This window comes from Pelobates fuscus, chromosome 1, assembly GCF_036172605.1.
Source record: "Pelobates fuscus isolate aPelFus1 chromosome 1, aPelFus1.pri, whole genome shotgun sequence".
NCBI lineage: Eukaryota > Metazoa > Chordata > Amphibia > Anura > Pelobatidae > Pelobates > Pelobates fuscus.
The window spans coordinates 81,446,046-81,518,134 of NC_086317.1; the positions used below are offsets into that span (position 1 = coordinate 81,446,046).

General features: G+C 43.1%; 1 protein-coding gene across 3 annotated transcripts; it reads left to right on the forward strand.

The window, feature by feature from the left end:
- The first annotated feature begins 2,518 nt into the window (after window positions 1–2,518).
- On the forward strand, window positions 2,519–55,931 carry LOC134604089 (apoptosis-inducing factor 3-like). Of its 3 annotated transcripts, XM_063449932.1 has the most exons (19): window positions 5,145–5,223; window positions 15,090–15,173; window positions 23,996–24,105; window positions 24,218–24,327; window positions 27,682–27,726; window positions 28,024–28,105; window positions 28,613–28,725; window positions 30,222–30,308; window positions 31,895–31,986; window positions 33,015–33,145; window positions 34,134–34,249; window positions 35,084–35,155; window positions 39,586–39,649; window positions 45,587–45,663; window positions 49,216–49,333; window positions 50,842–50,940; window positions 51,650–51,725; window positions 51,833–51,937; window positions 54,984–55,931. In XM_063449932.1, exons 2-19 carry the CDS (start codon window positions 15,112–15,114, stop codon window positions 55,018–55,020), a joined length of 1,596 nt encoding a protein of 531 aa, XP_063306002.1. In that variant the 5' UTR covers window positions 5,145–5,223; window positions 15,090–15,111; the 3' UTR covers window positions 55,021–55,931. The 3 variants fall into 3 exon arrangements, with proteins under 3 accessions (XP_063306001.1, XP_063306002.1, XP_063306003.1); XM_063449931.1 differs by lacking the exons at window positions 5,145–5,223; window positions 15,090–15,173 and adding an exon at window positions 2,519–3,176; XM_063449933.1 differs by lacking the exon at window positions 15,090–15,173 and having other exon boundaries at window positions 5,145–5,219.
- Window positions 55,932–72,089: the final 16,158 nt, after the last annotated feature.

Below are 72,089 nucleotides of genomic sequence, written 5' to 3' on the forward strand. Positions count from 1 at the left end.
ATTTGGGGAAAATTTGTCAGACAGGAGTTGGATAAGGTAACCAATTAGTAATACTTATATACATAGTGGAGTGGAGTAGAAATTTTCTGCAGAGATCTAAAATGAATTAAAAATTCTGTATAGAACTTATGAAAATGGAATAAAAAGAAAAAAATATTTTTATCAGGCTCTATAGGATGTGCCCCAAGGGGCCTATTGAGGCTTGGATATCCAGAAAAGTCAGGGATATAGGAATCACAGGAAAACAGGAAACACCTTTTTTTTTCTTGCTTTCATTTGTATTTTTATTAATTAAAAAAAACTTTTTTCAAATATCTATATTTACAGAGAAGGAATTCAACTTTCTGTTTGAAGCAAATTTTTATCCCAATTTTTTATTTTTTATTTTTTTTTATTAAGGACTCTTTTCTGGATCTCCAAGCCTTGGGAACCTTGGGGCACATTCTATAGAGAATTATATGGGCTCATATGAGAATACATTTGTGAGTTTTGTTCTTTTTATTTCATTTTTTCTAATAAGTACCATACAGAGTACACTGTGTCTGTTTGTTTTTAATTATTTTTAGATCTCTGCAGAAAATTTCTAATCCACTCCCCATTATATATACATATATAAGTATTTCTTAAGCATAAATATTTCTTATTGTGTGCTGAGTTTGTTGTATTATATTTGTACATGCTTGTTTAAGGTGACACGCATACTTTTTACACACCTTTGACACATATTGAATACTGATAGGAAGAGCTAACACACCTCATTCCCATTTTTAAGATGGATAAGGGGCTGAATTTTGTAGAGCCAATCAAACAATGGGTTGTTTCTGGGGGGGTACAGTGCATTATTTTAAAGTGGTTGAATCACAGTATTTGCTCGTAGTGATCTCTCTTCATAACCCTTTGGAAAAAATGGGTACCCAGGAAGAGGTGCTTGTGCCAGTAGTACCTTATACTTGGCTTTTTCAGAATACCCATTATTGGGGTTACAGCCTAAAATGTTTTTTTATTATTATTATTATTATTATTATTATTATTTCTGCGACATCAGTGGATTGCCACATGTTTTTTCTAATGTAAGGTGACCCTGGATTCACAGAAAGATACTGGTTGGCAGAGAGGTAGGTTTGCTTAACCACCAGCTCAAATATATTGTCCGACACGAAGAGGCTAAAATAGTTCATCTACAGTTATTGTGATGCCAGTCGTAGCCGCAAATAGTGGTATTATTGGGGCAGTCAAGTTTATACAGGCAGCAGGGATAGGGTACAAATCCAGATTATTGTACGCTACAATGTGTTCTGGATAACAGGGGTCCTTTAACAGGTTGTTCCAAAATTATTGTTTTTTTGTGAACAGGACTTAGTTATGTTGTTACATAAATTGCTGACACTATGAAAATAAATGTTAATTTCTTGTGTTGTGTTATAATAAAAGAAAAGCACTCTGTGTGTTGCATACTGAGCACAAAGGTATGATTAAAAGTGAGTGGAGAAATACACAATCCTAAACTCAAGTTAAAAAGAAAAAGGAGGCGACTATAATGATGCCCCTCCTAAAGGCCCCAATGACTGATGGAAATTATGTGAAAAAATGCCCTGTTTCCCTATAAAGAACTCATATGAGACTCCAGCGGCCAGCAGGGACAGAGACGGAGCGGTTTACAGATTATATATGTATGATATTTTCGTGGGCCAGAGTTATCCCAATATGCAGCGCAAGTTAAACAAAACTGTACCACAGTCTGTCACGCTCCTATAGATATATAGGACACACATAAAGGTGAAACATTTTATTGTAAACAATCAGGAGATTGTAAAAAAGATTGCCCCAAGTGTAAAGAGAACGTTTCCAAACCCAGGAGGGACGAGGGAAGTTAATCTAGTGAATAGGGGCCATCGGGGGGGGGGGGGGGGGGGGGGGGGTTGTGCTGGTATGTTGACAGTGTTTTCTATATTCAAAAAGCCGCTGATTAAAGCAGATGTGGGACTTACTGAAATTCCCTTCCTTGTAGGTACTGGTCTCTGGTGGCACATTTTCCGTGTTACCCCATATGTTTAAAATTGGATAATTAAGTGATAAAAAATGTTGCTATGACTGGAGTCAGGGAGACACCAACTCAAACTCCCTTTAAAACCTCTAGAGATTGCAATCCAGGGACGTAGAGTTGAAAACTGAAAACTGTAGAGTTAAAAAAATTTAAATTCATTTACATTGTCTGAGAATAAATATATGTGGCCTAAAACTGTACGTGAGATATCCTTTCAGGTTATCATATCAAGGTTAATTTGCTCACTGATCAGATGCTGTTTGAGTGACCAGCAGGCAACTAAGGAGTTAAACCTCCTGGTGAGGATTCTCTAATGTTCCTCCTGATACCTGGGCAACTGGCAAACCCAGATTAGCCAGAAAATGTCACACCTGTGACTATTGTATTGAAATCATCAGCCCAGGCTGTGAGACTTGATAACACCCTTGAAGCCTGGAGGCATACAAAGTATTAGAGTTACAGCCTATGATACAGACTTTTATCTCCAGAGGAGATCAGGATACGCTGTAGTGTCTTCATATGAAACCCTTGAAGCACAGACCCTATCTCCCAACTTGTTAGTGCATGGAGTAGAGTTTAATTGCGCTAACACCAGGATTTCATCTTGGAGAAAGACAAAGGATAAATATTTACACTGACTCAAAATATGTATTCAGAGTCCTGCATGTCTTTGGGGCATTAAAGAAAGAAAGAGGGTTTCGCTACAACCAGAGCCAATAATTCAGAATGGAACTTAAGTGAAAGAATTGATAGATGCAGTGATTCTACCTGAGGAAGTGTCTGTGATACACTGCAAAGCACGGGACATCAAAGTGGGGCTCAGAATTAGCAGCTGCAATGTCTAAAACCTGGAAAAGTGAAAAACATCTTCACGGTGGACTGTTCTGTGCTGCCCATAACTCGCAGTGATGTCAAGTTAAAAGAGAGCAAGACATAGATTCATCACACCCAACTAAAAGCAGCCTTCGTTGGAGATTGTGGAGTTGCTGATACCATAGCTGAACAACCTGGGGGAAAAGACAAGGACTCAAGTTACCTTTCCAAAGGAACAGCAAGTAGGTGTTTTGATGAGCATCATAATCCCTGACCACCTACCAGCGATGGAAAGCCGAGATTTCCCAGTAGAGAGAAGGTCCAATCTCCAAAGACACTATTTGGACTGGCATATGTACAAAGGATTATTATTCAGCTGGACTTACCTTGCTGTTTTCATCAGGGCATTCGTTGCCTACTATGCCAGCATTCTGATGGTCAGAAGTAGAAGAAATGATCCTGTCCCGTTACCTACCTCAGGCCTTGATAAAAATGTCCGGGCCAATTTGGCATTACAAGTGTTTGATGTAACTCTTTGTTTCTAGGGGGTTGTTTCAGTCGATCACATGTTATTCACTTGTCTAGTAAGAATTTCAGCTCCTCTGTTGTTTTTTCCCGGCCACATGAATCCTTACATGGCATGTAAGGACTAAGAAACTTTTTCAGGCCTACTGTTATACAAATGGATTTTAAGTGAATAGATGAAATTGGTCATTTGTTCAAGAGGAGGGATTGTGGTAAATATCCATATAGTTATGCAATGCTAAAATATATATCATTATAATCCATTATAATATGATAACGTGTATGACCAGCAATATAATTATATTTTTAACAAGACTTTTACTTGCTGTACCTATGCTGGTTTCCATCCAAGGCCAACAGATGTTACTGTTTCCCAGCCCTCACCCTCCTTTCAAGATAAGTACTAACAAAGGGTATGTGTATTATATTATGAGAAATGGTAGAAATGGTTAGAGTAACTAACATGTGTTTGGTTGTAACAGATAACTTGTATATTTGCTAAACTTTAAACATTCACAACCAGTTTTTGACTGCTTCTCTCTCTATTGCACTAGTGACGTGATCACATATTTACACTACTCCGGCCTCTGGTTGGAAAAGGGGGTGTTGGCTATTTGGCTAACACTAATAACAGTTTTATACAATTAAAATGTCATTTAGAGCAAGAATAATGTATCTAATTTGCACAGGATGATCTCTAAACATATATTTATTGTAATGTAAAGACATTACTGTGATCATTATTGCTATGGTGCTCTTCTCTTTTATACACACTAACAACGTGGAGCTCATAGAGTAGAGGGATGGAGAGATTTGGGACCAAAATGGGGACTGTCCCTCCTAAATAGTGACACTTGGGATGTAGGCACTCATAAACACAAAGACTCATACACACACTTAATTTTTTCATCTATTTGATTTTTCCAAAAATTGTTTTACAGTTAGGTCCACTCAGGTTCCCTTTTCAGGCCTTGAAAGGGAGAGCTGGAGTGGAACCTCATCCCTTGTGTCCAGAGGGGAGCTGCTGGGATCTTTATTCACTGTTTGCCCAGCTCTCTGTAGCTCTCTACTGATGCTGGGGTGACCTCAGTCACATCCTAGCTTCAGCATCAGCACAGAGCACGCAGCCTCAAGAAAGTTGAAGGACAGGCGCCTGCGGCGCATGTGCCAGTCAGTAGGTTCCTGCTGTGGTGGGCACCTCTCTGGGCAACCTCTGCCATTTTGCCAAGCGTGCTAAACAATACGCTTTACTGTTATTGTCTAAAATGTTATTTATTAGCCATGCTAAGCAATTACAGAGGTGCACTTTGTACTTTTCTTTTTAAATATGGGAATACACGTATTACTGACTTGTATCCTTTGTAGACTTTAGATAAATTTTGAGTTTAATAATAATAATAAAAAAAAAACTCTAGTTTTCAGAAAATTATGAGCAATATTTTTAGCCACTAAACACTAAGTTGTAATATATTGTATATTGTGCACACCACAAGCCTCTGGTTAATAAATACAACTGGCAGTGTCAATAAAGCTTCTGTCACTGAATGAGTAAAAGCTGTGTGCAGGTTATTATCACTGTAGAAAGGGCTGGTAGCTGTCCAACCACTAATTACAGAACTCTGTGTATGTTTGCAGGCTGCCTGTGTTACTGCGCACTGAGGGTGGGGTCACTGGGCGGTGAGCTGGGACTGTGCTGAGCTCTGATTGGTGGATGGTGAAAGCTGTGCCAGCATGAGTAGGCAGACTGACTGTGTGTTAAAAGGAATACAGAACCTGGGACTAATTCCTCACTCATCCTCCATCTGAGCTGATTCTCATATAGGACCTACTGTGCCTGGTGAGTACCATGCAGTCAGTGCACTCAATGCACTCAATGCACACTATCCTGGGGAGCATGTTAAACTCCTAATGCTATTTTATAATCTAGGTTTATATAAATATATAGATATAAATATATAGACATTAAATATAAGTGGATGTTAATTAATCACCAATATTCTGATTAAAGCCCTACAATAAATCGTTTCCTTTTATTCCTTGCTGGACTACATTTCCCCTTTATTCTCTAAAATCTAGGAGCTGTCTGAGAGTGGTGGGACTTGTAGTCCCAATAGCCATGGCCAATATAGAACGTTCTTTTTCTGTAAAATGTAGAAGTAACTGTTTTCCATGTGGATGTGTAATTTGGTCGAACGAGGGAGTGATGCTTTTCACTGTATTATGAGGGGTTCTGAATAAAAAAATAAAATAAAAAAAAATGGCAAATTTTTAAAAATGAAGCAATCTGTAGGAATATTAAGTTAGTGTTTGCCTTTTTTTTTTTTATTCATAAGCAAAACTATTCCTTGGGGGCTGGTAGCTATAATGTTTTCAGTACCTTGTATACTTACTATAGCTTTTCATAGACGTGTGCAAAGCTTTGATTAGTTTCTGATGTTTTTGGATAAAGAAAACCATAACTATCACTGTATACATGTTGTTATCGCTAGAGAATTTAGTAAAAAAAAAAAAAAAAAGATGCATAAACGTTGAGGTAGATTTTTTTTTTTCCCCAGGGTGCACACCTTATTGTAATGTACTGCCAACACTAAGATGTTTTGTGTTTTTGTTTTTTGGCAGTCCTTTGATCTATAATTGAGTTTGACTCGGTATCACAGAAGAAGTGACTATAGTGACTGTTTTACTGATGGCCACTTATAGGTGTGTTAACTCTGCAAGGTAAACATTGCCATTCCTAGAGAGCGGCAATGTTTTACATTGCAAGCTTGAAAAGAGAGGAACCCTGCACACAAACCACTTAAACCACTTCATTGGGATGAAGTGGTCTGAATGACATTAGTGTCCCTTTAAGAGGTTAAAGCAGCTCTGTCATCAAAAATAAACTATGATATTGTTCTGTGTTGTTTTTTTTTTTTTTTGTCTGTAGTGCTGTAGTTTTCCTAAAATATATATATATAGTGTAAAAATAGTAAGGACTACATTTCCTGTAGAGGTCAAGTTGACAAAACCAAACAATTAAAGGGTTAATATAACCCTCTTTCAAACCACGTATTTTCAAGTTCATAATCCCTGTTGGGCACTAAAACAATTGTCCACAACCTTGTTTTTTGTCATAAATTGGCAACATAATAACAGTAATGGAGCCCCCAGTCTGGCCAGTGCTCCCCTTGACAGGCATAACTCCAGGGCCCAGTCTCAGTAGTGTCTGTTTCGACCCTGGTAGTTCTGCCACTCATCCCAAAGTTGCATGGAGTGCCTCGTCTGTTCTGGCCCTCTTTGTATATAGCTTTCTCAGTGGGATTCTAGTGGTTGCTCTCAGTATATCTATATGGTATACAGTCAGAGGCATTGTAGCCGAGGACCTAGGAGGAGAAGAGACAGAACAGATGGGTTCCATCTACACAACCTTGGGGTCAAACAGTTCATAAACAATTTAACACCTAAAGGTAAAATGGCGCAATGAACCTCCAGGCACTACAGCTATTTATTTGAGATAATGCTGAAGGTGCCTGGATTGTTCCTTTAAAGCCAAAACAGTAAGACTTTAAATGCTCTCAAAGTCTTCTGTGTTTTCATTCATCTATTTTGGCTTCACTTAGAATTCCTGACAATTCTCACTTGAGTGAACAACCCTGGCAGTATGGTCATCTTATTGAGACTAAATGAACTAAGTAGTCCGGAGAGATATGCAACATGCGTTCTGTGTGTATGCAAATAAATAATGCATGTTTTGTGTACTGCTTCCAGTGATGGGAAATGTCAGTAGGTGGGCAAAGGAGAGCTCGCCAGTAGAATTGGTAGCTATTATAATCTTGATATCGTGATTTTATTTTTATAATTACAATTCTGCAAAACTCTTTGTTAAAAAGGTCAGATAATCCTGCTTATCTGCTTATTTGAGCATGGCCATCTTCAAATCTTGTCTCTGTCAACATTACTTTGTATGTCTATACTTGTTTTATATCCCCAATGTATCATTGTCATGCACTGCGGAATATGTTGCCGTTATTTTAATACTATAATCTGTAGAAAGATGAACTTATATTTACAGGGCTATTTACTATAGTGTGAATTAGGGATTATTCTAGCCTCGGTGAGGGAATAATCTAAATTTTATTAAAGACAGGAGGCGAATATTGCTTTATCTTCTTTACTGAAAACCTCCAGCAGCAAAGAAACAGTTAACAAAACTTTTCAAAACAACCAATCAGAACAAACAGGCATCAGTATAAAACCACTGGAACAGACCCTCCCACTTCCTCTTTCTTTGATGAGATCGAGCAGGAGAGCATGAAGACCAAACGAAAACTGTATCCGGTCTGCTTCGATGAAAAATCGTCATGTTCGGAGCAAGTTATGTCACACTGAAAAGAAAAGAAACATCGTGAAAGTAAACTGTCATAGCAGAATGTCATATCCTATACGGGCAGTGCAAAATAGACCGCAAACTGATAAATAAATCGACACTGAACGCCAATAGTAGACACCAAAAGTTTATTAAATACAATTCGGACCATACATAATGTAATGTACATCGAAACCTAGATTAACATAAAGTCAAAACCACTCCCATATAGGGTGGGAAAAAAACCATAAGGGTGGGAAATATTCGCCTCCTGTCTTTAATAAAATTTAGATTATTCCCTCACCGAGGCTAGAATAATCCCTAATTTTATGTCAGGACAGGAGGCTTCATATTGCAATTTTAACGTCCAGACATAAAAACAGAAGAAACATGCGGGCGCGGACGAAAATAAAAAGTACGAAAAGTCGATTCCCTAGACCAGTCCGCAGCGTTGAGAATATCCCCGAGAGACCCACCGGCTTCAAGAGCTGCTGACGCTGCAGCACCCCGAACCGAGTGAGCCCCAAAAGAACTCGCCACGCCCGCCGATGAGAGGAGCCACCGAATCCAACGAGCGATCGTGGGTGCAGACACCGCCCCGAACGGTCGAACGTAGGAGATCAATAGCTGACCATGGGCGGAGGGCCGACACAACGAGGTCACGGATATATATGTCCGTAAACAGCGTGCCACGCAGAGGCGTGGTCTATCGGGAAAGTAGGGATAAGACACTGAAGACGAATTAGATTTCGTCCTGCGGGAAATAGAGACAGAGACACCATCTGGGGAGAACGAAAAGGATTCTACGTCAAAGGCCCGGACATCTGAGACCCGACGAAAGGATACGAGGCATAGCAGGAGAGCCAGCTTGGCTGAAAGCTGGCGTAAGGAAAGATCCCCGTTATCAGGCCATTCCTCGAGGAAGCGTAATACGATCGATACGTCCCAGAACGAGGAGTAGCGCGAAGCAGGGGGTCTCGAAAGCCTCACACCTCGGAGTAGTCTGCAGACCGAGGGTTCCCTACCAACACCAGAGCCCTGGAAAGGGACATGGGCCGCCGAGATAGCTGAGCGGAAAACATTGATAGTCCTATAAGACTTACCTTGCGAAAACAATTCCGCCAGGAAGTTCAAGATGGCTAGAACAGGGGCCGTAAAGGGATCCAAACGTCTCTCCAAACACCAGCCATGCCAGGAGCGCCAGGCGTGTAAATATGATCTTCTGGTGCCAGGGGCCCAAGAGTCCCAGAGTAATTCTCTAGCTGTAGCCGATAGTCCCGACACATCCCAAGATCCCCGGAAACGGTCCAGGCCACCAGGGTTAGACGATCTTCCAACATCAACGGGTGTGGGTTCCCCATCGGGTCCTCGAGGAGAAATCTGGAGGCTGGTAGTACCAGCGGGTCCCTGCACGATAGTTCTAGTAGGAGAGGGAACCATGGTTGACTTCTCCAGAGAGGTGTCACCAGTACGATCGACACCTTCAGAAGCTTGAGTCGATGTAGCGTCCGAAGGATCATGGAGAAGGGGGGAAACGCATATGCCCCTGAAGGGGGCCATGATTGAAGGAATGCGTCCACCGCCATGCTGAGGGGATCCGGGAGCCAGCTGAAGAATAGTTCCGTCTGTCGATTCGCCCTGGATGCGAATAGGTCCAGATGGAGGGGGCCACGCACGAGGTCCAACTTCTGAAACACCCGGGGTTGCAGTCGCCAGTCGCTGGAGTCCCTCCAGTGGCGGGAGAACCAGTCCGCAACGAGGTTGTCCTGTCCCGGAAGGTATTCTGCGACGATCGACAGCTGTCTGTCCAGACAATATTGGTACAGATCCTTCGTGAGGTCTGACAGCAGTTTGGATCGGGAACCTCCCAGTCGATTTATGTATCGGACAGCTGAGACGTTGTCCATGCGAAGAAGCAGGGAGCAATGACTCATCCCTTTGGTGAAGCTGCGAATGGCGAACATCCCCGCAATCAGCTCCAGGCAGTTGATGTGGAGGGCTTTTTCGTCCGGGGTCCAGAGACCGCCTGTCGCCACGCCATCGCAAGTGGCACCCCAGCCTAGGCAGCTGGCGTCCGATTCCAGGACGAAGTCCGGTCTTGTCCCGAAGATTGCCCTGCCGTTCCACGCCTCCATGTGTCGAAGCCACCAGTGCAATTCCAGGCGGGCTTCGTCCGACAGCAATACAATCTGGCCGTAGGAGGTGGACGACCGAAGGTAACGAGTCTTCAGACGTTGGAGGGCCCGATAATGTAGGGGGCCCGGGAAGATGGCCTGAATGGAGGACGAGAGTAGTCCTATCGTCCTGGCCAGGTCCCGCAGGGTGATTCTCGGATTGCGAAGTAGGCGTCTGATGTCCTTCCTGATGGCAGCCACCTTGGATACTGGGAGGCGGAGTAGAGTCCGAACCGAGTCCACGACGAACCCGAGAAACTGGACCGACTGCGAGGGGTTCAGTTCCGACTTCTCCACATTGATGACGAAACCCAAGTCCTGGAGCAGGCGGGTAGTGAAAGCCGTCTGCTGGCGCAGGATGTCGGGATCTTGTGCCATCAACAGGATATCGTCCAGATAGACGATCGATCTGATCCCCCTGGCCCTCAGCGTCGACATGACCGGTTTCAGCAGCTTGGTGAAACACCAGGGAGCCGAGCTGAGGCCGAATGGGAGGCACGTGAACTGCCACACGCGCTTCTGCCAAATGAACTGGAGAAAGCACCTGTCCTCCTGGTGGACAGGGACCGTGAGGTACGCGTCCTTCAGGTCTAAGCGCGTGAACCAGTCGTTCTCGCGAAGCAGATCCCTGAGGAGATGGATGCCTTCCATCTTGAAATGTCGGTAGACGACATATCCATTGAGGGCGCGTAGGTTGATTACAGGGCGGAAGTCCCCTGATTTCTTCCTTACCAGGAAGATATTGCTCAGGAAGCGAGGCGGGCCCGGCGCCCTCTCCACCGCGCCCTTGCCCAGCAGGGCGTGAATTTCTGAATGGACCAGAGCGGACGCCTCTCTGTCCATATGGATAGGCCGTGGGGCAGAGGTCTGGATCGGGGTTGACACGAAGTCGATCCTGAAGCCGGACACGGTTTGCAGAACCCACGGGTCTCCCGTGATGGCCCCCCACTGCGGAGAAAAGTGAGACAGTCTGCCCGCAATGGGTAAGTGTGGTAAATAAGGTAAGACTCTTACCTGAGGCGTATCTCGCCCGTGTGGAGGAGGCTCCGCGGCCTCTGGTTGATCCTCGGGAGAACAAAGGACGGTACTGGTACCGGGAGGAGGAGGAGGAGAAGGACTCCGAGATGCGGGGCCTGTTGCCCATGAAGGCAGCTCTGCTGGTGGCGCGACCCCTCTGCCGACCAGCTCTGGAGGAAAAACGATCCCCAGCACGGAAAACTCTGCGGAGGGATTGTTGCGCCTTATTCAGAGACGTGTAGATGGACACGTGCCGGTTCAGTTCCTTCATGAAGGCGTCACCGAACAGTAGGCCTTTGGCCTCTGGGCCCAGTTCTTTGGGGGCTAGGTCGGTCAACTTCCCATCCAGTTTATAGAGTGCCGCTTTACGGCGTTCTGAGTTCATCGCCGCATTGGCATTCCCCAGGAGGCAAATTGCTCTCTGTGCCCACTCGCGGAGGAGGTATGCGTCAACCGCTGGTCCGCCTTGTAGAGTATCGTCGGCCATGAGGAAAATCTGGGTCAGCGGGCCGCTAATGTCGAGGAGCTTGTCTTGGGTGGAGCGCAAGCCCTGTTCCAGGCCCTTGCGGGGGTCCTTCCCCGACCTATTCAAAAAGGTAGCGAAAACCAGATCAAAATCAGGTGTATTAGCTACCTTATCTGGCAGCGTTGGGCGCGGGCATTCGGCCCGGAGCTTCGCCCTGACCTCTTTATCCAACGGGCGACGTAGCCAGTAGCGGAGGAATTCTGCGATGTGGTCCGGGGGAGTCCACTCTGCCGAGCGAGGATGCTTGAGGAGACGTGGGTCGAAGAGCGGTAGGCCCGAGGGGTCCAAGATTTCGCCGGGGTCGTCGGCGTGGGCGGCAGAGGCTTTTAGCGAGCCCGGTCGTGGAGAGCTCAGCACCGTCTCTCGTACATATCGTGAAGAGTGGCCAGGGGCGTCTTCGCCAGGTGACGTGGGGCCCGATCCGTCGGCCCGGTATTCATCCAGGGTATCGAATTCGGGTTCCCCAGCGAGCGACCCTATGTCAGGGTGGTCGTCCGATTCGGCACCCAGTCTGGCCAACTTGGTGGGCATCTTGCCCTTGTCTGTGGGGGGGCCAGGGGCTTTCCAAGGCCTCTTCCGTATGGTGCATACGTCCGCTGAGCGCAGGGAACCCCCAGAGTCGGAGTCCCGTGCGCCAGCAGGACCGGGTGTGGAACCCGTAGGTGTGGGCAAGGCGTCCCCGTGGAAGGCCGCAAGAGCCTTGGGCAAAGAATCCGCCAAGGCGGTGTATAGCCATGCCTGGAGGGCTTCAGGGGCGTGGGAGCCAGATTCTTCAGCCATGTTTAATATCACTGAAACAGAGGAAAGGCACAATCAGTGAGGTACCTCAATATGGCCAGCTGGGGGTCACCCAGCGTGCAAGAGGGGGTCACCCAGCAAGCACTAGCATATACAATGCAATAGGAGGGGGTCACCCTCAGTTTATGCCCAGGGTCCAGGCAAATTGGACAATAGGGAGGGGGTCACCCAGCCCAAAGCAGTGCTACAGCACGGTAGGATAGCCCAGTATAGGGCAGATTAGGCAGGGACTGAGTCCCAATAATATAGAAAGGGGGGTCACCCCTATAATGGCAGGCTATAAGGGGCACCTGGGGAAGAAAATCCACCTGTTAGGGAAGGAAAACCACAGTTGTAGCACACAGTGTAGCAGGCACAGTAAAAAACAGTACATGGAGTGTTTAACATGCAGCAGTCTGCACACCCCGGTCAGCTGTGAAGTCACAGCCACCAGGGGTGCAGAGACCGAGGAGGTAAAAGACCAGGGGCAGGGGGGCTGAGGGAGACCGAGGTCCGATGAAAGAGAGGGCGCCCGGAGACCACGCGGCCCCGGCAAGATGGCCGCCGCGGCTCCAACAAAATGGCCGCCGCGGCCGCAAAACAAGTGCGGCCTACCTCGCGGACGGCTGCGCGAGGGAGGTCGCAGTGAGAAACGCGGTCGGAGACCGCAGACAGGTGAAGGGAGAGGGGGGTAGGGAGGGAGAGGCGGGAATACCGAGAGGGTACCGCCGGACCGAACCGCAAGGCGGATGGTCTGAGGGGAGCCCCAGGGGAAACCCAGAGTAAGGGCAGGCCAGAAAAAATAACAACCCCCACACTCAGGACCCCGAGGTGGGGCAGCAGGGGCCACCTCAGTAACCCCAAGTTAGAAAGTAAACACAGTCAAAACAAACAGTGCAAAGTACCAAATCAAGAGAAATACAACCCAGAGCAGAGACAACTCTGAGTTGGTGAGTGCTCACCTGGAGGCAGCAGCAAAGAAAGAGGAAGTGGGAGGGTCTGTTCCAGTGGTTTTATACTGATGCCTGTTTGTTCTGATTGGTTGTTTTGAAAAGTTTTGTTAACTGTTTCTTTGCTGCTGGAGGTTTTCAGTAAAGAAGGTAAAGCAATATGAAGCCTCCTGTCCTGACATAAAATTCATAGTGAATTGCAAACTTAAAGGGATTCTATAGTGTTAGGAATACAAATCAAGTTAAAAAAAATAATTTATTTACTCACCCAACTCCAGTGCCGATGTCCCTTGTTGCTGGGTCGGCACTCTGCCTCCTCCGACGTCATCTAATGGGGGATGATCTAATGCGGGATGATCTAATGCGCATGTGTGGTGAGCGCCACAAGTGCATTAGGCCCTCCACAAAGGAAAGCATTGAATCAATGTTTTCCTGTGGGGTTCTCTCATGCAGAGTGTGAGGACGTCCAGTTTCATTTTAAAGGGGCACTATAGACACCCAGAAAACGTCATCTCATTGACGTGGTCTGGGTGCAATATCCCTGTCCCCTTAACCTTGCAATGTTATTTAGCAGATTTAAAACTGCCTCTAGTGACTGTCAATCAGACAGCCACTAGAGGCACTTCCTGGTTGTTAGGCAACCCTCGGTCCCCTAACTGGTGCTGAACATCCTCATGCTATGCGTCAGTAAAATCCCAGCAGGACAGCATTGAAGGAGCTATCGTATCCCTTTAACAGAGTCAGACTCTGAATCCAGGAACTGCCTCTAATGGCTGTCTGATAGACAGCCAATGGAGGCAGTGTTAGCCCTGCAAAGTAATTATTACAGTTTCTCAAAAGCTGCAATGTTTTACATTGAGGACTAAAAAGAGCAGGGACACTGTTCACAGACCACATCAGTGAGCTGAAGTGGTCTGGGTGTATATAGTGTCCCTTTAAGACCAGAGTCAAATAGCTGAATGCATAGCTGACTGAGAGATTTTTTTCAGTTTAGATATTTTGACCTTAAATTTGAAATGCTCACTTTAGTTAATAAGCCTGTTAGACTTGTTTTTCTTTCATTCAGAAAATGGCATTGTGTAATTCTACATGTACATTCATCGATAGATAGCATTCAGGTGTATATTTGAGCTGTTTCTATTCCTGGCATACTAATTACTATAGATCTTTTGACGCCTCTGTGTATTCAATTTCACCAGGTAAAAGGCCAATATTAAAAGGCTAGCCCTAATAATGGGAATGGTAAGGGTTTCACCTTTGCTTATAGTTATACTATTTAGTCTTTCAGGTGGTTCCCATGCGAACTTCCTTTACTGTTTTCTGCTGTGTCATTGTACTTAAAGGAAGAAAGGAATAGGCTTGAATCCTTAAAAGAACCACTGCTGTGCTCACCATAACGATTCCATTTAAATCAAGTGGTTATTGTGCCTACAGTAGTTCCACCGGGACTAGTAGGAACACTACATGTCTACGAAACATGAACTGCATAGATTTTAATAAAGCATAAACTCACAGGATGACTTAAAAGTAAGATTGTTATGTAAATACTATTGTTATTGTTAATACTATTGTTATATAAATACATCCAGCATACACTGGGCATAATATGTGTTCGTTAATAGCACTTAGCATCATAGATTGAAAGATAAATATTCATTTGCTTTGTTACATATCAAAATTCTAAGTTAAACAGTCAGGAAAAAAAATAAAGTAAGTAAACATTGCAAAAAACCTAAAATGAGTAACCAACCGCTTATTGCTAGCCGCACATAGCATGTAATGCTTTACAAATGTGAGTAAACAGGCTGTGATGGATTCCTGGCACCATAACCACTTCATCGATATGAAGTGAATTTGATGCCTGGAAATTCATTCACTTCTGAATGTTTTAGACTATGCCATTCTCATCTGCTTTCAGGCACGGATAAAAATAACAGACCATGAATGAAAAACAGACGTTTACTGAAGAATTATGCAAAGAAACAGAGCTAAAAGATGGCGAGTAAGTATTACATTTTTACTGAATTATTGTCCATGAAATCATGAATACTGCACCAGGAAATTATTGCATATATATATCTGTCAAAGGTATGCTATATCTTTGTATTTATGTATATTTGATACTTTTAATATAATTTGGAGGGAAAAAAAATTGTCATGTACAATTCTTTAGGAAATCCGGTCTACATATGTTTTCATATTTATATATAATAAAACATCACAGAGTTTGTCTGGGATTGCATGAAGAGAGAGCACTATCTAAATGCACAGAAAAGCTGTGGTTAGTTCTCCGAGATGTTTGGAACAACCTACCTTCCGAGTTCCTTACAAAACTGTGCGCAAGTGTACCTAGAATAATTTATGCTATTTTGAATGCAATGGGTGGCCATACTAGATACAGATTTGATCAAGATTTTTCTGCTGTTTACTCACTTTGCATTTTGTTAATTGATAAAAGTAAACTATTCATATTTCAGTTTTTGAAAGCATTCTTACTTTACAGTGTTTTTTCCACACCTACCTAAACCTACCTAAACTTTTGGCACAGGTGTGTGTGTTTTCATTTTTAAAAAAAATCTGGCGGTTCACTCGAATCAAATGCCTTTTAATGCACACCTGGCCGAACTATTGCCTGGGATGTACCTGTGGAGTCTTATTTATTGGCAAGATCAAAAAATAATTGGCAAAGAATTTTAAAAATTGTCACAGAGCCATCGACTCTGAATGATTGTGAAGTAAACTATTCTTTTTTTTTTTGTAAATTTGATTTTTATTAACGTGTTTGCACTGTCATTCCAACAGGAGATAGGCACAAGATAATAGGACTCGCAGGTCCCTAGTAATAATGACAAGTATCAGATGCAGCCAGGCTCGCAGGCCCCAATAAAATCATGTGGACTCGCAGGTCCCGCTTTTCCTCATTGACAATTTGGTTCTCATATATTCATTGTTAGTGTTAGTCATTCAATTGAGACTCGCAGGTCTCCTCGCTTCTTAAGGGTTTGTGGATGCGCAGATCCAATTGTTGTCTATTACGACTCCATATATGTACCATGGTCGTGAGCCGTATGGGTTCACATTTAAATTTCAATTTCAATTGTAGGTCTGAGTATCATGAAATTCTAATATTGTGCCCCCTCTGTCCTCGGCAGTAGGATAGTGAGTTAGGTAGGTCACGTTCCCACTGGTCGGTTTGGGTGGGTTCCACCCTATGTCCTACTCTTAACTGTCCAGGGGTGTGGTCTCTAATTGTCTATGGCTTTCAAGTGGCCACTAGGGTGTCTTCGTTTGCGGGCAGCTTTGACCTACTTTAGGTTTATACAGTCGAGTGGGGTCTGTCAGTGTGTTCTCCTTGGGTATTGGGGAAGGGTAAGCAGGAGGGGGTGGGGCGGTCGGGTTGGTCGTCTTGGGTGTTCGGTTTCCGAGTTCTATCGAGTGGTCGGGGGGAGGGCGTCAGTGATTGTCCTAAGGTCTAGTTGGAATTGTGGTTTTGCTGTCTCTAGGATCCAGTATGTCCATAGTTCTGTGTATGTCGTCGGGGTAGCGTTTGTCGTCATTGTTAGTTCCTCTATTGTCCTTAGTTCCTCCATCTGGTTGAACCAGGCCAGCATTGATGGTGTTACTGGTTTCTTCCAGAATTGAGGAAGTACTCGTTTGGCTACGTTCAATATTCTGATAGTCATAGATTTTTTATATTTGGAGTGGGGGGCCGGTGTGTGGTGTAAGAGCATCGCTGCCGGTTCCAGGGGGGGTGGGCGTTCTGTAAACTTCCCTAACATTTTGTGTATACCCCTCCAGTACGGGGTGACCAGTGCGCAGTCCCACCAGATATGTTTCAATGTGCCTTCCTCCTGTCCGCATCTCCAGCACAGACTAGATATGCTTGGGTTCATTTGGTGTAGGAGGTGTGGTGTCTTGTACCAGTGCGTCAGGAGTTTGTAGGCCGTTTCCTGCGTTTTACTGTGTGTGGAGCAGTGGTGTGTGAGGTAGCATATTGATTCCCATTCCCCTTCCGTGAGTGTGATACCTAGGGTTGCTTCCCATTTTCCCATGAAACGGGGCGGTTCAGTCGGGAGTTCCGACTGTAGCATGGAGTATAAGAAGGATATCCCGTGAGGGAGTGGGTCTGGGTGTGCGCTGATCTTTTCCATTGTGGTATATTCCCTTGCGAGCGCTGGACCCTGTGGTAGGGTGTGTATGAAGTTTATAAGTTGGGCATAACGAAAACGGTGCATGAATGTGGGGGGTGTTTCCTCTAGCATGTCTGTTAGCTGTCTGCAGGCCCCTCCCTGGAGAATGTGATGTAAACGTGGGGATGCGTTCGGGACGATGTCCCTGAGGGCTCGTGGGTCTAGTCCTGGGGGAAAGTCCTCGTTTTGCGTTAGTGGCATAAGGGGGAGGGGTAGGGTGACAAGTTTCCCTGTCGTTGGGCCTTCTGCCATACTCCCAGTGTGTTTTTTGTGTATATGGACATGTCATGTCCTTCCTTCGAGCCGCGACTCCATGGGAGTCCTGCGATCGGTCTACCTGCCTCCGTTTCTTCTACTGTTTTCCACAGTTTGTGTACCCCGTTCTTAGACCATTCTACAACCCTCTGTAGGTGTGTGGCCACATAGTATAGCTGAAAGTCCGGGAGGGCTAATCCCCCTTTGTCCTTGGGTCTGGTCAGTGTGGAGAATTTTATTCTAGGTTTCCCCCCTCCCCATATGTATCTGGTCATCTCTTTCCTGAGTGTTACGAAGAAGGGTCTCGGAATTACAATGGGGATGGCCTGTAGAAGGTACAGGAGGCGCGTGAGGAAGTTCATTTTTATGACCTGCACTCTCCCTAGCCACGAGATATGGGGATACGACCATTCCCTCATGTCCCTCTGGAACGTCTGCAGGATGGCCGTGAAGTTGTCCCTATACAAGTCTCCCGTGTGTTTGGTCAGCCAGATTCCCAGATATTTAATTTTGTTTTCGGCCCATTGAAAGGGGAAGCTATGTCTCAGGGATTCCGCTCTTGCTTGGGGTACGCTGACGTTTAGGATGTGTGATTTTCCGTAATTAATTTTCATATAAGATATGTCCCCAAATGTTTGTAGTTCTTTCATTATATTCGGTAGGGTAATTACTGGGTTGGTCACCATAAACAGCAGGTCGTCGGCGTATGCCGCTACCTTATGATGTACTGGGCCTGTCATTAGGCCTGTGACGTCTGCATTGTGTCTGATATGTGTGAGGAACGGCTCCAAGGCCAGAGCGAATAGGAGCGGCGACAGGGGGCACCCCTGCCTGGTGCCATTGTGGATGGTGAAGGCACTCGTCAGCGCCCCGTTAACCAGTACCTGGGCAGTAGGTTCTCGATAAAGTGCCTCTATCCATTGTCTTAGGTGGGGGCCCAGACCCATGTGGGCTAGTGTCTCAAAGAGGTACTCCCACCCCACCCTGTCGAAGGCCTTCTCCGCGTCCGTGGACAGCAGGAGAAGGCCTCCGGCAGTCCTCCCGTTGCCGTGCATAAGGGTAAGTGCCCTGATGGTGTTGTCGCGGGCCTCGCGCCCCGTCACAAACCCCACCTGATCAGGGTGGATCAGAGATGGGATGTGCTTCGTGAGGCGCGCGGCCAGGACCTTAGCTAAGAGTTTGACGTCGCAGTTTATCAGCGAGATTGGCCTGTAGTTCCCACAGAATTCTCTGTCTTTGCCATCTTTGGGTATGACGGTTATGTGGGCCGTCAGGGCTTGCTTGGGGATACATTCCCCTTCCCTCACTGCGTTGAACGCTTCCACCATTGGTGGTAGCAGCTCCTCCGCGTACGTCTTGTAATATTTCACAGGCAGGCCGTCCGGCCCTGGGCTTTTACCGGGTTTGGTGCTCTTGACAGCTGCCGATAGCTCTTCTATTGTGATGGGTTCATCGAGCACATCGGCGGTTTCGGCGTCTACGGTCGGCATTGGGTACTTTGCTAAATATGTTTGGATCGAGTGGCGAAGGCGGGCCTTCGCTGGTTCTGTCTGGGGCTGCGGGAGTGTGTAAAGATCCGTGTAGTATGCGCGGATCGCTGTCATGATGTCCGATGGGATGCGGTGTATGGTCCCTCCTTTGTCCCTGATCTTGTCAATATATGTGTGTTGCCTTCGTTTCCTTAGCATAGCCGCCAGAAGCTTGCCGCTCTTGTTCCCGTGTAGGGTGAAGAAGGCTTTATGTCTGGCGGCGTCCCTGTGGTGTTTAGAGTGGATTAACGTGGCTAAATCCCTCCTCAATTGTAGGAGGCGGGATTGGAGCTTGTGGTTCGGGTCGAGTTTGTTTTGGTCGTCTGTTTGGTGTATTTCCTCTAGGAGGCTTGTTAGTCTTAGTGCTGTTTGTTTCTTTATGAGCGCTCCTTGTTGAATGTAGTGTCCCCTTATTACTGATTTGTGCGCTTCCCATCGTACTGTCGGGGACGTATGTTCGGCTGTGTTGAGGGACAGGTAGTCTCTGATTTTGTCGCCTATCAAGGTTACGACCTCTGGGTTAGTTAGAAGATATTCGTTTAATCTCCATTTCGGGGTGGTGGGGCGAAAGAGTGACGATTTTAGTTTGATGGTGACTGGCGCGTGGTCTGACCACGTCGCCGTTCCAATCGTGGCTTGAGTGACCAGTGAGAGGTCGTAGTGTGTGGTGTATATGTGGTCTATGCGAGAGTACGAGTTGTGCGGGTGGGAAAAGAAGGTGTAGTCTCTTGTGTCTGGGTGGTGGGCTCTCCAGCAGTCGACCAGACGGTGGCTGCGGAGTAGTGATTTAACGGTTTGCCGTTGTTGCGTGGAAATGTGGGAGGTGCCTGACGATGTGTCCCATGTTGGGTCCAATGTCATGTTGAAGTCCCCCCCTAGTATGAGGGTTCCCTCCCTAAACTCCATGAGTCTGCGGAGTGTTTGCTTGAGGAAGCTGTAGTGCCGTGTGTTGGGGGCATATACTGTCGCGAACGTGTATGGGCGCTCTGCTATTTTCCCTTTGAGGAATAGGTATCTGCCTTCGTCATCTGTCATGCATTCTCCCCCCTGGAACGGCACGCTCTTGTGGAGTAGTATCGCTGTTCCCCTGGCCTTTCCCCCGTGATAGTCACTGTAGTAGCCTTGCGTGTAGCGGTGATCAGTCAGTTTGGGTCTAGCCCCTTTCTTAAAATGTGTTTCTTGTATCATAACTACTGAGGCCCTCCGCTCGTGAAAGTCCCTCAGTGCCCCGGATCTTTTCTCCGGTTTGTTAAGTCCCTTTGCGTTAATAGTGACTACATGTAGGGGAGCGGGTGTCAGGGCCATGTCTGTCTTCTCGTGTCTTGGGTGGGTGTCACTTCCAGTTCCTAGTCCCTGTTATATGGGCGGTTCTAAAGTAGGTCTGGTGTCTCAGTCAGGGGGGCCGTCCGGTGTCCAGTAAGGGTGGTAGTAGGGTATGCAAGGGGGGGGGGGGGTAGGGTAACGTGTAGTCTGTGTCTCGGTCTCTCGACCGTTAGGTGTAGACGTCGGGGAGTCACAGTCCTCGGCACCACCTGTGGTGCACGTGGGTTGCTCACCGTTTGGTCGGCGTCTCTCCTGTTAGGCGTTGGTCGGGTGTCCGGGCGTCTGTGTCGGCGTCTTAGTGACATGTCACCAGGTGTCCCTGTGCGGCTCTTAAGTGGTGGTATAAAGGGGTTTGTTCGTCTTCCCCGTCTCATTGTGTTTCTCTTCATGGGTTTGTGTGTGTTGATGGTCTCGCGTGTGTATCATGTCCGGTCGCTACTGTGAGGTGTAGCATAAACAACAGCATTAACAGTGAATTAATCATCTCAACAAGTATATACAATTAACTGGAAATTCAAACATTTTTAAAAGAAAAACATTAAGCGTATCACTGTCCCCCTCCCCCCTGGTCCCCCTGGCTAAGCTAGCTGGAGTGTAGTGACTAGGTCCCCTTTCCATTGGGCTGCGTGGGTGTATCTAGTTTTAGTGCTGGCGCCCACGAGGCCAGGGCCAGGTCTGGTTCAATCCTATTCCCCTTGAAGCTGTTAGACCTCACTGCTGGTGTTTTGGGCGTAACCAGTACAGCGGACCCCCCAGGGCCCAGGCTCCCGCCTCCCCTGAGCCCCGTGGCGTCCACCGCGCCGGCGGCCCCGGGCTGGGTAGCCTCTACCTGACTACTGCTTCTCAGGCACCCCTGTCGGTTGTGTCCCCCGCCCCAGGTGGGCCCCGCCGGCGCCACCGCCCGCCTGCTCCCCGAAGTTCATCACAGGGCAGGTGGGTGACAGCAGCCGGGCCCAGCCAGCGCGAAGGGCCCCCCTCAGTTCACATTACACAGCACATACGATATAGTGATAAATAACAGTGGTCACGTTCCCGTCCCGCTACCCCTCTCCCTCCAAGCGAGAACCTCATCAGTGCGGGGGACCCCCTCAGGTTATAATAAACAGCTTATTTGATATAATAAAAGTGAATAGCATTGAGTACGTTCCCATCCCATTACCTCCCGCCCCCCAGGTGGGAACCCCTTCAATGCCCATTCAGTCTGATAGGTTACCCTACTCCACTGAATTGTGGAGTTCACGTTGTGCACTCGGTCTCCGTTATTCTTTTGTCATCGTAGGGGATCTCGTCTCTCAATGGCGTGGTGTGTCGCCTCATATCGGAGTCCATTTGGTGTGTCCATAGTCTCTGGTTTCTCGGGGCTGAGATGGGATCGGCTGTTTAGTTCGTCAGTGGGGGACCACGGGTTGGGGGGGTTCTAGGAGCTCGGTTGTTTACATGTTGGCGCCCGAGGGGCGCGTGGTTTGTTGTCTCGGTCTCCGAGGCCTCGATGGTTGCTGCGGTCTGTTCTGTGTCTCAGGTGAAAAGGTGTAAAAGGCCATCGGGTCAGGCCAGGGCAGATGTATCTGAGGCAGTTGGAGTTCCCGTGTAATGTCTCTAAGGTCTTCTTCGCTCCTCACCATAAAGGGGCCTGTATTCGTGGTGATTTGTAATCCATTAGGGAAGCTCCAGCGGTACCTAATTTTGTTGGTCTGTAGCACTCTCGTGAGGGGGCGCATGGCCCTGCGGTATGCCAGGGTCGCCGGGGATAAATCTGGGTAGAGTTGTAGTTCTGCACCTTTGTGTAGGATTTGGCGTCGGTCTCTGGCACTTCTCACTTCCTTAACCTGGAAGTGTGTTAGGCAACAGATGACGTCCCGTGGTGGGGACTCCGGCGGGCCCCTGGGCCTGAGTGCCCTGTGTGCCCTGACAAACTCAACGGGCGAGTCGGGCAGTTTCTGCAGGAGGGCATTAAATATTTCCGTGAGTGTGTCACGGATCGGTGTGGTTTGGTCCAGATCTTCCGGTATACCTCGGATCCTGAGGTTCTGTCGTCGCCCCCTGTTATCTAGGTCTTCCATGTGGAGGGCCATTTGGCGTAGCTGTGTTTCTTGTCGTTTTATAATGCTTACTGTTGCGTTCTGCGCCGTCGTGACATGGTCGCAGTCAGCTTCTAGTTGAGCCAGTTTGTTATGGATCCCCTGCATATCCTCCCTCAGGGCATGTAATTCTCCAGTTATGGACTTGTGGAGGGCATCGTTGGCCTCTTTGAGGTCGGATTTCGTGGGCAGGTTGCTCAGTATAGTCGCCCAGTCCAGCTGGGAAGGGGGCAGATTGGGTGGTGTCAGTACCTGCTCATTGTGTCCACCGCATGGCAAGGCCGCGTGGGTAGTGCCTGAGGCTTCCGTATCCCCGGAGGCCTGATCGGCCTGGTCTGCTTGGGTTGTGAGGAATTTGCGCATGTTAGTCGCCTGTGACCCCCTCGGGGTGTCGGTGGTCGTGGTAGCTTGTTGGGACCGGTTATTTCTCCCCATTGTCGGCGGGCTAAGGCTAGTGAGACGGGTTTTTTATTTCAGCCTGCAGGGAGCTCCTGGTTCACGCCGCCATTCCGCTCGGCGCTCAAGCCACGCCCCGTGAAGTAAACTATTCTTATCTTGTGGACACACAGAACGTTATACTACTGCCAAAACCTTCTTGAATGACACTCTTAATACCATACAGAATATAGCATAATGTAGTGGTAATAGATCTCCGTAATAGTTTCCAAGCTTTTTAACAAAATCGCCATGCCGTATTCTCCTATGTTGTAGGGAAGTCTGGCTTCCCTGTCCAACTGTATATGTTTTTGATCAATGCTCAGTGGAATGCAGCTTCCTGAAGGAAAAGGAGCTGTACAACGTGCATGTGTGCACAGAGCCCGGATTCCTTGCCAGCTCTGGCCACTGTGTTCTTATGTACTTTAACTTACTAACCTTCCACAATCTCATAAGCTAGAGCGTCAAGTAAGTCTAGTCTATTGAGAGAGTCCTTTTAATTACTTCTAGTGCACAGGATGCTCCAATCCGGGTATGGACCAGGGATGTGTATATTGTTGTATTGTTGCATAGCAAACTATAGAATGCATGTATGTTGATTCATGTATTTATAAAATATACTGCCCTATAAAAAGATTATTTTTATGTGCACCTATTTGGGCACAGACCTGTAAGCACTGATTGTCCCAAGGTGGAGATTTTAATGACAGGACCAGCTCCATTTGTCCTGGGTTTAGCCGCCAGTGGTTATTAACAAATTATTTACCGTCTTATCCCTTCTCTTGTTTTTTCCCTCTGTTTATCTTTCCCCCCTTCCCAGTCCAAGGGGAGTTTCCTTTAGGTCTCTCATTTGATGGTGTGTTCTGAGCCAAGGATCCTGTTATCCACTCTATAGCGTGGGCTTGCTTGCAGTTTATGCTTTGATCCTATCACAGGATTCATTTATATTTAATTATGTACATCTGTTATGTAACTTGATTGATTAACCATTTCCTATCCTTGTATTTCATGCAGGATGCGTCAGTTTGAAGTTCAGGGGCAGCCTATTCTCTTAGTGAAACATAACGGTACATTTAGTGCTATTGGCAGCAAATGTTCACACTATGGAGCACCTCTAATTAAAGGTAATGTACCGATAGGTTTTGTATACGTTTGTGTAACTTTGAATAGCAAAACAAAGGAAAAACCCTTGAATGTGAACCAACATGCCGTATTATTTTTATTCATTTAATGCAGGAGCCCTTGTAGGTGATAGAGTCCGCTGCCCTTGGCATGGTGCGTGCTTCAATGTAAAGACTGGAGACATTGAAGAATATCCTGGATTGGATAGCCTACCTTGCTTTAAGGTAAACTAATGACAATAGAGAGACTAACATAATATTGTAATATTCAACAGTCTCTGTCCCTTTTGTCAATTCTTAACATTCTATGTGTGCTTCCTCTGCCAAACAGTTTGTAATTCTACTAAGAAGCTATGTTAACTGGGCTCCAATGTACGTTTGCAGTGTTTTTGGGAAAATTACAATTTGCAGGAAGCTTTTATAAATTTACTGTTGTGCGACACATACACATGGAAAAGCAGACTTTGGAAACAGTCTGTCATGGGCACAGCAGCTATGTGAAAACTTGTTCCCATAATACTGCTGGAATGCATTGCTAAATATGTAGGTTAACAGACAGGTGTTGTATTACAGACTTCACCCCACACCTTTTAATGTGCAGACATGTAACAGAGCTTTCCAGTAATGCACATAATAGTTAATGTGTGAATACATGTATCCTAGAGTTCCCTGGCAATATACCTTATGGTAATGTGTACATCTGTCACAGAGCTTCCTTGAAATACACTTTACATTAATGTGTGTTTTAATAGCAGTACTTATGTTTATAAAGTAGTTTGTATGAAAACCTTATTGCATAATTGCTATCCATAAGACATTCGCGGCACAAAGCTTCCCAATTTTCCATACAGTAAACACACTTTATTTGATTTATGTAACAGTTCTCATATAGCGCTCTTAGTCAGAGATTAACCATTTATGCAAACATTTAATTAATAATGATACAAACAGGGGAAGTGAGACACACTGAAACAAAAGGAGAAGAATTCCTGTACATTTGAGACAAAAATGTTGGGAGAAAATTAACTGTGAAATAACAGAAATCTATCTACGATTGTCTTAATATAATGAGTACTTTATAGCAGTCACTATACCATACACAGTGAGTATGATGAAGATAGAATCTAAAAGCATTGACCTCCAGGCACTATGCATTGAATGCGGAGAAAGTAGAACACAATAAGTATACAGTAATTAAAGGGACACTCCAGGCACCCAGACCACTTCTGCTCATTTGAGTGGTCTGGGTGCCAACTCCCACTACCCTTAACCCTGCAAGTGTAATTATTGCAGTTTTTCATAAACTGCAATATTTACATTGCAGGGTTAACTCCACCTCTAGTGGCTGTCTATTAGACAGCCACTAGAGGTCACTTCCTGGGTTCTAGCACAGGTTTCCTGTGCTAGAGCGTCGCTGGACGTCCTCACGCTGTGTGAGGACCTCCAGCGTCGCTCAAAACCCCATAGGAAAGCATTGAAATGATTTTTCAATGCTTTCCTATGGGGAGACGTAATGCGCATGCGCGGAATTTCCGCGCATGCGCATTAGGTCTCCTCGGCCGGTGAGCGAGATTAGTCTCGCCCACCGGCCGACGTAATCATTAGGAGGAGCGTCGCGGAGGCGGAGACAGCGGCGAGGGACATCGCCGCTGTCCCAGGTAAGTGACTGAAGGGGTTTTCACCCCTTCAGTAACCGGGGATTGGTGGGTGGGAGGGAGAGGGACCCTCCAGTGCCAGAAAAACGGATCGTTTTTCTGGCACTGGAGTTTCCCTTTAATGCATAGTATAGAGACAAAATGTTAGGTTAATAAGCAAGAAGTTACGAGGGCTCCTTGGTGTCACGATTACTGTGTGACTCAACGCGCAGAAAAATATTAACACAAACAACGTATACCGGACCTTAGAATGGCTGGACTTAACGTAGAAGAGAATAGTCAAAGAACAAGCCAAGGTCGGGGAAATAAGAATGTGACAATACGAATAACTAGCCAAGGGTCAGGATACCAGAAGAAGGGAAAGTCAAAAACCTTAGCCAAAGTCAATAACTAGAAAAATATACCAAGAACGCGGTCTCTGACCACCAACTAGTGGAAACCACAACAGGGCACTGAGAAAAGGCATTACATGGTTTAAATATTCCTCTCAGTGCTGTGATTGGTTAGTACATGGCCTTTGACCCCAAAACGTGCGTGTGCGTCGATAACGTGACGTTGCACACATGCCGGCACCATCTTTAATGTAGGCCCTTTAACAGTAAGAACGGGACTGCAGCGGCTGGCGTCCCTTAGAACGCCGCACCAGCCGGGATCCATCTTCTTGGAGTATTGGGCGGCACTCCGCCACGATCCAGAAAAGTTAATTTTTTTTTTCCCTTTTCGTCGCGGCCGCACTGATCAGGCGCGACCGCGTCGATACAGACCCCATGCATCATGACACTTGGCCAGAGACCTACAGAGAGAAGAAGGTGGTGTTTATTTGTTGTAAGTGAAATTGACCTAGTTGGGTCATATTCCAGAATCAAATTGTATGGCATCTGGGGGACAGGAAGAGACTGGGCAATGGCCACACTGCTGGAGACCAGGGACTAATGGAAGGGTGATACGGTCAGATATTTCGAGCTGTGAGGGACAAATGTAGGATTGGGTTAGGAATTGATCAGGACGGCTTCATTGAAGTAGTATGCCTTTAAAGGTTTGTGGAAAGATGAAATAGAGGAAAGAGATTGGATGTAGGGCTGGAGTTTATTGCAGTGGTACGGGGCCTAAGAAGGAAAATGAGCTCAATCGTGAAGGAGCCCATTGGTGTAGGGGTTTGGTAAGAGTGGTGAAGTTGAGGGAGCAGAAGGGATAGTTTGGAATGTAGCTGGAGATGAGTGAGGAAATTTAGGGAGGAACAAAATTATAGAGGAATTTAAACATGATGATAAGGTATTTGAAGGGAGACCACTGACCTAATGGAATCCAGATGAGCTTTTAAAGAAGGCATTTGACATGAGCAGAACGGGCATCTTCATGAATATGGGGGCAGCAGCACTTTGGATATGTTGAAGCGTAGTAATAGAGAGTTGCAGTAAACCAAGTAGAAGGTAGTTTCGGTAAATTAGTCTGGTGAAGATGGGGTAGAGCACAAGGAGTTTTACAGAAGAGAAGGCCGGTATGGGGCAGATTTTGGGAGTATGAAATTGGTAAAAATGACAGCGGCTATGAAGAGTCAAAAATGACCCTGAGGTTGCAAGTCTTCAGTCCTATTAGGTTGAGCTGTTCCACTTCTTGCATAATTTGTATTCCATTATGCACTGAGATTCTGAGCTTACTGTATCAGGAATATTTATACTGCAATACAATAGAACTATAAATAAAATGCCCATTCATATGTAGGGAGATTGTGTGCGGTTACATTAATTGAATATACACATTTATTTTTTATTAGAGTGTAGGGTGTTTTCTGTTTTTTTGTTTTTTTGTTTGTTTTTTATGTTGGTTGCTGGTTCGGTTAAGTGATCCTTTAAATAAGAAATTACACAGTTGATGTGTGGTGAGTGCATATTAGACATTTATTTTTATATTTCTTTCTCTGTAGGTGTCAGTGGAGAATGGTGCTGTGAGCATTGTCACCAGTTTGAAGGTAAATCTCTTCATTTGTTCTTTATTAGTGCAATGGTGTATCCTATTACATAGTCTATATAGAATAAGTGAATGTCCGCTTTGGAATAGTGCTGCATACAAGATGCTATACATGTCATTGCCGTTTAGAGAAGCTGTGCTTTTTTTTGTCTGAGACCGCATTTTAAACATGGTATGTGATGAATCAATTATGCTCTACTGTACCTTCCATCGTATAGTTGTACAAGCACAAGATTCTTGATGCTGATGACATTCTCAGTTTCTTTGGGAAAATTAAATCTGTGTCTTCTAATTTCAGGCACTAGCAAACCAGAAGAGGACAAAACATATGAGCACTCATTCTCCTAATGATAGGAGCACCATTGCCATAATTGGAACAGGTAATCACGGCACCAGGAATTCCAACATCTAATTTCAAATACTTCATTATATCCCTGCTAGTTAAATTCACCTCCTACTGTTTAACCCCTTCGCTACCACGTCCTTTGCGTTTGGGAAAAAAAATATTAACATAAGATAAATGTGACCAAACAGCTAGTACTTCTGTTTTGTTACTTGTTTCTTTTATCATTTTGGTCACATTGCATCATATTACGATTCTATGACTATGGAACCAAAGTTATCAAATTATCCTAATCTTTATAACAAACGTTAATTCCAATTGGAATTGTGTCTTTTCTGAAAACTGAGAAATAAATATCTGTACACATAATGTTTCATATTAGCAGATTTATCCAGAAAGTACTTTGGCCTTTTTATCTCGAAGCAGAATTCTTCATTTCAGTTCTGAATTCACAGGGGATCCTCAGCGTTGGTTTGGTGCATCAGTGATAAGATTTGAATTTATTGTTAATTTGCTGCTATCTCTCTCCCCTAAATCTCTGCAGGCCCAGCCGGCTTAGTTTGTGCTGAAACTCTCCGTCAGGAAGGTTATGGAGGCAGGATTGTGATGGTGACAAGGGATGATCACATGCCCTATGACAGGACAAAGCTCAGCAAGGTATAGGAGATTCATTGGATTTACTGAAAATTCTTTGTCATGGCACATATCAGTTTAATTTGGCACATGTTTATAAGACAGCCTCTATATAATGTTTTAATTGGCCCAACAAACAGCCAGCATTGTAACGAAGCTCTGACAGCAGTCCTGTAAAGAAAAAAAGTATTGGATAGCTGCTATTTTCTCACACATCATAAAATAAGATGCAGGCAAGCTTTCCTTATATATTGGATCCTCCTTGGATACCAGTGATGGCTGACAATCAGCCCTATCTTATAAACAGTTTAGAATAAACGAAAGGCAAGTTTGTCACAGACTGCATTTACATTCTAGCGGTGGTTCTGCTATAAAAGCAGAATGCCATAAAATTCTCTATCCAAACATCAGGGCACTGCATATACCTGCTTCTATCAGCCACTGCCAAGGTAGGAACCTCAGGGAGACCTGTACCTGTAGGCAGGTGCTAACTGGTAAATGTAGTTCTGCCAATTGATTGCACAAATATGGGCTGGTGGAGAATGCTTACAGGAAGACCATGAATTGTTGTAATATTTTGTGTGTATAGTTTGTGTCTAACATTTTGATAGTTGCTGTTGTAAAGTTGGCACTGTAATGAGTTACCTAAAGCTCGCCGTGCACTGCCATCTGCTGGAGATTCAAGGCAATCTATTTCAGGAATACATTTACTGCTTAAAAGTGATGATTAATTTTTTTTAAAGATGAAATCTCCGACTGTACTGCATTACTACGGAGTTTACAGCTTCAAACTGGATGCCTCCCAGTACATCCTTGATGCCGATCAAAAATTTCCAACAGAAATATGAAAACTAAATTTAACTTTAGCACTTTACTTTTATGGTTGACAAAATACTGAGTGTCTTCAGTATCACTTAAACAGTTAAATGAGCGTGTTTTGTCAATTAAGGTTTGATTAGGAGGTTCATTTTTTTGGAGATTTACTTTTAGAAGAAAATAAGCACGTATGTTTGCCACCAATCAGGCATTTGGAAAACCTTGGTTCATGACCACTATGGTTTAAATTACTAGTTAAACAAGACTGCTTACTTCAATAAAGACTTTTGAGTTGATTTTTTTTCTTTTTTTTTTTCTTACAATGTTTCAAAGTTACAAGGACAGTACCTACTTGCCATAGTCATAAATACATCTGGTAAAAAGTCTAACTTTTGGCGGGGTTGTGGCCCTACCTTCAGGCAGGGCTTTTAGTACGCCATGATGTAAGTGGGTTTTCCTTTAACTTACACAAAGGGAGTAAGGGTGTATTTGAGAAGTCTTCTAAATACCCAGAATCAATGCCTGTAGCAGTCTCCTAAAAAATCTCCACAATGCAGTATTTATCACAAAGTTCTGCTTCTAATCCTTGATTAGAAATCCTTGATTGAAATTACATGGTCAGGCAGGATGTTGGTGCCTATTCAGATTGCTCATTCATTGCACTTAATCCATCTCAGTTTACATCTACTGTTCTCAATTTACAGGCTATGGGTACCAATGCGTCTGATATTTACCTGAGACCAGCTGAGTTTTTTGCAGAGAATGGCATTGAAGTCTGGACATCTAAAGAGGTAATGTATCCTTTAACTATTTCAATGGCAAGCATGGGAATTTCACAGCAGGTGACAGAGTTTGCCTTCAAAGCCTTTCGTGAATCTATTTTTTTAGGTTCTCCTTCATTTCTCTATTGTTAACCAACATTTCATCTAAAAGGGATAAAATTAGAATGGTTACATTTAAAAATAAAATGTGTTTTGACTTTTGCAGCCCCCGGATTCTTGATACTTTTATATGCAATCCCTGCATGTTCCTGTGTATGAGATTTGTTAATCCCTTTACTGAATAATTTAGTTACTAACTAGATAGGAGAATGTGGACATAAACACTAAATATGAGTTAAAGTTGCCTTAACCAGGATCGTCCGCTATGAGTTGACCAACTCCTCCCACAGATCCCAGAATGATAGTAGGAATCTGATCATATACATTTTAAAACAATATCAAGGTTATTCACGAGTGTGCATTGTCAGAAATTCAATTTGCTTCAAATGTTAGGCTGAAACAGCTGAACTAGAACAATTCCCCAGACTATCAGGGTTATTAACTAAAGTGAGAATTTAAAGCGAATTATCGAAGTCCGCTATGCCATCAGTTCAGCTATTTGGCCTAAAAAGTTATATCCTCCTTCAATTCTCACTATAGTGAAATAATCTGTATGTTTCTAGTTTAACTATTTAGACTACAGTTTAAAATTCACGGTAAAGGAATACTCCGGTAAAGAAATAAATATATTTAAAACGCTGGAACATTGTGAAGTTTCTTGGCACCCTTTTCCTGTAAAAATAAGTTACCTTAACTTTAATCCACTATAGAGGGTCCTTAGCTATAGCTCTGCTCCATATTAAGCAGATATCACTAGTGATGTTCTCCTGTCCAACGTAAATGCCTCTCTTGGAGAAGTATTGGGAAGCTGAGCGCATGCTGACCATTTACAGAGCTGCCCTCTCAATGCTTTTAATAGGGAAGAATTAAATCTAGAAGAGAAGTATTGACTACCAATTCTGCACAAATCAATCAGGAAGAGCAACGTAAGAGCTATAGAAAAGTGCAGGTTTTCCTTTAAGACTGGCACTTTTCTAAAGTAAGAAAGTAGAGAGCTCCTTTTAAGTGCCTTGCAAGTCACACTTTAGGGGTTAAACATACAGGGTTATTTGCTTGCTAAAGGTTTTCTTGTGCAATCACCATCTTTTCCAACCAGTTCAGATGTGTCTGGTGCGTCTTCTACTGTTTTAGGGAAGATTAAAGGGACAATGTATCAATGATCTGATGATTTGATGAGCAACTTGATTTAAATATCTCTCTTTAAAATAAATCAAAATATATATTTTGAAAATAGCCAACATTATCTTTTTATTAAATGTGTCTTACAACCAGCCCCTTACAAGTATTTTTACTCTTCTAATATACAAAAATTGTTTTTTTTTTGTTTGTTTTTTGTGTTGACACACAAAAACTAACAGCATGCTTGGTATTAACACAATATTTGTTGCAAACTGTAAAGCCCATTAATGGTTTACATTTTCAAGTTTTTTACTGCTAAGTATAATTACTATAGATAGCTTGTCTCTTACCTAACTAAGGGCACATGTTTCATGTAGGTGGTTGATGTCCAAGTAGACGACAGCAGAATTAAGTTCCGAGATGGATCATTGCTGCAGTACAGCCAGCTGCTGATTGCCACTGGTAGCAGGTAAAAATAGCCATTGACCCTTTCTTGGGCTGTCTGAGCATCACCTGATCAGCTACAACTGGGGTACCTATTCTCACTATCACTTTCAGTGATCTTGACATCTGGCAGTGACTGAGTTCTTGCATAGTAAACTGTGTAGTGTGCTTATATCCTTGCACGTTAATAGATCAATAGCTATTTTGAGAACCATGCCTTTCCTATGTAGCCATTCACAATACACATTGCACACACTTGACCTGCATTAATGGGTATTGGAACACTACCCTGGTAACAGATGGTCATTAAAACCTGTGCCTTTTGTAATCTTATGGGAATCATTATACGTAGTTTAAAATCAATGTTTTTGTACATCAAACTAATTCTTGTGATGTATGTAATTTCTTGTCACTTTATGTGTGTGACGTTTACACCGTACATAGAAGAAAATCTCTGAAGGTCTAAGATATTTGAAAAATCATCATGCAAACGGTGCGTGTTCTAGAGACTTGCAGGGTTATTCACTAACACTGAATGGCCCGAACCAAATAGAGTAAAACCATCTGGCTGCATTCATGGCCATTCGAACTTAGCCCCCCACCTTATATATATTAGGGCCCCCACCCGCCAACATAAGTGGGGGGTCCGAGGAGGGGACACTAGGTTACACCCACTGACCACAGGTGGGGATACATAGGGGGTCTATGTCCTCTTGTGTTGGTTCTAGCGACTGTGCAACAATGGCTAGTTTAATTGTTTATGGACTAGTTCACTGAATAGGTGGACATCAATGAATATTATTCTTTTTAAGGCAAGGTTGCTAGACCTAACCCTCGAGACAATACTGTGAGTTTTTAAAAAACGTTCAACATCAGATCAAAACATTAATAATGTGCATCATTGAACAAGTTGTTGTGTCCTATATGACAAATCCCAGTGGATCTCTGGTCCTTCAAGACTTACTTTCAACGCTGCTCTTTAAAGAATTATGTAATCATTATTATTGCTATGTCCTTACATGCTTCCATCTATTTTCTTTCTTATCGATGTAGACCTCTGGCGCCCACTTGCCCTGGTTCCAATTTAAAAAATGTTTTCCTGTTGCGTACCCCAGAAGATGCCAATGCAATCAGCGAGATAGCTGTGAACCGGAATGTGGTGATCATGGGCTCTTCATTCATTGGTTAGTAAGCAGTGCATGCTGTGGCATAAACCCACTGTTCATTTCCTATATACATTGGCTTATTTTGCATGTTTTTTTCCCCCTAAGCATCAAAATGTAGAGAATTGATTAAAATGAAATTTAATTAAAAAATTTTAGGCAAAAATAGCTGAATTAAGAAAACTCTCCAACTCCATTTTAGTCTCCACTTGACTATTTTAGCCTCCATTTTGAAGTTCATTTTTCAGTTCACTGCCTTTATTATCTAGTGAATAAACCCCCTATATAATTTAGTTTCAGACCTAGTAGCAAACTGTTCATTGTAACTTTTGGCCTCGGGGTCGCTGATAGTAGCAAATTCATTGCATACAAGTTAGGTGTCAGGTTTTGCTGAAGCCTAACAAGTCATGGAAACTTGATGTTTGCTTGATCTCTGGCAAGTTTACCACCCCAGGTATTTACTGGAATGATAATCACATGCGTTGCTCAGCAAGCCCAGACTAATGCCACGGGAGCCGCACCGAGGTCCATCCAAAGGCATCTCATAGATCATTTAACTGGCTCCGAGTGCATGTGCACACTCTGAGCTGGCAAGGGGAGAGGGAGGTTAAAAAGGGGGGAGTGAGGGTGGGGGAAACAAAATATCAGATGGGATAGGGAGGTGGGATGGCAAAGGGTAATGGAAGAGGGGTGTTATTTAGGAGGACACCTTCGGGACGAAAAAAAGGCAAACTGCCCATGCTGTCTGTGTTGGCATCAAATTTATGTATATTTTCATATAGCTCTATGAGGTGTAACTAGCCCTTTGTCGGTTTACATTACAGCAGAATGGTGATATAGTAAGTGTAGTGGTTATTACAGCCATTATTACAGGGGTATATTACAAATGGATTTTTTTAGAACCGTCAGATTCTGCATCACAGAGACATACAGAGAGAACCATTTTACGCAAAACTTCCTATTCTAGAGTGTGCCCAGGTGATAGTTGGCTATCTTGTGTTTTATACAGGGATGGAGGTTGCAGCATACCTATCTGATAAAGCCAGCTCTGTCTCTATTATTGGGAGATCTAGTGTCCCTTTTCAGGCTGCTCTGGGGCCCAAGATTGGAGAGCTGGCCATGAAGGTAAAATCTAATTAAAAGTCATTTTTATTATGTGGGTATTTATCAGAAATTAGTACATACACCTCTTTCAAGCTCTGCAGCAGAGAGAGTCAACTTTTGGCCAGGTGTTGTGGACTACATCTCCAATGATGCTTTGCCAGCATTATGGCTACCCCTGGTCTACAAAGTTTGTTAGTGATATTACAATAATTAAAAAAAATATTTTAGAATAAAATTTTTATACAGCTTTTTTCCTCATCATGGTGTATCAGTTGTGCTTTAGTTAAAAATATTGGCAGATTTATTTTTACTAAATTGTTTTATAAACACAGGTGGGATGTGTTAAGAGACAATGCTGTGATTTTGATTTGGATTGTAGAGATATGCTCCTTTATGCCATACATACATACATACTTCTCTTCGAAGAAGAGCGGAATACTCTCACCGGATTATTCACTGAAATGAGAATTTAAGGGAAATTCGATGTCAGCTATACTTTAAATTGACTATTCTGGGCTTACATTTCAAATTCACTTTGAATTCTCACTTTAGTAAATAGAACTGATCGTGTTATTCACTAAGTGCGAACTGCCTGGAATTCAAAGTGAGTTTCAAATTTAAGGCCAAAGTAGCCAATAAGGAAGCATAGCCGACGTGGAGTATTTTTGCAGTCCGTCTAGTTTGGCCTTAAATTTTAGATTTTCTTTGAATTCCTGACAATTTGGACTTGTTCTGTTAGTTGAGAAGTCATTGGGGGAAATGGTCTATAGGGAGACTGTCGTATCTAAAGATTATTGAGATTACCCAATACATCCAAGGGCATTTTGGATTGTTATTGTCTATGTATGATTTCAGTTGCTGCAGGATCAAGGTGTGAATTTCCATATGAACACAGAAGCCAGGGAAATACGAGGAGACGGTGGACAGGTATATACCCTTATACTTTCTCATATTATTCTCATGGTTGTGTATCACCTTTGTTGTTGTTGGGTTTTCAGTGAATTCTTTGCTGTCTACAATATGACTTACATTTACAACGTTGTTGGCAATTATAGCGTTAACGAGAAAGGAAGGCTCATTTCTGTAAGGAAGCAACACTTGGTACTTAAGGGTTTAGTGCTGGATTAATGGCCTCATGGGCCCAGAGCTGGAGTCCTTGATTGGTCTAATTACATCTGCATTTTAAAGAGAACCTGTCACGTGGGATTTACTATTCACCATTGAAAATCACCTATAATTTGTATTAACTTTTATTTCATGATTTTTGTGGGGGTTTTTTCTTTTAAATTTACATTAAGGTTTTAAAAAATGACATCACACTCCAGTTCAGAGGAAGCAAAGCCAGGGCAAACATTGCAGAAAAGGGGAAGAAACTGAAACGCTGGGGTTCTATATAAAAATGTTGTGTTCTGAAAAGTCTACTGTACTAAGTGGGGTAGTTACCATGGAAACCAGTAGAACCAGCAGGCACATTACATTGGAAACTCTGCCCATTTTGCACTCATTTTTTCAAAACTGACACTATTACACATGGTTATCTAGAGCGGGAAAAAAAGACTCCAGTCCAGCAGGTTCAATCTTTGAAATGCATCTTGATATGTCGTTGATACAAACGAAGGCTAAAAAAAAAAAATGTAAGCAATTTTCTAATTATGCCACAGTGAGGTCATTGACTCCATAATGGCACTCTGATTTCAACTTGGATCAACAACTTGTTCACGCAGCCTCCATTGTCTCATTTCTCCTCTTTTCTGCATGCTTTCTCTATGCTTACTGCCAAGCGCAATTGACAGAGCTTTTAATAATGACTGACACCATCTAAAAGATGGAGGCAACCAGCTGCAGGGTAAAATTACTTGGCTTTTAGCCCACGCTGCTACTTTTTCTCTGCCCTTGGCTCACATCATTCGTAACAATAATCTCTATTAATGCAAAGCTTTCCCATTGGGAAGCACTAAGGGGCCTACTGTGCATGTGCCAATCATCTCCTCATAGAGATGCATAAGCTCAGTGCATCTCATTATGTTTACGCTCTGCATTAGGGATGCACCGAAATGTATAAATATATAATAAATAACTTGTTTACACTTTTTTTTTGGGAGGGGTGGGGGAAGCACACTATGGGACAGGGGAGGGGGGAAAGCACACTGTGGGACAGGGGAGGGGGGGAAAGCACACTCTGGGAGGGGGTGAAAGAACACTCTGAGACAGGGGAGGGGGGGAAGAACACTATGGGACGGGGAGGGGGGGAAAGAACACTATGGGACAGGGGAAGGGGGGAAAGAACACTATGGGACAGGGGAGGGGGGGAAAGAACACTATGGGACAGGGGAGGGGGGAAAGAACACTATGGGACAGGGGAGGGGGGGAAAGAACACTATGGGACAGGGGAGGGGGGAAAGAACACTATGGGACAGGGGAGGGGGGGAAAGAACACTATGGGACAGGGGAGGGGGGGAAAGAACACTATGGGACAGGGGAGGGGGGGAAAGAACACTATGGGACAGGGGAGGGGGGGAAAGAACACTATGGGACAGGGGAGGGGGGAAAGAACACTATGGGACAGGGGAGGGGGGAAAGAACACTATGGGACAGGGGAGGGGGGGAAGAACACTATGGGACAGGGGAGGGGGGGAAAGAACACTATGGGACAGGGGAGGGGGGAAAGAACACTATGGGACAGGGGAGGGGGGAAAGAACACTATGGGATGGGGGCAGGAAAAGAACACTATGGGATGGGGGCAGGAAAAGAACACTATGGGATGGGGGCAGGAAAAGAACACTATGGGACAGGGGGAGGGCAGGAAAAGAACACTATGGGACAGAGGAGGGCAGGGTGAAAAGAACACTATGGGACAGGGGAGGGCAGGGTGAAAAGAACACTATGGGACAGGGGAGGGCAGGGTGAAAAGAACACTATGGGACAGGGGAGGGCAGGGTGAAAAGAACACTATGGGACAGGGGAGGGCAGGGTGAAAAGAACACTATGGGACAGGGGAGGGCAGGGTGAAAAGAACACTATGGGACAGGGGAGGGCGGAGAAAAGAACACTATGGGACAGGGGAGGGTGGAAAAGCACACTCTGGGAGGGGGGGAAAGAACACTCTGGGACAGGGGAGGGGGGGAAAGAACACTATGGGACAGGGGAGGGGGGGAAAGAACATTATGGGACAGGGGAGGGGGGAAAGAACACTATGGGACAGGGGAGGGCAGGGTGAAAAGAACACTATGGGACAGGGGAGGGCGGAGAAAAGAACACTATGGGACAGGGGAGGGTGGAAAAGCACACTCTGGGAGGGGGGAAAGAACACTCTGGGACAGGGGAGGGGGGGAAAGAACATTATGGGACAGGGGAGGGGGGAAAGAACACTATGGGACAGGGGAGGGGGGAAAGAACACTATGGGACAGGGGAGGGGGGAAAGAACACTATGGGACAGGGGAGGGGGGAAAGAACACTATGGGACAGGGGAGGGGCGAAAGAACACTATGGGACGGGGAGGGGGGCAAGAACACTATGGGACAGGGGAGGGGGGGGAGAACACTATGGGACAGGGGAGGGGGGGGGAGAACACTATGGGACAGGGGAGGGGGGGAAAGAACACTATGGGACAGGGGAGGGCAGGGTGAAAAGAACACTATGGGACAGGGGAGGGCAGGGTGAAAAGAACACTATGGGACAGGGGAGGGCAGGGTGAAAAGAACACTATGGGACAGGGGAGGGCAGGGTGAAAAGAACACTATGGGACAGGGGAGGGCAGGGTGAAAAGAGCACTATGGGACAGGGGAGGGCAGGGTGAAAAGAACACTATGGGACAGGGGAGGGGGGAGAAAAGAACACTATGGGACAGGGGAGGGGGGAGAAAAGAACACTATGGGACAGGGGAGGGGGGAGAAAAGAACACTATGGGACCGGGGTTGGGCTGGAGGAACACGATGGGGGGAAGAACTCTACAGGACAGGGGGAGGGGGAAAAACATTATGGGACAGGGGGCGGGGGGAGGACACTATGGGATGGGGGGAAAGAACACTAAAAAAAGAGGGAGGGCAGAGGGACACTAGAGGGGGGAGAGATTAACATGAAGCGGGGGGACCACTAAGGGAGAAGGGAAGTTTTTCATATTAGATTAATTACATTTTCATTAAAAAGTCTAATATTAATAAAATTATAGGGATTTTTTTTTTTTTTTTATCATTTGGAGAAAAGTCGTTTTCGGCCAAGGGCATCCAGAATTTTCATTTCGGTGCATCCCTACTCTGCATGAAGATGCTAAACGCTCCCCACAGAGTGATGGTCCTGCAACGCTTGCAGGACCATAACAGGAAGCACGTCCAGTGGCTTTTTGCATTGAGCTGTGACAACATTTCCAGTGGCGGTCACTTTCTCAGTGTTTAAAATTGAGAAACTGTAGGGATAGTCTCCTTACACCAGAACTAAAACATTCTGATATTGTGGTTCTGGTGCTTTACATGTGAGCAAGTAGAAAACACAAAAGCAGATTTCTCTCGGGTGTTGCTACTTTCTTTTTTTGTGTGTTCACTTACTGTGTTTCCTAAAAAGACTCCATTAATGTTCATCTCCATGGTTAAAACCTTTAAAGGGACACTATAGTCACCGAACAACTTTAGCTTAATGAAGCAGTTTTGGTGTATAGAACATGCCCCTGCAGCCTCACTGCTCAATCCTCTGCCATTTAGGAGTTAAATCCCTTTGTTTATGAACCCTAGTCACACCTCCCTGCATGTGACTTGCACAGCCTTCCATAAACACTTCCTGTAAAAGGGAGCCCTTTTTAGGCTTTCTTTATTGCAAGTTCTGTTTAATTAAGATTTTTTTTATCCCCTGCTATGTTAATATCTTGCTAGACCCTGCAAGATCCTCCTGTATGTGATTAAAGTTCAATTTAGAGATTGAGATACAATTATTTAAGGTAAATTACATCTGTTTGAAAGTTAAACCAGTTTTTTTTTTCATGCAGGTCTGAAAAAACCCCAATTAAAAATAAATTGAAATGTAAAAATAAATGCTTTAATCCCGAACTGTGTGACTCCATCTTGGATCCCTGTCAATCATTGTATTCTTCTCTACCATTGAGCATAGTTAGTGGAAGACAGATAATTGAAACAATGCTTCTGCTGTTCTCACATATTCATTTAAAAAAAAATGTAATGTCTCTAATTTATTATAGTGTGTAATTTGTATTTATTCTGATCCCTACTGAGATTTACTTGGGCAGTAATAGTTTAAAGGAATCCAGATACATTGTTACATGTTCTGTTTGCGTTTATAGTTGTGTTGGAAAAAAGTATGGCATGTCTTACAGGTATACACAATTTACAAATCGCTCCCTTTTCACAGGTTTCCGAGGTGATTTTGCGGAATGGGGTCCAAATTCCTGCTGATGTTGTGGTTGCTGGAATAGGTCTGTATAATTTGAGAATTCTATGTGAACAAATATATCTATTACGTGAGTGTATAATATATGTATGTGGTTACAATGTAATGTAATCTCTTTATTAAAAGGGCACAGTAAGCACTATGACCTATACAGTGTATTGTTGTGATGCCAGGAGTCCATTGATGCTATGCCACTTTGCACGTCAAACTGCTTTCAAACCATTTGATATGCCTCTGCCCTAAAGAGACCTTATTAAGGACCAATTATGCACCATGACACATTTGTTGTAATGTAATTTTTTTAATTTATTTTTTGTTTAAATTTTCAACCTATCAGCCAGGAGACCGATCTGATCACAGTTAAAATAAATCCTGTATGTGAGTTGAAGGGTGAGTAGTAATCTTGAGAAGTTGCTATAGTTGGTGATCCCCCAAGTACTGTTGGTAGGTTTCTTGCCCTGACTGTCATGATCAAGGCCTAGTTATGTGTTTTTAAATGAACTATGTAGTCTGACTGGTTAAGATGTTGAAAGCAATTTTCGAAACAAACTTGTTGCAGGTTGGTTTCAAGTCTATATTTTGTACATTGTATTTATTAATCCACAATAGAAGGATTTCTTTTGTTGCTGATTGGTGGAGCTAGATAATTGCTTAAAATGATTTCCTAACCATAATTTTGTAAAGAAATGAAAGTGATCCAAATGTAAGACTTCTTACATATAAGTAAGGTAATGTAAAGCTGCATGTATCATTGTTATGATTATAGGGACACTATAGTCGCCAGAACAACTACAGCTTAATGTAGTTGTTCTGGTGAGTATAAACATTATATGCAGGCATTCATGCAAACACCGCCTTTTTATTAGAGAAAAGGCAGTGTTTAGATTACCCATAGGGATACCTCCAAGTGGCACTCCTCAGATGGCCACTGGAGGTGCTTCATGGCTCAGTGCTGCACAGTAGGTAGCACTGCCGTTCAGCATCTCCACGCACTGCATGGGGACGCTGAATTTTCCTCAGAGATGCATTGACTCAATGCATCTCTATGAGGAGGTGCTGATTGGACAAAATGGTGTTTGGCCCTGTCCCATGCCGATTTTAGCCAATCCAATGCTTTGGATTGTCTAAAAATCGGCAATTCTGATGTCACCAAGGGGGCAGGGCCAGCGACGGCGGACCCGCTAGGCGCTGAAAATAAAGTGAGTTTTATTAACTTTTAAGGGGGGATAAGCCACCTAAATGGTGGGTTTTGCACTATAGAGTCAGGAATACATTTTTGTGTTCCAGACCCAATAGTGTTCCTTTAAACCTGTAAAATGTATGCTCTTAAACCAGAATTGTAAAGAAAGGAGTGTCTACGTGTTAAAGCCTGATAACCCATTAATATTTATTTATATATAAAATATTTTACCAAGATGGATACACTGAGATTTCTCTCGTTTTCAAGTATGTCCTGGGTCCACAAAACATTGCATTGTTACAATAGGATACAATATTACAAAAAAGTACTATATATATATATATATATATATATATATATATATATATATATATAGTAAAATAGAAATCCATTGCACTCACTTATCAACTAAACAGCTACTTTGATGCTGACAGATTTGACTAGTTTTATTAAAAACACCTAATCTAGGCAAAAAATAATGGGGGTTAAGTTACACTATATGATCATACATTGCATAAGCCTGCCACAAATGTCAATGTACCCCATCTTTGGCAGGTTGTACTCTCACTGCCAACTGTCTACTAAATGAGCTACTCACTTGGGGAAATCCTTCCATCTCGAGTTCTCTGCAGTACAAGGCTTAAATAGGGTCCTGAGATGAGACACCTGTGACAGGGGGCGGTGCAAAACCAAGGAGCTGGCTAGACACCTAAATATATATATGGGAAAACAAGGGGCTGGCTGCACTCACCTAAACATGCTTAAATGGGGTGCTGCTGGGGGCCAGTAAGAACAGTAAAAATAGAAATCCAGCGCACTCGCTTATCAACTAAACAGCTACTTTGATGCTGACAGATTACACACATATATAAATTTACTATATAAAAGGTGATAAATATATTAAACCATGACAGGTGCCTTCTGTACTGAGGTATATTGCCATAGATCTCTTAAAAGATTTTAGATTGAATGAAGATTTGACTGTGTCCCTGAGGTTATTCCATAATTGCGGTGCTCTGTAGGAAAAGGAGGATCGAGCCACTTTATTTTTGTATTGCGGTATGCTTAATATCGTGCTAGTACTGGATCGAAGGTTATAGGAGGTCGGAACAGCCAGGGAGAGCATTCTACTCTGGTAGGGTGGGAGCTTCCCAGAAATACTCTTATGCTCAAGGCTGGAAAGATGAAGCGTCCGTTGGTATTCCAGCGACAGCCAGTTTAGCTCTTTCAAAATGTCACAGTGGTGGGTAAAGTAATTACATTCTAGTACAAAGTGGCAGAACGAATTATATAACATATTAAGTTTATGAAGGTGGGTTTGCGGTGCGGTTGCATACACTACATCCCCATAATCAATGGCATTAGCATTTGTTGCACTGTTTCCTTACAGTAGGGCTTAGGCAGGATTTGTTTCTGTACAGGGCACTTAGTTTTGGGTAAAGTTTTGAAGAGATTTTTTTCAATGTGAAGGCCAAAGGATAGATTAGGGTCTAGCAACATACCTATATATTTAAAATAGCAGACTGCTGTCAGTGTGCTGTTTGAATTTGTTCTGATACACAATTGTTGATTTTGTAGTTTACTTAATTTAGGTACAGTTCCAAAGATTATTGTAAAGTTTTTGTCAGTGTTTAGGAAGATTTTGTTATCCGCTATCCACTTTTCTACCTCTGTGAATTGGTTTTGGAGCACAGCCTCAAGCTGCGGCAGTTTGGCTTTACTAGCGTAGTTTACAGTGTTGTCTGCATACATGTGTTCAATTTAGGATTTGCAGATAATTTATAAATAATGTAAATAGCAGGGGGCCGAGTATGAAGCCTTGGGGAACACCACACGTGACTGCAAGAGGCAGGGAAGCACTATCAGATATGGCCACATATTGCAATCGGTCTGAAACATACGATTCATGGAGCCAGTACGCTTGAACTTTGACCACAGTGAATCTCTAAATTGGTACATTTGAATGAGGTCAGCTGTAACCCAGGGAGGGGTGTGCCCCTTTAACTTGAACTTAACGCAGAGGGGCATGCAAATTCCAAACATACAAGAGCTCAGACTGAAAAAATGCAATTGCAGAGTCTAGGTCTTGTATTAGACTTAATCTGTGCCACGGTATGTTCTTGAGATCATTTAAAAAGGATTTAAGATTAAATTTGAACCCAATCAGAATCTCACTGCTACATTATTAAAAAAAACAAAAAAAACTTTACTGTTAGCTTTCAAGGTTAAAATATAATTGATTAAATAATTCTGAAGAAGAATTGTCGATATATCAATGAAACCATTGGACGCTTACAGAATTCAACATCAAAAATGACTCGATAAACCACAGAAAACACTTTGCAAAGTTGGGTATTGGTTATTTTACAAAGCGTTTGCACATCTACAGGAAAACATCCTTTGAGTTGGTGACTTGCATAAGAGAAGATGTAGGTTAATCAGTTTCATCAAATAAAGCACAAATAAACACTGTTATAGTCAAACTCTATAACCCAACAAATACACCTTTACACTACACAAAAATTATCATATGGACGCCTGAATACAACCGGTAAATTACACTTTTGTTACCCATTGTCGCTACTGGTTTATAAATGTGGTCAAACAGACAAATTAGATCTGTTGAAGATGGATCCCTTTATTTTTGTCTTAAAGTATTGACCTCGATCATATAATTACGGGTAACAATTGGGGTTAAGTTTTTTTTTGGACATTTTTTTATTTTTTGCAGGTATATAGGGGTACAGAAGAGAAGGGGGTGTTACGGGGGGAGGGTGGTGGGGGGGGAAACCAACGGTTGGTCCCCCACACATTTACAGATTGAACATATTGAACAGAAAACCTTGCACATCGTACATTATATTTCCTTTCGTATATCATACAATCCCCAAGTGAACCTCTTGTTGTTTCACGTCTAGGTGGAGGACCCATATGTGGGAGGTCTTCGTCTGATGTCGTCAATGCTATATGGGTCGTGCTTAGCCCAAGGGTTGTTAAGGCCTGTGCAATTACTATGCCCGTTGTGGGCTACGTGCGGGTGGTTGTGAAAATTAGACAGGTGTGTGTGGGGTATGGGTTGGGGGTTGGGCAGGCTGGGGGGAGGCAAGAAAGGGAGTAGCAAGATTCCTTTTGCCCATTATCTTCACGAGGGCATGATGTTTGTTGTGTGTGGTTTCCAGATGTCCCAAGTTTTGTGTCAGGGTTCTGCGTTAGGTCGTGTTCGTCTTGCCATCAGTTCATAGTTGCAGTTGGTGTCTACTGTGTGTATGCATTGTGCAATTGTGGGTGGATTTGTGTCTTTCCAGTGTCTACTGATTTCTGTAAGGGCTGCGATAAGTATTTGGTATAATATGTATTGTTGCATTCTTTGCAAGCCTTTTGGGGGTAGAATGAGTAGAAATGTTTCCGGCTTGAGAGGAATTTGTGTGCCTGTGCATTGTTGTGTGAGATTTTGAACAGCTTGCCAGTAGGCCTGGAGTTTGTCACATTGCCACCAGGTGTGCAGCATCGTGCCTTTTTGGGTTTGGCACCTCCAGCAGGTGTCTGATGTATTCGGGTAGCTGTTTTTGAGACGGGTGGGGACTAGGTACCATCTATATAGTACTTTGCGCGATAGTTCGACGTGTGTTGCGCACAGGGTCATTCGTTTTTGGGCTTGAATTATTGTTCTCCATTGTGTTTCTGTTAATTTGTATTTAAATTCTCTCTCCCATGTGGACTTGAATAGAAGGGATTCTATGTTGCATGTTTTATGTTCTGAGGCATAGATTGTGGAAATAAGTTTTTGTTGGTGGTTTGATGCTCAGACAGATCCTCTCCACCTCCGCGGGGGGTGGTTACGTTTGTTTTTAAAGGAACACATGTATTCCCGACCCTATAGTGTTGAAACCACCATCTAGCCCCCCCTAAATATCGCAAAATCTTACCTCTATTGCAGTCTGCAGCTGGCTCTGCCCCTGATCTGCCTGCTTGGCTGACATCATGTCAGTTGTCTTGAGCGAATCACAATGCTTTCACATTGGATTGGCTGGGCTTGTCAAGGAGGAAGATCGGGGTAGAGCCAGCCCAAGCCAAACACAGCCTTAGCCAATCAGCATCTTCTCATAGAGATGCATTGAATCAATGCATCTCTATGAGGAACGTTCAGTGTCTCCACGCAGAGGGTGGAGACACTGAATGGCTTTGCTGCATCTCATCTAGGAAGCACCTCTAGCAGCCATATGATGAGTGGCTAGTGGAGGTGTCCCTAATCTGTAATGTAAACAACGTCTTTTCTCTGAAGATACATTGTTTACTGCAAAAAGCCTGCATGGGCTGACTATACTTACCAGAACAAATACAATAGGTTGTAGTTGTTCTAGTGACTACAGTGTACCTTTAAGTCTAATGATTTCCAGTCTCAGTGGCTGGCAGGAAAAAAAATGTGATGTCTTTGGACTATGATCATAGAATAACACCCATAACTGAAATGTTCTTGATTTAATACCATTGCTGCATTGTGATCTACCTCGTTTAAAAAAAATATATATAATATGGGCCACAAATGGTTAAATCTACATAACTCTGTTGGTGTACCTATATGGAAGCATTTCAAGTTAGATTCCTTGCATAGTCAATTCAGTCTTCCATCCCATCTGTCTGCAATAGATAATATGAATTCATTTGAGTTGAATAAAAAGAACATCCATTCTCAGAACTTACGAGTTAGAGAGATTTTAATATATATTTTTTGGAAATATACTCACTGTCTTGTTTAATTTTTTTTTTTTTTTGTGCCTACAGGTGTCACTCCTGTATCTAGTTTCTTGAAAGGATACAAAGTAGCTGTGGATAGAAGAGGAGCCATATATGTAGATGAGGTACATGTTGTGCTCACGGTAGATGCAGTTAAAGGCAAAATCTACGAGTCTGTTTACATAGCAATTGGTCCAGTATTCTAGCCTGATAGAGAGCTTAACACATATAGTAGGATGACTGTGGTTGAATGTTAATACATTTAAATTGCACTGCAAAAATATAATAAGTATGACATTATAAATTGTAGCTTGTAAGAAATATATGAACTGCAACATTAAAAAAACAAATTGAAAATGCACACTAGCTAATACCATGAGGAATAGAACCTGTCGTAGTACGGAGAATACACAATTCAAATACAGTGATAATGTGCGTTGGCAATCTCAGTCAGACTAAAAAGCCGTCTCCGGGCTCCAGTTTAAAAATTTAGAATCTAATTTTCATTTAATTCCCTTTAAAAATGAATCCTAGAATTCTGACCTGATGGTGACCTCACATAGACAAGATAGATACAAAAAAATGGGATACAGCTGGATATCTAGAATAAAAAAAAAATAACAAATAATAATGCAACACTGTATGGGGATATTAACAGTGCCCCCACTCTGTATGGAACTCACAAACTCCAGATGAAAAGAAACACCTTAAAGGACCACTCTAGTGCCAGGAAAACATACTCGTTTTCCTGGCACTAGAGTGCCCTGAGGGTGCCCTCCAGATGAAAAAAACGCCTTAAAGGAACACTATAGTCACCTAAATTACTTTAGCTAAATAAAGCAGTTTTAGTGTATAGATCATTTCCCCTGCAATTTCATTGCTCAATTCACTGTAATTTAGGAGTTAAAGGAACACTATAGTCACCTAAATTACTTTAGCTAAATAAAGCAGTTTTAGTGTATAGATCATTCCCCCTGCAATTTCATTGCTCAATTTACTGTCATTTAGGAGTTAAATCACTTTATTGTTTATGCAGCCCTAGGCACACCTCCCCCTGGCTATGATTGACAGAGCCTGCATGAAAAAAAAAAAAAAACGGTTTCACTTTCAAACAGATGTAATTTACCTTAAATAATTGTATCTCAATCTCTAAATTGAACTTTAATCCCATACAGGAGGCTATTGCAGGGCCTAGCAAGCTATTAACATAGCAGGGGATAAGAAAATCTTAATTAAACAGAACTTGCAATAAAGAAAGCCTAAATAGGGCTCTCTTTACAGGAAGTGTTTATGGAAGGCTGTGCAAGTCACATGCAGGGAGGTGTGACTAGGGTTCATAAACAAAGGGGTTTAACTCCTAAATGGCAGAGGATTGAGCAGTGAGGCTGCAGGGGCATGTTCTATACACCAAAACTGCTTCATTAAGCTAAAGTTGTTCAGGTGACTATAGTGTCCCTTTAATTAAACAGAACTTGCAATAAAGAAAGCCTAAATAGGGCTCTCTTTACAGGAAGTGTTTATAGAAGGCTGTGCAAGTCACATGCAGGGAGGTGTGACTAGGGTTCATAAACAAAGGGATTTAACTCCTAAATGGCAGAGGATTGAGCAGTGAAATTGCAGGGGAATGATCTATACACTAAAACTGCTTTATTTAGCTAAAGTAATTTAGGGCATGTTCTATACACCAAAACTGCTTCATTAAGCTAAAGTTGTTCAGGTGACTATAGTGTCCCTTTAAAGTTGCCTTCCCTACCAAGGGAGGTCTCGATCCTCAATCAGCTTATCGCTCTCTGGATCAAAATCAGGAATCAGGTAGGTAAGTATAAATCGGTTTATTCAGTATAAAATCCAATAAAAGAATGGTAGTTAAAAAACAGTGGTATATCACCGGTCCTATGCTTTTCGTTTCCTTAGAAACTTCCTCAGGGACCACTTTCTGTGCAATTACAATCATAAAACATCATCAGTAACCATGAAATATCCTATCCATTCCTTCACACCCTCTTCTTAAATAGGGATATTTCTGATTTCCTCCGGTGTGTTCAGGGGGGATTTCTTCTAATCCGCCAATTGGTTTATCTTGTTTCTCCTCCCCACCGATGTTCTCAGTTGTTTCAATTACCGCCGTGAGCTTCTCCGTGTATCTGTTTTACATCCGGCTTGCGTTCCACTTCCTCCTTCAGTGCGTTCCAAATTTTAGCAAAATATAATCTTTTCATTTTTAAACGGCTTTAATGCATGTAATTAGATGGAAATTTAAATCAGTACATATATCAGTAAAAGTGGTATATGTACTGATTTAAATTTCCATCTAATTACATGACCGAGAGACAAACTGAGGAAGTTTCTAAGGAAACGAAACGCGTAGGACCGGTGATAATTCCACTGGTTTTTTTTTACCACTATTCTTTTATTGGATTTTATCATGAATAAACCGATTTATACTTACTTACCCGATTCCTTATTTTGATCCAGAGAGCGATAAGCTGATTGAGGATCCAGACCTCCCTTGGTAGGGAAGGCAACTTTAAAGGACCACTCTAGGCACCCAGACCACTTCAGCTTAATGAAGTGGTCTGGGTGCCAGGTCCTTCTAGGATTAACCCATTTTTTCATAAACATAGCAGTTTCAGAGAAACTGCTATGTTTGTGAATGGGTTAAGCCTTCCCCTATGAGACAGCCACTAGAGGCGCTTGCGTGATTCTCACTGTGATTTTCACAGTGAGAGCACGCAAGCGTCCATAGGAAAGCATTATGAATGCTTTCCTATGTGACCGGCTGAATGCGCGCGCGCAGCTCTTGCCGTGCGTGCGCATTCAGCCAACGGGGAGGAGAAGAGGAGGATCAGAGGAGGAGAGCTCTCCGCCCACCGCTGGAAAAAGGTAAGTTTTAAACACTTTACCCTTTCCAAAGCCCGGCGGGAGTGGGTCCCTGAGGGTGGGGGCACCCTCAGGGCACTCTAGTGCCAGGAAAACGAGTATGTTTTCCTGGCACTAGAGTGGTCCTTTAAGGTGTTTCTTTTCATCTGGAGTTTGTGAGTTCCATACAGAGTGGGGGCACTGTTAATATCCCCATACAGTGTTGCACTATTATTTGTTATTTTTTATTCTAGATATGCAGCTGTATCCCATTTTTTGGTATCCATCTTGCCCAAGATTTGAGTATTATCTTTGGGGTCCCTGAGAGCCAAGGCACAGAAAAATAATTTTGGTCATAGACCATGGGAGGTGTGAGACCATTTAGGACCTGTAAAGCCTTGCGCAGTAAGTTGGCGCTATATAAATGCCAGTAATAACATTATAATATATTGTTATATATTAATATAACCACCCTTAAAATTAGACCAATTTCATACAGTAGAGATAATCCAATTATCAATATGGCTAAAATTTGCCATTCATATGCTAGGAAAAAGGTCGTCAGTCTCTTGCAATTTTGCACAATTTAGTGAATTTCCTTTGAATATTTTCCTTATTATTAATTTATTGAAGGTGATATCCAAGACTTGTAATTGAAGGAAAGAAACTGTAGCTATGGTCATGTATTTATCTTAAATCAGACTGTAGCCTGTATTCTAACAAAAAATATATTGGTCGATCAAGTGTACAACAAATATCAATCGATTTTTCCCAATCATTTTTATATTTATATAATTTTTTTGTTTCATTTTTCCTAGTTTATGCGTACCAGTGTTCCTGATGTGTTTGCAGCTGGGGACGTTGTATCATTCCCCCTTGCTATGATGGAGGGACACAGAGTTAACATTGGACATTGGCAGATGGCGCACTCTCATGGTACGAAGCACTTTAAAGGAGGGAGTAATCTCTCAGGTCTGAAGGACCAATTCCATAGTTTTTTCACCATAAAAAGACATTGAGATGGCATAAAAAGACCAGATTAGGTTACAAAATCGTGCAAGGGATTTTAGTAACAAAACTAAATATTTTAACCCCTTAATGACACAACTTCTGGAATAAAAGGGAATCATGACGGAATATATCCGTCGCCTGTCCTTCAGGGGTTTTAAAGGGATGCCCTTTGCACCAAAGCTACATCATCTCTTTGAGAAATGGCAATGTTTGCCTAAACCATATGAGACTGACAGCCTCTAGAGGCAATCATTTATTGAATACCTTTTTAGCACCTTCATGTTCAGCATAATAATGTATCTGATGCTTATCATAGAAACAGAGAGAGATTCATCTATAAAAAGCATTGGACAGAACAAAAAAATCTGAATTAATGACTATCAGAGACAGATCAACAGCAAAGAGAAAAGTCTCCAAGCACTGGACATACAAAGTTTAATGTTTGTGTGTTTTTGTTTATTTTCCTTAAAGCTGGGGACTATTTCAGTTTTAGGATTCTAAATGGTCTGTACAGTGTTTCTTTGGTGTTGAAGTGCCTTTAGTGGTCAGTTTTGCAATAAGTGTACCAAAGACCTGAGATCAGGGAGATGAGGAGAGAACAGAGAAATCTTATTTAAGAGAAGGTATAATTAGGAAAATGAAATCCACCATGTTTTCTAGAACACACATGATTTATACGAATTGATGGGCAACATGCAGAAAGTGCTGCCCTGCAGTATGTAGAAGTCGCATGCTGCAGGTAGTAAGTCAGTTAATAAAACCAATCCACATGATAAAAGTATCTGTTTCTTGGAAAACATGGTAGATGCGGCAACACAAAGTATAGTACATTTAGAGTACAATGCAATTTTGTCCACCAGATGGCCTTGTAGAGCTCATAAAGCTGTCCCTCCCCACCATCTCATATCAAACTTGTTTCACGTGAGGTGCTTTGCAGTTACAAGACATCGTGACAATAGGTTCAATGTAAATGGTAAACTTGTGTCTTTAACCCCTTAAGGACCAAACTTCTGGAATAAAAGGGAATCATGACATGTCACACATGTCATGTGTCCTTAAGGGGTTAAAGAACCACTAAAGTTACCCAGTCCACTTCATCTCAGTGGAGGTGTGTGTAAATCTAAATAAATATTTACAGAATTGACCTCTATGATAACGTAACTCCGCACGTTACTGTGAGTTTTACTGCTGGAGAGCTCTCTGATACCCTCATACACATTGTGCAACCGTAATAAACCTCACAGCAACCGGTACAGCTTATTGATGTATGGTCCGGATGTCTACTGCAGAGATCCACAGCAAAGACTCGCAGCTGACACTGCTCCACAGCAACTGGGAATTATTTGTAGATTATACCTGGAACATTGTTTTCTTAATTCAAAGAGATACTTTGGAAGAAGCATTAACTAAATGGAAGCTTTGTGTGTTTACAGGCCGGATAGCTGCTCTCAACATGTTGAATAAACGCGTACCTCTGAATTCTGTACCCTACTTCTGGACATCTCTCCTTGGAAAGAGCATCCGGTATGCAGGTGTGTCCTCTGATAAATAAACCCATAATGTAAAAGCTAGCACAATGTATAGATGGAATTTTATGCTGTTTGTGAAGAGCTAAAGTTGTTCTGGGTTTTTTGGGAAGAGTTAAATGTAGGTTTGGGAGAGGAGTATAGGAAAGAGTGACAGAAGTTGCTTGAGTCAGATTCCAATGCTGTGGCTATCAAGCCAGCATGTCAGCACATTATGGGACACGTTCCCACCCACAGTCAGTCGTATGGGAAGAGGGGGATGTAGGAGGTACTAGGCGTGGACATCCTTTAGGGCAATAACCAAGAAATCAGCATGTTGGCTGCACCAGGGCATGTTAGACAGGAGGTAAGGAAAGCATTAACATCTAGAACAAATAAATCTTCACTATGATCAATCATATATTCATCGCCATAAGAGATGTAAAAAGGTTAAAGCAGACCTATCAATACCATTTGCTTTAATACTAATGGGAGGGATAAAACCTTTTGCTGAAATTGTCTAGTGAGAAAATAGCCCTTCAGTACAAAGTAACTAAAGTTAGAGTCCATATGAAGTCTACCATAGATTGTAAGCTCGTTTGAGCAGTATCTTCCTCACCTCTCTCTGATTATAAAGTGCTGCGGATTAGGCGCTATATAATTACTAATAATCAACTAAAAGTCTTTATTTGAAACTTTATGAATTCTATTTGTTCATAATGTATCTTTTTTGCAGGGTATGGAGAAGGATACACAGAGATTATAATGAAAGGAAATCTGCAGGATCTAAAGTTTCTTGCCTTTTATATCAAGTAAGTGTATATTTCTTCACTTTTTATACATCTTACATTGCTGACACAATTCATTGGCCATTGTTAGATTTATGGATTTTTTATCTTTTTTTTTTATTTTTTTGCAGGGATGATTTTGTTGTTGCAGTGTCAAGTATGAACTTTGACCCTGTAGTATCACAGATAGCAGAAATTATGCTCTCTGGTAGGCGATTTACTAAGAAAGAGGTGCTGTAAGTATCACAATATGCATTTCACTTCTTGCACTTTTTGGGGATGTTTAGTACCGTATTTATCGGCGTATAACAAGCACCTCATTTTTAGAAAGAAATTCCAGGAAATTTCCCCCCTCCCATAGTATCCCCCCCCCCCCTCATCCCATAGTGTTCCCCCCTCATCCCATAGTGTCCCCCCCCTTCCCATAGTATTCCCCCCCTCCCATAGTATTCTCTCCCCCTCCCCTCCCATAGTATTCTCCCCCCCTCCCCTCCCATAGTATTCTCCCCCCCTCCCCTCCCATAGTATTCTCCCCCCCTCCCCTCCCATAGTATTCTCCCCCCCGCCCATAGTATTCTCCCCCCCGCCCATAGTATTCTCCCCCTCCCCTCCCATAGTATTCTCCCCCTCCCCTAGTATTCTCCCCCCTCCCCTCCCATAGTGTACTTCCCCCCCCTCCCCTCCCCTCCCATAGTGTACTTCCCCTCCTCCCCTCCCATAGTGTACTTCCCCTCCTCCCCTCCCATAGTGTACTTCCCCACCCCTCCCCTCCCATAGTGTACTTCCCCACCCCTCCCCTCCCATAGTGTACTTCCCCCCCTCCCCTCCCATAGTGTACTTCCCCCCCTCCCCTCCCATAGTGTACTTCCCCCCCCTCCCCTCCCATAGTGTACTCCCCCCCCTCCCATCCCATAGTGTACTCCCCCCCCCTCCCATCCCATAGTGTACTTCCCCCCCCCTCCCCTCCCATAGTGTACTTCCCCCCCCTCCCCTCCCCTAGTGTACTTCCCCCCCCTCCCCTCCCCTAGTGTACTCCCCCCCCTCCCATCCCATAGTGTACTCCCCCTCCCCCCTCCCATAGTGTACCTCCCCCCTCCCATAGTGTACTTCCCCTCCCATAATTACTTACCTGTCCTGAAGCGTGGGCCGGCTTCACAGCTTGCACCGCGGTACAGGAACTTTAATTTCATGTTCTGGTTTCCGGCGGGACTGAAAGGAAGTGTGCACACTATTGTGCACACTTCCTTTCAGTCCTGCCGGAAACCGGAACATGAAATTAAAGTTCCTGTACCGCGGTGCAAGCTGTGAAGCCGGCCCACGCTTCAGGACAGGTAAGTAATTATGGGATATCGGCGTATAACACGCACCCACGATTTTTCCCCTATTTTCAGGGGGGAAAAGTGCGTGTTATACGCCGATAAATACGGTACATGCGTATATCAGGAGAGATAGCAGTGTTTTGCAGTCCAGGATCCCCCGACTCTGTACATCTGCTTAATTTCAAACTATTTAAGAGTGGTTTGATATAAATGGTGTTATCGTGGAGAGGGACAGTTTTATGAAAAAGACCACCTCCATCTTGATTGCATTGATAATATGGAATTTACATAAATATACTTGACTATCTATACATAGATATATAATCAGGATTAAGGCCTCACTGACGGAACATATCTTTGTTTTTGTCGTTTGGACCATAATATACCTTACTGTGTACTTGGGGGCTGGTGACCTCCCACACAGAGCTGCAGTGTATCAAGATGCTAGAGTGCAGCACTCTACTAGCTTGTTGTATAATCAGGGCTAGTAAAACAAGGTGGAGCTCATGGCACATATTCTGCTCTAAGTATTGGAGCTTAGAATAACCCTGGTTTGGTTGGATGCTTGTTCTAGACAGGATCCAAGAAGCTTATGTGTCATGTAAATGGTGTGGTGTCTTGTTCTGCTTTTCCATAAGAAATAACAGTGCCATGGAATTCCTAATCCAAGGATATGCAACTTTTGGCACTCCAGATTTTATGGATTACATCTCCTCTGTTGCTTTCCGAGCAGTATGGGAGCTGTAGCCCACAACAGCGAAAGTGCAGAAGATTGCCTGTTCCTTTCCTAACATATGTTAGATTTCACATGAGCAGCAGAACAGGTATACAGAAAGAGGGGGAGCAAGTGTTCACATGAAGAGGTCTCCAATCCTCGGTAAACTATAACATAATCAAAGTCTTTGTTACTTGAATCCAACTTCCCATCGGGGATTTGCTTAGCTCTGGTGGTTATTGCTGGGAATTAAACCATGCAAGGATTTGTACCAGTCAGAGCAGGGTCACTTCTTTTAACCTGCCGTCTCCAATCACCATCCAGCCAGAAGCAGAATCACTTGCAATCTAGACACTTAAATGCTTTAAAAATTCTGCAAGTATTGCTGTTGACCCGAAATAAAGTATCATACAGAAAAATGAAAAGCTAAACAGAAGCAGTCAGTGAACAGATTATATAATGGTTGCTGTTGCGAGTGCTCCAAATATAACACCATAATTGCCTTAATAGAGGACAACTTTTAGTAATTACAAGTAGGGAATATAGAATGTAGTCCTTTGCCTTCAGAATGCATGATTCATGGGGTATGGGACATGATTGTTTGAACAGTGGTTCTCAAACCAGGGTTTATGGTTTGAAGGGGGGGTTCAAATGGAGATACTCACAAAACCTGGACTGTTGGTGGGTCTTGAGGACTGGTTTGAAAAACACTGGTTTTGAGTGTTACATCCGATCACTATGGAAGGCACAGATGCTGTATCTTGCTGGAGTTTGAGTTCTCGGATGTCTGTATCTGTTCAAACTCATTTACCAACAATTGATCATCCACAGGGAGTAACTTTACCAGTAACTAACCCAAAACTTTGTAGCAGTTTCCTTTTTCATTTTCACAAATGTGTCGATATCTTGTGGCTTGACCTAGTCAGGACATTGGGAGCAATGTAAAAATACAGCCTGCTTACATAAAAGCCTTAGCAATGAGTGATCTTAAAATTTTTGCATTTGTTCTTAAATTGGCAAATTTCAACATTTTACTGATTTCCTGAACAGTTAGGTTCAGATTATCATCATCTGTTCCACTACCTGTTTCAATATAAGCCTGATTGGGTCATGTCTAATTCTGTACTTCTAAAAATAAAAGTGACTAACTCATGCTTACAACAAATTACCTTCCACAGAACAGTACATGGTGTTTCATGTTTGCCTGCTGCATAATTATGTTCAAGGCTAACAAATTACTCTTTACAGGAAAGAAGACTTCATGGACTTTGGAATCTCCATTTAACTAGTCCAGAAAACCACTTCAAGCAAGTGCCTTGTTTGTCTTTGAAAGTTGCCCACAATCACGAATTATTATGGGTACATACAGTACCTGCACTGCTATTAAGATTTGTAGGGTTAATTACTAAAGTGTGAACTAATGGGAATGCAGTGTGAATTTAAAATCTTGGAAAATTCTCCAAGTTGGCCATAAGTTTTAAATGCATTCTGAATTAATTCACTGTAGTGAATAACCCTGTTCGTATACTACAGCTCCGTATCTGCACAATGCCACATTGGGTTGAAGTAATAAGACAGACTGTGTAAATGTAAAGTGCAGGTTTCATTTTCACTTGAATATACAATACTGTATCCACATTTCTTGATGTTCAACATTCCATGCCATTCTAAAGATAGTGTTTTAATGCATTTTGGTGTTAGCACAGTTAAAAATCACTGCTCACACTGGGGAGACCCAGGTGTCCGATGCCTGGAGCCATATTTAGTACCCTTGACTGACAGGTGCGCTACATGCAGCTCTCAAAGTTAAGTCACTGCGGCAGAGCAATTGTGTTCAGTGTGGTGATTCTTAGCCTGCCTAGCACTGATCAGCAGGGGCAGAATGTAGGAGCTGCAGCATGAGAGGGAGACCTACCTTTCATGCTGCAATATGTCAGAGTAAAGCACTCTGCACTGTGTGAGTTGGAAAATACCTCTTCTTCAGCTTCTGTCAGTAGAGGGAACAGAGTTAGGGGTAAGTTTAGGGAAGGTGTGTGGTTAGTTAGCAGCATAGGGTAGGATTGGTGTTAACTTCCAAAAATAAAATTTCAATCCTAGACATGAGGAATTTCACAAGCAGTACTGATAAATGAATACATTTTAAGTAACAAATTTTAGTTGCATTTTATGTGTACAATTATAATCCAAATGGAGGGAGGGGGGAGTGTTTTTACCCTCTCCCATATTTATAATTTTATTAATAAATACTTAGTGTTTGGTATATACATAGGAAATTAAGAGCCATTTCTGTCCTTTAAAATACAAACTGAATTTGTTGGCGCTATTATTAATGTGTGGGTGCACTTTAAGAGAAACCCTTAAATTATGATGGAACAAACCATTGAGCAAATTCCATGGTCCACCTTCCCAGACTTTGTAAACTGCTTCTGCCCTTAAGGAGTTAGAAAGAATAACTCTGATCAGTTTTATTTAATGTTTTATTAAGATACATGCATATATTGACACCAGAATTTTCAGTGAGTAGTAAAATACAAATCCTTCAACAAAATAAATTAAAGATCTTTGATATCAAAAATGTCGCACTCTAAAGTCATATTTTTTTTTTTTTTTTGCCAAGGTAAGTTAGGAATCACTATTATAAGGCATTTTCCTAGAAGGCACTCGAAGGCTCAGTAAGAATGTTAATGAGCTTGTTACTGCAGCAGCTTGTTCTTCAGATGAGCTGGAGCACTGCCGAATGTTACCTGCCATGCTAACCCTACTTGCCATAATGGTCAATGGGAATCTCTTTGCACTGCATTTTTAATTCAGAATGTATGAACTCCTAGAATGTAAGGTTAATAATTTGGGTATTAAAGAATATAAATAGCTGTATGGGTTATTAATGATTGATGTGGAACTGTGATATAGTTTACCGATGCAAATAAACATTCTGATTGATAGGATTAACTCTGCAAGCCTGTTTATTATAAATGCATCTTCTAGAGAAAATAGGATGGCATGTTAAACAAGGAAAGTTCATCTACATGTATTGTACGAGTTATTGTACTGATACAGTTGTATCCAATCACATTTATTCCTCTAGATCTGAGCTACCGTAGAACCACAACTCCCATGCTGCTTTGCATACTAACTTGGGAGCTGTAGTTCTACTTTATACCACCACTGCTCTAGGGCTTCTGCACCAATGTAAAAAGTACAACTGTGCCTGATACCATGACATGCTACTAAACAAAATGCATTTATTATAAATATAACCTGATGAACATCCTTGGCACTACTCATCATTTATAAAGTAGCCCAAGTATTGGGTAATCAGAAAATGCAGTGCACAAAACATTTGGGATGCTATGGTTTGCAATCATTGCTATACAGACACATTCCCACACAACCAAGAACATTTGAATGCAGGCATCTATACTGGGCAAAATATTCCTTTTCCTTTGGTTTCCGCTGCCATTTAAATCACTGCAGAGAATCAGTCAAGCTGAAATTCACCGTGGACCTGGAACCTTGCGTTGAGCAATAGCCAACTTCAACAGTTCTTCAACTGGCAGCTTTAGCATATTGCATGACCATAAAGCTTGCCACTGAAGAACTGCTGCTAGCAAGCCATATAGAGGAGAGGCAGGATAAACTGTTGTGGAAGAAAATTACAGGTTTAGAAAATGAAGGCACGCAAACTGTAAAAACATAGTGGCACAATATGCAAGAAAACTTTTAGTTTAGAATTAAGTAATGAAAGCAGATGGCCAGATACACCTGGAAAATAGAGGGGGAAAAAAAACCATTGTTTTAAATGAAACATGCTAACATATGTTTAGATTAATTTACATATTAAAAAGATTTAGCAATTGATCGTGGAGGTGGCCATCTTGGAATCGCATCACAGTTATCAACCCTTCTTGGACTGTTAAAAACATGTGACCGCAAAACATACATTCTGATTTTCTGAGCAGCTCCCAGCATTTTACCGTATATACTCGAGTATAAGCCGACCCGAATATAAGCCGAGGCCCCTAATTTTATCCCAAAAAACTGGGAAAACTTATTGACTCGAGTATAAGACTAGGGTGGGAAATGCAGCAGCTACTGGTAAATTTCTAAATAAAATTAGATCCTAAAAAAAATATATTAATTGAATATTTATTTACAGTGTGTGTATAATGAATGCAGTGTGTGCGTATGTGTGTGTGTATGAGTGCAGCGTGTGTGTATGAGTGCAGCGTGTGTGTATGAGTGCAGTGTGTGTATGAGTGCAGTGTGTGTGTGCATGAATGCAGTGTGTGAATGCAGTGTGTGCAGGGCCGGTGCAAGGATATTTGCCGCCGTAGGCAAAACATTTTTTGCCGCCCCCTCCCCCCCCCCATATGTCCTGACTTCCCCCCCTCCTCCCTCAGTGGTCCTTACCTCCCCACCCCCGTGTTCCTTCACTCCCCCCCCCCGTGGTCCTGACTCACCCCTCCCCTAGTGGTCCTTACCCTCCCCTAGTGGTCCTTACTTCCCCCTCCCCTCCCATAGTGGTCCTTATCCCACCCCCTCCCTCTCATAGTGGTCCTTATCCCCCTTCTCCCTCCCATAGTGTTCCTTATCCCCCCCCCCATCCCTCCCATAGTGGTCCATATCCCACCCCCTCCCTCCCATAGTGGTCCTTATACCCCCCCTCCCTCCCATAGTGGTCCTTATACCCCCCTCCCTCCAATAGTGGTCCTTATCCCCCTCCCTCCCATAGTGGTCCTTATCCCCCCCTCCCTCCCATAGTGGTCCTTATACCCCCCTCCCTCCCATAGTGGTCCTTATCCCCCCCCTCCCTCCCATAGTGGTCCTTATCCCCCCCCTCCCTCCCATAGTGGTCCTTATCCCCCCCCTCCCTCCCATAGTGGTCCTTATCCCCCCCCCTCCCTCCCATAGTGGTCCTTACCCCCCCCCCTCCCATAGTGGTCCTTACCCCCCCCCTCCCATAGTGGTCCTTATACCCCCCCTCCCTCCCATAGCGGTCCTTATACCCCCCTCCCTCCCATAGCGGTCCTTATACCCCCCTCCCTCCCATAGTGGTCCTTAACCCACTACCTCCCTCCCATAGTGGTCCTTATACCCCCCCCCCCCCTCCCATAGTGGTCCTTATACCCCTTTTTTTTATTATTATTATTTTTTTTTAATTATTTTATTTATATATTTTTTTTCGTCCCCCCTCCCTGCTTGATATATGGCAGGGAGGGGGGCTCCTTCCCTGGTGGTCCAGTGGCATTGGTAGTTCAGTGGGGGGGAGAGGGGGGCTGGCAGAGCTGTACTTACCTTTCCTGCAGCTCCTGTCAGCTCTCTCCTCCTCCGCGCGGTCTGTGCAGCTCCCTCTGTCAGCTCACACTGTAAGTCTCGCGAGAGCCGCGGCTCTCGCGAGACTTACACTGGGAGCTGACCGAGGTGCTGAACGGACGGCGCGGAGGAGGAGAGAGCTGACAGGAGCTGCAGGAAAGGTAAGTACAGCTCTGCCAGCCCCCCTCTCCCCCCAGTCTGTATTATGGCAATGCAAATTGCCATAATACAGACTCTGACTCGAGTATAAGCCGAGTTGGGGTTTTTCAGCCCAAAAAATGGGCTGAAAAACTCGGCTTATACTCGAGTATATACGGTAATTTTAGGTTTCTGATTATGCCTGATTAAGACTTTGGTGATTATTTTCACTGACACATTTCGAATGATTAACATAAGTGATTTGACAAGTTTTAAGGCCGTAAGGCCTGTATTTGTAGGAGGAGTTAAGCGTTCCATATAAACGCTACTCCCCCCCTTCCTACCTGCCGTTCGCACGCTGTTCACTCAGTGACAGCCAGACTTCCGGTCCTCACTCAGGCTCCTCCGGTCCTCGCCTCTTCCGGTCCGGCTTCCTCTCCGTTCCCCCCGCTCCTCCTTTTGGGCAACTAACATCCGAATGCTAGGTAATCAGCAAATAGCCGCGCTCGGGCTATTTGCTGTTCGACAAACCTCCAGCCGTATTATCAGCGGTCCGGCTTGCCTGCTAACCGTGAGTCTCATTCCGGTCCCCTCCACATCGCTGTGGTCTCATGGGGGACCGGAACACACATGCAAATACTATGTTTCTAGCTGTGCAGGGTAAGTCCAAGCACCAAAAGCTATGCTTCTTTAGCAGGTAAGGTTGCCGTGAGCTCACTGGTCTCCTAAACCCCAAACCTCATTATAGTAAGTGTAGTGTTTATTACAAGTGCCCAGATAATCATTATATACACATGTGCAATAACTGCTTTAAATATTTATTCCTACATTCCATGCAGTATGCACTTTATCAGGAACTACAAGTCTGCAGACATTTTTAAAGTTATCACAATATAATGCGGAACAGCTTACACATTTTTACATGCCCCATGAATTCACTGTGCATGCAGCTGGCCAATTATTACCAAACATGGTTAATGCACAACAGTCTTGTCAACTTAATCTATGCTAAGGTTAGGTTGTATTTTATGAATTTTGTTGCTACTTGGTAGTCACATAAATCTTACCAGGGACCACCCACGCTCCCCTCTCGCCAGCACCTAGGCGGTCACTTTCAATCACCCGTCTGGGGGGGTCGGGGTCCTACACCCCCCTCACGGACTCATTAATTTCCGGTCCAAACGTTAATCTTGCTATGGTTATTTGTATATTAATCCACTTGGGTTCAGACTCATGTTGTTATAGTGGCTATGCTTTTCTACGGAGGGGGTAAAGGAAGGGATGCCTGTAATTTTATTATATCATGCACGACATATTGGCTACGTAAGTTTTCACTCCTACTTTCCATAATGTTTTTCGTATATCAGCGCAATATTTCTAAATTGGAGGTTTTGGGCATACTTTCCATTATGTTTTAATGTATCAGTGCAAAGTCCTAGTCATTCGGCCGGTATCTCCACCTAGTGGTTTGATGGTATTTGCTGTTTTATTCTGTATAATGTGTAGCTTCTCTGCCGTCCTGTTTTCAGGTTGTTAATGGTGATTCTTCTATTGGTGCATCCCACGTAATAACACTAAATGCCTGACGCTATGCATGTACTATTTTATTGGGTCGAGTTAAACTAACTAAACACTGTGTATATGTTGGATTTGTTTTATCTCCCAGATTACGCTTACACTTACGCATCTCCTGTTATACATGCATCGAATTACCTCAGGTTCAGGCGTAACCGCCATTTGACATTCCCCGCTGATTTCTATTAATGTTGCATTACTGTCATTTGTTACCATTAGACTGTCACTAGGTCGCTGTTATCGCCTATTTCTATCAGGTACAATTTTGTTTCATCCACACTTCAAACAACCGCCTCGACAAGGCCACGTTGTTACACGATGAGGTATCGAACCGACAATCACAGTTACCATTTGTTTCATTTTGTCATCTAGCAGTAGACAATTACTGGTTCACTATTGCCGCCTGTTTCTATCTGGTATAAATGTGTTTTCGTTCACATTACCTACAATTGTTACACAATTGGCCTTTGTTAAACGATTATCACCTGTTTCTATCAGGTTTGGTTTCATTGTGTTTCCTGACAACTGCCTCTACCAGGCCACGTTGTTACATGTTTGGGGTACGGGGGCTTGATTCCTGCCTTGCCTCGTCAGGCCACGGCTCCACTCCACAACTCTTCATTCGTACTCACTACCCGTAACAATAGTTTTGTTACTCACTGCCTTGCTAATTTCACCCTCTCTCCGTCAGCTGCTACAACGTTTTCTTGGCACAACGCCTTCATTTCATCTCCTTTCAGGTTTATATAGTAACCATCATGAGAATCTTCAGCACCCTCAGGGTCTATCGATACTGCACTATCAGCTATATCTCCATAGTACTTCACTATACTGCACATTATTTTCCTTCCCTCGACTTCAGTTCCTTCTTCTTTCTTCCTCCTTTCTCTCCCTTCGTTTCCTCTGTCTCTATCTGGGAATATCCGGGTATCTATCATTTACTACAACTTGGGTTTCCAAGCACGTTACGTTACCCCCTTATCAAGCCCCCGTCTAGGGTCAGAGAACTGGCTATCTAGGGTTAGGAGCTGGCCTTAGCTGTACACCGTAGCTGGTCCCGCGAGGCCAACTCCCCAATCTCAACACAGAGATTTCGCCCCTCGGCCCAAATCATAGTTAGTGCCTCGCATTCACCCACCTATCGGATTTATAGTTAGGGCCTCACCTGACACGGCCACACGTTTTGGATCTTTACTGTCACCGAGAGGCCACCACCCCGCCACCACGCTAGTGGCTCGAGCCCCACGCCCAAATCATAGGTAGAGCCTCTCACCAGCCGCTTGGCTACTAGCAGGGCCTCACTTGTCACGGGGTAGTGAGCTTTTCGCTTCGGCACTAGTTAGCAAGCCAGTTCTATTTTACTTAACCATATTGTTGTTGTTTGAGTTCATTGTTGTTGTCATGTTCTTTTTCAGGATGTCCTACATACGCAACGTCAGACGAGGGATTGCAGCATTTTCGTGTCTATTAGGGCCGACTATCCATGAGTCGCTCAGTCTCGTACCTCACCCAACTCACATCTCTCAGGCATAATCTGCATTTTGGCATCCCCTTCCGGTCACTCGGCTGTGGGGGCTCGACACAAGTTATCATCTAGAACATTATTCGTTTGCTCTAAGATACATATAACAGAATCGTGACATTCTTCCAAGAAGCAGTGGAGCAGGACTTCCACAGGCATACTGATCACCCTGTAGTCTTTTCTACATTTTTGCCACCTTTTATTCAAACCTTCATACGTACATGATCGCACTATTCTGAACTGACATACACGTTCTGACAAGCCTTTCAAACCACACCCCATTTTTTACACAAGATATCAAAGATAATTGGTTATCGCTTCACAGTAACGTACGTACACAGATGGGAATACCGGGCAGTATCAGACTCCCTAAACAGCATTCGCGCCACACAACCAGGTCTTAAATCTATGTGCCTGCAACCATACAAGGGTTCGGGAACCCTACAACTCCACGATCACAACTAATCAGACAGGTAAGTCATGTCTCCCCAAGGAAAATTTAAGAAGGTACAAACACTACACCGCGTCACGTCAACGTTCGAACCAGTCAATCGAGACACTTAACCACTAATCACTCCCTATCTACTTCTAAATACGATTCTACATTCACATTCCGTCATTAGAGCAAGTAGGACCACTAGCTGCTATTTTTACATCCATTCTATAAGATCGACATCCAGTAGCAGTACGCCGGAACAAACAGAGGCACTAGGAATCGGCTATATATTATACAGGAACATTCCCAACACAGGAGTAGCAAGACATGGATTTTATATAGTGCTATAAGTGTGTTTTTCTGGCATTTCCTTTTGCCCTCTTTTTCAGGCCTACCCTCTACGTCGGTTCCGGCACACCACACCGACTTAATTCCAATCACAAGGTACTTCACTATACGATATTAACCGACCACAAGTTTTAAGGCCGTAAGGCCTGTATTTGTGGGATGAGTTAAGCGTTCCATATAAACGCTACTCCCCCCCTTCCTACCTGCCGTTCGCACGCTGTTCACCCCACCCACCTCTCCCTCTTATACAATTCATTCAGGGGGGCCCTCTTTTTCAGGCCTACCCTCTACGTCGGTTCCGGCACACCACACCGACTTAATTCCAATCACAAGGTACTTCACTATACGATATTAACCGACCACAAAGTTAAAATATTTCCGAGATGCACATTGACTATGTTGGAATTACCTACGTCTTTTTATTATTATTGGTATTTATATAGCGCCAGCTTATTCTGCCGTGCTTTATAACAAAAGGGGAATTTAACAAATGAGACAATAACAAAGTGTAACAGGAACAATAGGTAGTTGAGGACCCTGCTCAAACAAGCTTACAATCTATAGGAGGTGGGGTATAAACACAATATGAAGGATATTGAGGGAGACAGCAAATAGACATGGTGGGAAAGTAGTAGAACTGGAGGTGAGAGTGGAGTGTGGCCCTTTAGGAGAGAGCGAGAGTAAGGTTTGAGAGATAGAAGTTACTCTTGGAGGCCATAAGCAATCCTGAAAAGATGGGTTTTGAGGGACTTCTTAAAGGAGTGAATGACGGGGAGGCTGTTCCAAAGGAAAGGAGCCACCCGTGAGAAGTCTTGCAGGGGGGCATACCTATGACTCAGTGAAGAAATGTAAGAGGGGTCAGAGCTTTATAGGTAAGGGTTAGTATTTTAAATTGACACCTATAGGGGACAGGAAGCCAGTGTAATGATTGACTGAGGTGTGAGGAGCGTCAGGAGAGAAAGATCCACCTGGCAGAAGCATTCACCAGTCTTTTGGTGAAGCCTGCAAAAGACTTGACCAAGGCAGAGATTCTGTTGTGAAGTCTCACCTTGTGGGGTCTTTACAAAATAAGCAAAGCACGCCAAAGACGTTAAATATCCCCCTGATGAATCTAATATTTACGGCAACCAGTACATGTTTTCCCGACAAATAGTCTGCTTCCTGCTGTAGTCATCTTCTGGTTCGGCTTAAAGAACTTTTTACAGAAGGGTAGTAAATGCTACAATATTACCATACATTAGCAAAGATACTTACAGGGACACTTCTTCAGACCTCTAAAACCACTTCTGCTTGTTGAAGTGCATGTCATTGAGCTGCATTGGGATGTCTAAAATTGGACAGTCACACAAAGTCTGGGCAGGGGTAGAAGGGGAGGGGTTTGCAAAGGCTGTAGACTAGAGCTGCAGCTTTTGCAAGCAGTTTTTAATATAACCCCAATTAAATTTTTATTGAATGCTAGTTTTCATTGTGGTTATATTGTGTGCACTGTTTTTGTATTTGGGCATTGGAACACCCCAGTGTGATGTCCAAGCCCACTTCCATAAGAGTATTGGCTGCAAATGGGACGGGTTGTTTCATTTGAAGGGTATGTGTAGGCAACTATCGCCACTCCAGATGTTGTGGACTACATTTCCCATAATGCTAGCAAAGCATCAGGGAAGACAGTGCTACGGAATCTGATGGCGCTATATAATAATGTAGCCCACAACATCTGGAGTGCCAATGGGTGGCTACCGCTGCTCTAGAGGATCGGAAATGAAATATTATGAAGGTGTGCCAAATTATGCATACTAAATACAATAAGGTAAACACCGAGTGGAATTCTGCAGGCTGCAATATAAGAAAGTGGTCAAAATTCAACTTATCTTATCGAGCAGGAACGAAAAAAAAAAAAATATTGGACGGTCGTTCAGATGTTGCTCTAATGACATTCAACCTCAAGTTATATAAATAATTCACAGAAAAGCAAATATATCTCACCTGTGAAGGTCCCTTTTGCACTGCCCCATGCATAAACCAGGTACAGAAAAATTGATCAGCATTCCCATATAAAAACTTTGTTTCATCCTACAACAAAAATAAATTAACCACATTTTGAGCACACATATATAGCAGTTTACAGTGTTGTTTGCTCACTTAACATTAAATGCAAGTAGTTTACCATTTACTTAATTTAAGTACTCAGTGCTCTTATCCAGAGCACCTTATAATTTAGCAATAACAGCCAAGGGTAAATGATAATGCCATCATATTCGAGACACAAAACGTCTTACAGGCTCTGCTAGTAACCAGCTGCCATTCACAGCAACACGTAACTGAAGCTTCCATAAAATGCAATTTAAAGGGACAGGTCATGTGACTATTATTATTATGTTTGTAGAGGTGAGAGTCGCCCTCCATGTCACAGACGCAACTAATTTGCCATTAGCTATACTAATTCCACAAAACATTGATTTTCATCTGGCTGTCTTCTGTGGATTATTTTCACTGCAGAACATTAATCTTTATAGGGCACTGCATAAAGATTAATAGTCTGTGCCTTATTATCCTAATTGCTAAGGCATCTCCATAAGCAGACTTTGTGAAACTGTTTGAACCAACTGTGTTTCACACCTCTCCAGTTCAATAGGTCTTGATTGAAAGTAAAGAAATAGGATACACATGGCATGCAGTTTAAGCATTGAAAAGGGAACATTGGATAGTAATAAAGATGGCATCTCATAACAAACAGCATGCTCATTCTCTTCGTTATTAATGCGTTTGTGAAAATATCCAGCAAAAGTAACAGTGGCAACAAACTGGGAGGAAGGGGACCTCTTTAAATCAGTGAAATGTGAGTTTGGAACTAACCAATGCATTATATGTTAAGGAAGTAGTTTATAAATGAGTAAGAGGAGAACAACACTGTATGGAATAAATTAATCACCAAATCTCTTCCAAACCCCATTTATAACAAAAGATTACAATCTGAACATCACTAGATAACCATTTACGGCCATCTATGGAGCATTCATTTAGTACTATAAGGGCCACTTTTGGCATCAGGCAAACTAGAAACAGTTCTCCTTCATTCGCTATCCATAGAAAATGCTTGCATTCTCAAAAATCAGATATCAAGGAATGCCTCGATAAGAGATCTCAGTGAAACATGGAGCTTTAGGGCAGCTGCTATTGTGCTTGAGCCAATCTCGCCCATTAAAGTAATCTGTTTTAGGGCCTCCAACATCATGTGTCTTAGTTACACAAATAAAGCACAGCAGGAAGTGTACCACGGGAGTTACTCCAAGCAGGTCTTAACAGAATGTAGGCCGCAGTATTCACCAAGAAAGAAAATGGCCACTAAGCACTATTGTAACTTTGCATAATTTCAAAGGTCAAGGTGCATGGAACACCCTGTGCCTACTCTACTCAGAGAGTGGCTTAGATCTGTAGTGATAAATATAGCTGCAGTTTACCCAGTTCCTCAGACCTGTAAATTTGGCAATCAGAATGCTCAGTTCTTGGTGCCGGATATCAGTTTTACCAAGGTTGTTTGTGTGGCCCTCCTACAGGCTTAGCTTTCGATCCCACATTCCTTCAGCCAATGCCACTCACACTTGCTCAAGAAATACAGGAATGGAGTCGCTCTGTTCTGTCACCAATACGCTGCCAGTCACACCGACATGTTGGTGTAATGGAGGCGGCTTTTTAAATTTGGGGACATGTCCTCAAGCAGGGTCAATGGCTTTACAAAGCAAGGTGGGACTGAAGGGTGTGTGTAAAAATAGTTTAACACCCACAATCCTCCAAGATTGGCAGGGCTGAAACGCTGGACAAAAAAAAAAAAAGGTATGCAACAGCCCCTAAAGCAGTAAAAATATTGTAAAATATTGTATTACTGATATTTATAAAGGGCCAACATATTCCACAGAGCTGGAAATAGGATTATAAATGTAGGAGCTACATTGAACCTAGAATGATGGGTTCACTTTAAAAGTTACTATTTTTTGTCAATATGTTGGCATTTTAACACATCTATGTAGGAAATAAATACATTTATCTCCTATACCCTGACGCGTGCCTACTGTAGCAAGTCAAGAACAGATCTGGAATGGAATGAAATGGCACACGAGTATCGTGATGAAATGAGGAAAGGAGTGTAAAGACATAAAAAGGAGATTGGACATATGGCAAGAAAACCGTATACTAAATAAGGTGAAAAGGGCTGCGGGGAGATGGGGATAATAAAGGCAAGGCGGGCAAAGGCCTGAAAAAGGGCAGCAAATATAAAATGCAGGTAGCCAAGTATTCAAAAGGCAAGATAAAAAGCAGAAGCCAAACTGGCAAATGGAGAGATTATATATATATATATATAAAATAAATAATATACATTAATAATAATACATATATATTCAATACAATTGAGGTGTGGAAAATTACAATAATTGAGAAACAATGACAGAACATAAGGAAAGGGGAATATGGTTCAAGAGGCCAAATCTGTGTTTGGGGTGCCTGAAGACTTACTGCCCACTAGTATGATACTCTTATCTTCAGTTGTGATGAATTGCTACACTCTGAGAGTTCATTTCAATATCACTAATTCTGCTTTAACATATAAATATAAAAAAGTGTGAAGGCGTGCGCATGTGGCAATAACTGGAGTACTGTCAAATAAAGAAGTGGGCTATAGCCCCAGATCTACTAGAAACCTAGCAACACTCCTGAAGGATGTCATGCTACAGATAATTTAACCCACGTTTCTGCCAATGGAGCTGTTAAAATGCACACAGCACACAAGGAAAACATTGCAAAATGAACATTAGAGTGCTTTTTGACACCTTACCTTGCAAAGAATACATCTGCTAAAGTGCTGATCAAAACCCCAGACCAGATTCCCTCTTACGTGCTGTGCTCAGACAGGGTCTGGGATGCCAAACATTCCACACATGCCTAGTACTTATGAAAAATTCCAAGCGGGCTGAATGGCCCAGGCCCCTTGGTGTCGTATATACTTTGTTCTAAGCCAACAGCTCCACCTCCCTGTAATCTTTTCCAGGGCTGAACTCTCCTCCCTCCCCAACTCAACACATTTTAATGCTGGCATTGATCAGCTATGTAATGGAGAAAAGTCCTTCACACACCCTTTGGCTCCAAGAAGGGCCTGGATCCCTGAATCAACAGAAGCTTGAAGATTATAGCCAGATACCAAAAGACAGACAATGATTCATGGTGTATTCCATCTCCCATCAATTTAAAATGGATTTCTGCTTCCTATTTAACCTACACGTTACACAACTGGGGTATATTCCTCGTGCAGCCATTGGCTGGACATATATGGCGGTCCATTGCTTAAGAGTTAGACTGAGTCAGTCACTACACTAGGGTTAAGCTATTAACCCCTTTACGGACCAATGCCACAACAGATTTCACGTTTCAAAGATCTGTCTAAAACTCCATTAAAAAAAAAATAATGAAAACTATTTTTATTAAAGTGTTACGGTTTTTGTGCTTTCTACACCTAGATTCTTAATATCAATCCAGATGTTTCCCATGCAGATGGAGCCCGTCTGGAATTTAGATTTTGAACTAGAAAAACAGCTGACAGATTTTTTTTTCTTCACCCTCTTCCTCAATTCTGTGATTGCAGCTTAAAATGTGGAATTAATCATGAATTCACAATAATTCACACTAACACGTGTCAATCCGCTGTCTTCAGCATATCGTTACAGATCGTTAAATAGAGTAGGCCCTGCACAACGTATACTGGAAATAGCCAGCAATGCATTAAATTAGGTAGTTTTGTGCAGAATGATAGTTAACCCACTACAGGCAATATAAGTACTCCGTGCATGCCACAAACGCAAGCTAAAATTTTAAATTGTGGATTTCACCCCTGACCCAGTTACTTTGCAAGGTTAACAATGCCAACGTCATGATGAGTCAGAGTCATAGGATTAGACAGGACAGATCAGCAGCAGCAATCTGCTATTTTACATCACAAATGACATTGCATGAGACCAAATTGTTTGCTTCTCCGTCATACTTGAATGTATTAAAATCCAGTGTCCTTTAAAGGGCATAACTCTACGCAGTGTGCAATTGTAGCTGATCCTTCGAACGGATACAACACTGGTAACTTGTAGCAATCTAGTTTTTAAAAAATACATGATCTAGTTCCTGGGAAACAATTAGTCTATGGCTATGCTATTCATACTCAAACATTCTTTCCTTCTTCATCAAAAATACTGATAGAACAGCTCTCCATCTGTCTTAGAACTGCATCTCCCATGATGCTATGCCAAACTCATTAAAGTTTTGTGAGAGACACCGCTCTATCAGATGTACATTTAGATCTCAGCTTTTAAGACAAAGCTTGAAATGTTATCCTATTTTAAATACGTATTGACTGCCTTGTACGTGTTGATTTCCCCCAACCTATTATATTAGAAAATGCTTTACATGAATGATCAGGAATCCGATGGGAGCACAGCTTGGCTCCCAATATGAGAGAAAAATTGCACAAAAAGGCCATGTGAGAACCGCTTGGGGGGGGTTGTGCGATTTACAGAATCAGTCAGATATTTCACCAGGTAGACTTTAAATTCTGTCTTCTTCCCACTGGCCAACATTCATATCACAACTTTTGCAGTCTGGTCTGCAGCCATTTGAATACACCAATCACATTCTTACCACGGTCACATCAACAGCCAACATATAGCTTGTCCTGCAGGCCCATCAAAATGGTGGAAGAGAAAATCTGAAACAGAATAAAATAGCACATATCTTCCCCAGTAGTTAATTCATTGTAACCAGTTGCTCATTTATCTGCGCCCAGTCCCCCAACCCACCCCGCTGGTTTCTGATCATACTATACTGTTCAATGCAGTTCCTTTGGCAAGACTCCATAACTTCCATGCTTAAAGCAACAGTGAAACTTTAGAAAGTAAATTCTCCTGTATGTGTACAAACACTTCCAAAGAATGTTTTAACCCTGTGATTCTAGTGAAAGTGGAAAAGTAAGTTTAACTTCTAATTTGAGGAGAACTGAAAAAGTCTTTACATTTTTGTCATGCAATCTTCATGCCAGTATGCTATTCAGATGCAGCAGTAGTAAAAATATATATATATATATATATATATATATATATTTTTAGGTGGAGCAATTAGGCTGCCTGTGTTCGTTGTAATGGGGTGGGCTCCAGCTGCTGAGGAGGTCTATTTTTTTCTATTGACAAAATAAATAAAAAACTGTATCAGTCACATTTAAGGTGCAATGGGGATCCCTAGTGCACACACACATACACAAATCATATGGCAATCCAAGGCTGACCATTACCAGTCAAGTCCAGTCAAAATACGCTGACCTCCTTGGCTTTTATGACCCAACGTAACCATCCTTGCAAATAAGCAACTCCCCTATGCAGTGGCAGAGGTCTGCAACACATTGCTAAGGAATGTGTAAGACTTCCTGTAGAATTCACTTTGTTACATTCAGTTACAAAACTGGAGGAGATCGAGTTACAATGTGAAAATTCCTTGGTTCTTAGGAAGCTTGCTTGTTAAAGAGACACTTCCAGACTTGGGTGGATACCTGTCCTCTCCATTTTTAATGCATCATGCAGAAAATGCATTTAAAAAAAAAAAAACAAGCCTATGTATTTTCTCCTCTGCAGGCCATTGTATCGGATAAGGCTCACATAGGCAGCAACAGGACAGTGGATGAACAATTTCAATCAGTGTCCCCCAAAATGTAAGCTCTTAATGTGGAGCATTTGTGCATACTATATTGCAATTCGATTTCACTAGTCAGTTTTAGCACTTTCTGCTAGTGAATTTTAGGATGTAAGATTAAGATTTTGCATTATTGAAAATAAATTAAAACATCTGCAGATAACTCCCATCATACAACACAGGCAACATAATCTTTACTAGTGTGTTCTCCAGGTGCCAAGAGGCAAAAATACACATTTACCACTCATTAAAACAAAACAAAACAAAAAAAACCTGTCCCACAACAACACCTGTGGGAAAGAGCAGAGGTGTACTTTACCAGTAAGGCTAGGCGCCTACTGCCCCACGTAACCGTGCAGCTCAGGAGAACAGAACACTAGATAGGGCACAGACGCCCTTTCCCAGTCTATAGTATGCCACACTCACACTCTCAGAGCAGCCCTACTAGTTTACATCTCTTGCGTCTCTCAACAAATCTTAACTGGTCTTATGGCCTTGTGGCGGGGGCCCCCAAATCCACGAACCTGAGTGTAGACGAAGTCAAACCCCACTACCGGGGACACACACCTCGAAGACCACACACACATGCGAGATATCCACAGTTACTACACCCATAGACACCGCAGCACACCAGCCAGACATCTCTCGTGTTATTTAAGTTCTGTTACTTTATGCATGTTCAAAATCTAAGAACTAATAACTAAAATGTGCGAACACTCAAGCTAATATGTACGTATCTGCATTTGTATATGCTGTTGTAGCAAACTGGCGAAATTATGTACCTACCCGCACAGCGAAAAATAAAGAATAAAAAAAAAAAAAAAAAACTAATCAATTTTTAATCAACATGTAGATCAATACTTGTAAGGCAACATTTATTTTTAAAGTAATTAAAGTGAACTTTAGGTAGTAGACCATTGTACAGCGCTACGGAATCTGATTGTGCTGTATACATAATAATAGAAGGCAATTTAAAACATTATTTAACCCCTTAAGGACACATGACATGTGTGGCATGTCATGATTCCCTTTTATTCCAGAAGTTTGGTCCTTAAGGGGTTAAAGAATAGTTAAAATGGTACATGGTAAACAGGCCGGATCTTCTAGAGTAATTCTTTTTTTTACATCTTGTGGGATTTTAGCAGGACAAAGTCTAGCAATGTAAAATTTCAACAGAATAATTTTCACTAATACAGCATAGAGAATAGTTAAATAAAAAAAAAAAAATCAAAGTGAAGTATTCACTAAATATGTGACAAATCAGAGTTATGCTTAGAGAGAATTTTTCAAACCCAAATCAATGTTTCTT

Bases quoted from the DNA above. Each gene is read 5' to 3' on its own strand.
- LOC134604089 (XM_063449931.1), top strand. From the start codon at position 3,112: ATGAGCATCATAATCCCTGACCACCTACCAGCGATGGAAAGCCGAGAT. The intron at 28,726-30,221 runs GTATAGGAGATT...CTCAATTTACAG, and splicing joins ACAGGACAAAGCTCAGCAAG to GCTATGGGTACCAATGCGTC. The intron at 39,650-45,586 runs GTCTGTATAATT...TTGTGCCTACAG, and splicing joins TGTTGTGGTTGCTGGAATAG to GTGTCACTCCTGTATCTAGT.